Source organism: Petromyzon marinus, chromosome 83 (genome assembly GCF_048934315.1).
Source record: "Petromyzon marinus isolate PM22_M1 ecotype Great Lakes invasive population chromosome 83, UKy_Petmar_22M1.pri1.0, whole genome shotgun sequence".
Lineage (NCBI taxonomy): Eukaryota > Metazoa > Chordata > Hyperoartia > Petromyzontiformes > Petromyzontidae > Petromyzon > Petromyzon marinus.
Window position 1 is genome coordinate 5,768,407 of NC_133748.1, and position 72,089 is coordinate 5,840,495.

At 51.2% G+C, this 72,089-nt stretch overlaps 1 protein-coding gene across 2 annotated transcripts; it reads right to left on the minus strand.

Annotated features, from left to right (window-relative positions):
- Nucleotides 1–4,248: 4,248 nt before the first annotated feature.
- LOC142907793 (tripartite motif-containing protein 14-like) lies at nt 4,249–32,177 on the minus strand. 2 transcript variants are annotated; one of them, XM_076057596.1, is made up of 8 exons: nt 32,013–32,165; nt 25,588–25,891; nt 19,906–20,128; nt 15,676–15,771; nt 13,129–13,362; nt 12,037–12,059; nt 10,806–10,942; nt 4,249–8,664 (listed from the first exon to the last, which is right to left on the minus strand). In XM_076057596.1, the coding sequence occupies exons 2-8, from the start codon at nt 25,842–25,844 to the stop codon at nt 8,057–8,059; spliced, it is 1,578 nt and encodes a 525-aa protein (XP_075913711.1). In that variant the 5' UTR covers nt 25,845–25,891; nt 32,013–32,165; the 3' UTR covers nt 4,249–8,056. The 2 variants fall into 2 exon arrangements, with proteins under 2 accessions (XP_075913711.1, XP_075913712.1); XM_076057597.1 differs by lacking the exon at nt 13,129–13,362 and having other exon boundaries at nt 32,013–32,177.
- Between the last annotated feature and the right edge of the window lie 39,912 nt (nt 32,178–72,089).

A 72,089-nucleotide genomic window follows, 5' to 3' on the forward strand; every position in this document is an offset into this window, starting at 1 on the left:
GCAGCACACTTAGTAGCACACTCCAGGTCAAGCATCAGGGCCTCCAATTCCTCCTCTTGAATGATCAGCAATTACCAAATCATCGGCATACATAACATGGTTGACCAATAGGGAGCCATCCCTCGACCACATCTGAGCATCAATCAGCCTCCCATTGTATCTGTACCAGATTGAAATTTCTTTGGTACAGCCATATAAAGCTTCTCAAACCGGGCATCGATCAGCCTCCCATTATATCTGTACCAAATGGAAATTCCCCCAGTACAGCTATTGAAGGCTTCACGAACTACGTGGTCAAAATAGATGTTAAATAATGTGGGAGCCAGAGGACATCCCTGTCGCACCCCAAGGTGTACTGGGAACAGCTCTGACTCCCGGCCATGCAGTTTAACCTGGGCCTGCACACCATCATGAAGGCTCTTAATGATTGTGAGCAGAGAGTCAGGGACTCCGAAAGCACGAACAGCCCAGAGTCCAGGCCTCTTAATGGTGTCATAGGCCTTGACCAGGTCAATAAAGCAGAGATGTAGGTCTTGTGGGAATTCCCTACGCCTCTGCTGCAGCAGACGGACAGAAAATATGGCATCTGTGCAGGACCACCCTTTCCTGAAACCACATTGGGGCTCTGCAAGCATCTCCTCAGCGTGCCTGGGAAGATGTTGAATAATAATCCTTCCCAGAGGGGGGCAACTAGAGCATCCTTCCAATCCTGCGGAACTCTTCCTGTGGTCCAGACATTTGTGATGATGTCATGTAGGGCAGTTTGCACACAGATGCCACCCTCCCTCAGCGTTTCACTTGGGAGATCGTCTCTGCCCGGCGCTTTTCCTGTTCTCAGACTCCGGATCACTCCTCGTACTTCCTCCACAGATGACACTTCAGGTAACCACTCAGAAGGGGTGGCTAATTTGGCCAATATTTTAGGCACCGCAACCCTATCAGGGTCGTCTCCACCTCGTCCCATGATGTTGTCTGGGCTGAGGGAATTACTCTCTCCCAAGACCACACAGAAATGCTCTCCAAACCTACAGACCTGTTCAAAGGGGTCGGAGATTGGATCGCCGCTCTTTCCCGTAAGGAAAGTAATAGGTGAGGTGCTGCAAATTACTTTATTAATGGATTTAGTTAATCGTGATTCGGACTGAGGCAGATTCCATCTTGTCAGCAACCCGCAGCCACCACTCATCCTTACAGCACTGCATGGCTCTTCAAATCTCCGAGCTAAGGCTGCGGTAAGCCTCCTCATTCTCTGATATTGGATGTTGTAGACAACGGGAGTCAGCCTGTCGTTTTCTCTCAACCAGCTGGAACACTTCCTTCTTAAGCTGGGGTCTCTGGGGAGATGTTGACTGCATACCCAATGCAGCTATTGCAGCTGCATGAGCCACAGTCATGAACCTCACCCATTTCCCCTCCGCATCAGGATGGGGGATGCTGCCAACCCCAGCTGCAAGCGATGTTGAAATTGCCACTTGCAACTATCCTCAGCTAGCTGATACCAGGCCACTGTGTGACTGGCAGGCACATCTTACAGATGAGAAACCAATGGTCAGTGGGCAGATCAGCTCCACGGTAGCCCCTATATAGTCCAGCAGATGTTCTTGCTTGGACCCGGCGTGCATCTATAATGTTGTGTGGATGCGCCGATTCCAGAACAGGGTGTTGGTAATTACAAGCCCATCGGCTGCGGAGATGTCTAGCAGCCTCTTAGTGTTAATATTGAGCTGATCTGGCCCATGCCTTCCGATCACTCAAATCTAGGTGTCTGCATCATGACCCACTCGGGCATTAAAGTCACCCAACAGGAAGACTCCATCCTGAGGGGGAAATTTAGCTAGCACCTGGGACAGGAGATTTTAGAAGGCATCTGACTCATCGGCCTTGTCTGCATCTCTCTACTGATGCTCATTTTTGGTGGGGGCATAAGTAACCATTACCATTTCTCACCTCTTGTTGACAGGGAGGAGAGTCCACAGTAGCCTGTTGTTGTATATGCCGGGTCTTTAAAATTTGAAAATAATCCAAAAATAAAAAAGATCTCCAAAATCTTGAATAAACACAAGATCCAGGTCCGTTTCAACACATTACATAAAATCCGTGATCTGGTTCCGTCTGTAAAAGATGTGATTTCGGACATACAATACCCTGGTGTCTACAAACTAAGTTGCCTCTGTGGTAGTAGTTACATTGGAGAAACCAAACGCCATGTCTTGGACCGCATTCGTGAACACAAAGCAGACCTTAAACACGGTAGGACCAACACCTCGGCCGTAGCAGATCATTGTTCTAATTCAGTAGGCTCACATGCCATTGACTTTTCCAAGACAGAGGTTCTTTGTAAGCCATCTGGCTTCCATGAGAGATTCGTTCATGAGGCTATCCACATATACAAGCACAGAGACAATTTCAACCGAGAAGATGGATTCTATCTTAGCAATCATTGGAAAGATTTGATAAACCATTTCAGGTCTTAATTGATTGTTCACGCTTACAGTGGCTTTCAGACAGCATACATTATACAAAATTTCGTCTCCTCCCTCCTCTTTTCAGAATATAGATGGACTAGTTCTAAATAAACTGCCAAATCGTTGCACGTGGCGCTAACGTTTTTATAATTAAATAAATGCGCCGTTTAAAAATAAATTTATGCAAACCAACACAGCTGAAGACGACCGTTTGAGTTATGGTCGAAACGTCGTGAGAATTTTTTATTGTTTTATATATATTTTATTATTTTGTTGTTTCCCTTCAATGTGACTTTACCGAAAAAACTAAGAATATGAATTACTGCAGTCACGAAAGCTTTAAATAAAAAAATAAAAATGAAGTTGGGGAAATGTGTAATTATCTGAATTTATGCTAATTTATGTAATTATGTGCATAAATAATGCTAATTAAGAATGTATCATCGTATTAAGTTTACGATTATGCTAATGCACACCGTTATGATCATTATGCCCTGCCTCGTTGCCGAGGGTAGTATTATCAATCGGGATCATACAATTAATTGTATGCAGTTTTTCTGGTGTGCTGTAAGTATGCGAGATTATGCTTGGCTTCGTTGTCTAGGTTCGTATTATCAATCTGTATAATACAATTATACTCGCTTAACATTTACTGATTATGTCTTAGTGTTTTTATGTCAGGTCTCCAAATTCAAATCTCACTGCAGGATACAGTTCTTACAATTAAGATTATTATGCATGACCTTAGGAAGGCACCACGCAGACACTTCTGTGTTAAGCAATTTTAATTTCTAAACAAAACCTTAACCCTCTAATATGTGAACTCTTATGCTTGGAATTGTCAACACTACTCCTGGAGATGTTCTCTTCATTTGATCCATACATTTAACCCTCAATGATCAAGTTTGTTAACTGGGTAACAGTACAATCGATTATTCCTCGATTGTACTGTTAGCGAGCATACACGGTGAGAGGAAAAAGTCCTTTAAAAAATTTCATGCAACAATATTCATAGGAAGGCAATAAAGAAACATGTCCCAAAGGCAAAACATATACGGCAATGAATTCACGGGGAAGATTACATAATTAACGAAATATTTGGAACAATGGTGTGCCTCAGTATGCCTGCTCCAGCAAATACTTATCAATTGGCTAAGGCTTCAATAAATTCGCGGGCAGATTATGTGCTCAAAAGAAAGATTGCAACACAATATTCTCCCTGTGAGTGTGTAGATTCGTAACTTAGGTTTCTAAACGTTTAGTTTTCATCGATGAATTCATTGATAATATTTATGCAAATCAAAAGAAAAATAACTACTAAAATACTTCTAAGTGACCGTTTCCCCGTAACCCAATGGCAGCCGTGTTCTTCGTTATCAGTTGATACTTGACGCACTTATCATGAGTCTTCTTACTATTAGTCCGGGTATATGTTATGTGTGGTTGGTTTGTCTTCTTGATCAATTCTTTGCGTTGTAATGTGTGGGTGTGTGTGTATCATACGGGCAGCTTGGCTCTCCCTCTTCCTCAGGTCTACAGTAGTTCTGTCCACAGCTGGGTAGAAGAGTTGGCACGACACTCGCCATCGGTGCGCGATGATCCTGTCGTCAGGTAGCACCCGCAGCTCGTCCGCTGGCAGCTGACACCCTTGCTTGGTGGCGCTGGTGACGCTGCGGCGTGCTCTCTCCTGCTCCGTCTCTCTGGCAGTGTCGATTGCGCGTGCAGCTGGTTCTCTGCGATGCTGGCTTGGTCGATGCCTGGTGCTTTCCGCCCTTTTTCGACGTTGATTGCTTGACGTTTCCCGCCGTCACATAACTCTTCGGTGACTGATCGCCCTCGGTGGCTGGCTGTTATCTTCTGTGGTTGGTCATCTTCTGTAGTTGATCGCCGTCTTCTGCCACTGGTAGCTGTGATAGCGATGTATGGCTCGTATCTGTTTTTTATGCAAAAATTTCTTCCTCTGGCTCGCCTTCTCACAAAGGACCGGAACTTCCTTTGATTTCACTCTATGCTGCGGGGGGGGGGGGGGGGGGTAGGATTGTACGTGTGTCCATGTGTGTGTGTTCTCATTTATTAAGCCATCTGTTAAGTCTCACCCTGGCTTGATTCTTGTCCCCCTCCTCAGCTATCCCCCCATCAAAGGGAAACAGATGCTCCAGATTGCTCCCGAGTGCGTCCTTCTTCTCCACCCTCTGCAATAATTAATCTGGAAGGAGGGGGGGTTCCCCTGTCTGGTGGAGTTCCCCCCCCCCCTTTTCTCTTCCCTCCCGGTGTGACATTCTTTTCCCTCTCACAAAGGGGTGTGTTGAGGCTTTTGAAGTTAAACATTTTATTTGACCTCCTATAGCTTGATACCGTACCACTTTATAGTTATGATTCTGTACGTGACTCAAGGTATGTTTGTGGCAGTGTTTACAGTGCTTCCATCGTGGCATTTGATTTTTTATTTATAAGAGATGCCCTCTGCCTGCGTATGCAATTCTATCATGTGCTGCTGGAAGACAAAGGTGGTTGGGAGACTCTTCGTCTATGGAATACATTTATCTTGGTCACGTGATCGACTCCCCTCGCCCCATCTCTCCTGGATGACCCCCGGCTTAACTCTTCATAATTATTATTGGGTTTATGTTTTCCACGATTCGTGTTTTAAGATTGTATCACCACGTATGTTCCTAGGGTTTTATTAATTTCCGTTCCCCCGTCTGTATCCAGGGATCTGTGCTGTTATACTCGAGTTATATTTTGATGTCCTGAGGTTCATAAGTATAACTAAGTTTCAGTTAAGCTTCTTGACTGCTGGAATTCATATTCCTTGTTTTTTGTAAAGTCACGTAGACGGCAATATGTAATAGAATTTAATGTGAATTACATTAGTATTTTGATTTAAAGCTTTCGTGAATGCAGGGATTCATATTCTTGGTTCTTTCGGTAAAGTCACGTAGAAGGGAAACAATAAAATAATACAAATATAAAACAAAATCTCACGACGTTTCGATTGCAACACAAGCAACCATCATCAAGTGTGAAAACCACAAGAAAAATAATTGAAAAAAGTGGCGTTTTTTTAACGTTAGCACCACGGAGAGCAATTTGACAGTTTGTTCAGATGGACGAGTCCATCTATGTTCGGAAAAGAGGGGGGAGACGAAAATAATGGATGCGGTCTGAAAGCCACCATAAGCGTGAACAATCAATTAAGATCCGAAATGGTTTATCAAATCCTTCCAATGATTGCTAAGCCAGAATCCATCTTCTCGGTTGAAATTATCTCTTTGTTTGTATATGTGGATAGCCTCATGAACAAATCTCTCATGGTAGCCAGATGGCTTGCAAAGAACCTCTGTCTTGGAGAAGTCAATGTCATGTGAGCCTACTGAATTATAACAGTGATCTACCACGGCTGCGGTGTTGGTCCTACCGTGTTTTAGGTCTGCTTTGTGTTCACGAATGCAGTCTGAGACATGTCGTTTGGTTTCTCCAATGTAACTACTACCACAGAGGCAACTTAGTTTGTAGACGCCAGGGATTCCGGACATACAGTTTTATTATGTTATTGTTTCCCTTCTACGTGACTTTACCGAAAGAACCAAGAATAACATTAGTATTAATATGTATGAGAAGTAATAACCCACTATGTAGATTTTAGTCTGGTTTTTAATCGGAGTGAGTGTTTTGGCAGTCATTAATGTTTGCTTATTCTTGTTGCTGAGTTTTTGTCATCCCTCGTTTGGGTATGTATGTGTTTGTTCTACTTATTGGGGTGATAAGTTGTTTCCTCAAGGCCTGGCTCCTTCCTTCGCGGTCGGGTGTCACCTTTGTCTATCTCAATGGGGGTCGTGGTCTCTCCCTTTGTGGTTTTATTGCTACCCCATGCTGCTAGGAGACAAGGCGGCCGGGAGGCTTCATCTATGGAATCCTTTTCTCTTGGTCACGTGATCGACCCACCTCGCCCCATCTCCCCTGGATGACCCCTGGCTTAACTCTTTATAATCATTATTTGGTTTATGTTTTCCACGATTCGTGATTTAACATCGTCATTTCACGTGTGTTCATAGGGTTTATTAACGTTTGTTCCCCCGTCTGTATCCAGGGATCTGTGCTGTTAAACTCGAGTTATATTTTGATGTCCTAAGGTTAGAGGTATAGCTAAGTTTCAGTTAAGCTTCTTGACTGCTGGAATTGATATCCCTTGGTTTTTGTAAAGTCACGTAGATGGCAAAAGGTAATAGAATTTAAGGTGAATAACATTAGTATTAACATTAGTATTAAAATATGTATGAGAAGTAATAATCCACTATGTAGACTGTAGTCTGGTTTTTAATCGGAGTGATTGTGTTGGCAGTCTATGTCGACTCATTTTGTCGCTAAGTTCTGAACATTAACCGTTGTATTAAGAGAAACGAAAAGGCAAATTATTGTAGAATTTGCCTGTTCCTTCATGGCGCCTGGTTGTCTGTGCTCTTAAAACGGGGGCCTTTGAGGCTACGTATATTTCCCGCGTGTCTCATTAGTAATTCCCCCGCTTTGTTTTGGGTTTTATTATATTTTATGGCTTATATCCGGCTGCCTGGTTCCAGTGTGAGAGGCAGCTGCTGTGAGGGGAGGGGGGGTTTATCTCACCCCCTTTGGCCCCCAAGCGACACCACGAATGATTAAAAAATATATATTGGCAAAATCATTCTTAATATCAATTTTGGAAAAAGGCCTATATATACAACACTGTAACTTACAGCTTCTTAGACATCACCGCCACGCTCCCACACCCCCTTCATTCTTTTGTTCAAAAGAAGTGGCAATCCCTGTTGTTTGGCAGTTTCCTATGCTGAGTGGAGAGCTGTCTTCCCCTCAAAATTATTGAAGCCAGAACCGGTTCACCGGATCTCCTGTATTTCAGAGGTCCAGGCAGTACTGGTCCATTTCATGACAGAGGAGAGGGAGCCTCTCATCCACAACGAAACATTCCATTAAGTCCACAAACACACGTAATATAATTGTCCCTGGGAACCGAGATTCCAACCATATAAGCACAACTTCCCACGTAGATATATGAGGCTCTGTATGACGCCATGAGTTTATATTGTTTTCTATGTGAGTATATGGGTATCTATGCGAGTCTATGGGTATCTATATGAATATATCGGTATCTATGTATGTCTATTGATTTCTACATGAACCTGTGGTTATTTATGCGAGAATATGGGTCTATATTTGAGTCTATTAATTTATATGTGATTCTGTGGGTATCTATGTGAGTATATGGGTTCATCTAAATATCTGGTTATCTATATTAGTCTGTAGATTTGTACGTGAATCTGTGGGTATGTATACAAGTCTATAAGTATATATGTGAGTCTATGCGTATCTATTTGAATCTGTGGGTATCAATAGGTCGATATTTGAGTCTATTTGTGTTGAACTAAGTCTGTGGATAGTTATGCGAGTCTATAGAAATCTATCTCAAAGGTGACGTGAACAGTGCACATCTATGACAGTAATCAACCGGGGGAGCAACAGTGCCAGAACGGCTAACCTACACAGCAATGCTCACAGAGCGCTCTGATGCTGGGTCCACGTCACCTCTTCTGAGAATCCTAGCAGAGGCCTGCGCAGGAGCGTGGACACGTGGCTATTGTGATGCTGTCGTCTAGGACTTTGAACGCAGGGAAGAGTGGACCATCGTATTGCACAACGTAGTAGGTGTGCAAGTGGACCCGTGCCTGTGAAACATCATAGAATGACAGTCGGTCCATGTCACAGTCCAGCAGAATGCCCACCCTGTCGATGTGCCAGCCTCTACGGCCACCATCGCAGCTGAATTCAATGTCGGTTTGCTCTGCATCGTGAAAGGCACTCAGATTTCCATCGTCGTCGTCGTCATCATCGTCTCTGTATTTGATGCACCACGACTCGGCATTTTCACCCAGCTCCGCATCGCTGGTATTGCCGCTCCGCTCCATCGACCCATAGCAGACGCCCACACACCACTCGACGCACTCGCTGACGTCCACCTCCCAGTAGTGCAACCCGGAGGTGTAGCCCTCCTCGCACAGCGCTTGCCTCCAGTAGGAGAACGCCTCACAGCCCTCCGTCACGTCCCGACGCCTCCTGAGGGGCCGAGACAGGCTCAGGGCCTTGCCACAGTCGTCGGCGTCCAGTTGGTAGTGCAGCGTATCTTCATCAAGGGTTGGACTCCTGAAATCTTCTCGGTCATAGAACGCACACGGAAAGGACAGCGGTTAGTCATCGGCTCCCTTAGCTGGTGGACTGCTTCTGCTGTTGTTGATACAATGACAAACAACGGTGCTGGAGAATCCCAAACAGCTGCGCTGCCACCGTTCAGATCTTGGGTTTAAGTAGAGGTTTCACCTGCCCGTGGTTACACCGGGTACTCGGGGGGTGTACGAAGAGTGCGATCGCCAAAAAACATAACCGTTGGGTTGTCTCTTAACTATATACACAAGGACAGCGTGTACATCATCAAAGCGTGTTTGTTTGCATGTTTTACCACCAACAGGATGTGTGAGTCATGCAGACTTGATGATTCCTTGCAAAAGGTGTGTCTATTTGGTGTTTGAACATCTTAACACCTCCTGTAGTATTATTCTTTTTTTACAGAAAGGGTAATAAAGCATATAATTTTTTTCATCACACAAACTGATAACTTATCACTCTATCTCCATGCGAGAGTGTCCTTTTAGGTGCATTTCCACCTTGGGCTGCCATTCTGTCTCTTCGTCTGCAACATCACCCATCGGTCCTGCTAGTCGACGTAAACTGCCCAAAGCCCAAACCCCCTAAAAGTTTCCCTGCCAAGTCAAGATGATGCCACTAACCTTTGCATTTTTTCTCTGTAATGCGTACGGCACCCTTTCTGTCTCTCAGTGCAATTCGATGCATGCGACCTCTCCACGCTCATTTGCGCCCCATTCGAGTGTCCATTCAAGTTGTCTACCAGCGTCCCCCCCCCACCCCCCGCTTGTGATTCGGTGTGTTTCACAGCAGGTCGTTTGCGTGCTGACGGAACACCCCTCTCCCTCCTGTAGCTCGCCTGGACCGCTGCCGCCCGTTCTCTTGCGCCTCTTCACGTCGTCGCAGTCATTCGTTCCCAAACTCTGAATTCATAGGCGGCAGAAGCTTTCCTTTGTTTTTGGATGGCGTGGTCACACAGACGTAGTGACATTAATGTGAGATTCGTGTTTGACGCATTTGGTAACTCCCTTCATTTATATATTTCCATTTGCGGAATAGCTGCTTGCACCTGTCGTGTTCAGTCAGCACGCGATCTGGGCATCCCACTTCCCCCACATGGCAGTGAGCCTCCGGATAGCAGGAGGGTGGTTAGAGCCTCAACACCTCTTCTCCATTATCCATTCTCGTCCTCTTCCCTCCTCCTCACCCCTCTACTCCTTCCCTCCCCTGTAGTCCCTTTCGTGATCCCCTGAGTAGAACCACCTGGTAGCCCGCTACTACACGATTCCATTCTGTGTCACCGTGTTGTAAGCCATGTTCATCAAGCGCCTGGAGTGAAGGGCTATATAAATATACGTGTTTAATTAGATTCGATCATCAGATGTACCACTTATTAGCGTTTTCATCGTTATCAAAATAGATAACAGGAACGGTGGGTGAGTGATTCGGTGAGTGGGTGAGTGAGTAATTTAGTGGGTGAGTGAATGAGTGGGTGAGTGAGTGGGTGGGTAGGTGAACGAGTGGGTGGGTAAGTGAGTGTGTGGGTGGGTGAGTGAGTAAATGAGTGGGTGAGTGAGTGAGGTGTGGTGAGCGAGTGGGTGGGTGAGTGGGTGGGTGGGTGAGTGAGTGAGGTGGGTGAGTGAATGGGTAAATTGGCCTTTACCATCTGCCTAGTTATGGCCTTTTGCCCTCTGCAGGTTCTGTTTATTTCCTGGCTTTCCATACACAGGGGCGCATTGGTTGATCTACGGATTAAATGCAGAACTTTACAAATGTAAATTATTATTCATTATATTATTATTAAGTGTGTTCTCTATTTCACAACTTTGATGCCAAATAAAAAATATCCCCTGTATAGCCTGTAGCAGTCTGCAGGGGCAAGTGTTGTTATCGAGCAGCGCTGAGGGGGTGGTTGGCTATCACCAGACCTGGGCACATTTGTCTCCCCAGTGGCGATGTATACTACACACCACACCAGGTACTCATTTGAGGATGAGTTGAGCTGGGGTGGGGGCTGGGGGCCCAGGACCGGTTCATATAATCATCACTGGTGTTGGTGCGCCATGAGCGGGAATTGAACTTGGGTCGCCTGGTTCGCAACGCAGCCACTCGTTAACCACTGTGCCACCGCACGCACGCACACAAACTTACTTCTGAGCATCGCGTTTTCTGTCTTCCAATTGGAGATTCTGGGGGAGAGACTCTGCAGCAGGCCATGCAAGGATGAAAATAGGTCTCTAGTCACGATGTTGTCATTTGGCGGGTTCTTCATCATCACGGCCGTTATCCTGAACGTGGAATAAACAAATAAGGAATAAGATTATATCGTGGATCTATGGGAAAACCTTTGTTGGCCAGTATCAAGATGATTACAAAGAATAGGCTTGCAATACCCTTCCCGGTAAGAATAAGAATCATAATACAGGAGTTGTGTTAAGATGTTCAAACACTAAATAGACACACCCCTTATTGCAAGGCATCATCACGTCTGCGTGAACCACACATCACGCGTGTTGTAAAACATGAAAACAAACGTTCACTGATAATAATAATGTATGCATTGTCTTCAAAATTGATTGGCCTGCACCAGAGCAACAGCCTCCTGGAGGAATCCGATGAGGTATAAAGCTCTTTTTCACAGATGTCCAGTAGGCACGGGTAACAACGTTAAAACAGACAATACAAAAAAACATGATCGCAGTGAAAAGTACAAGAAAGGTAAAAAACAAATGACCCAAACACATACAAATAAAACAAAACCAACCCGATTTTACCAGGCAAAGCCCACTGAGGTAATAACTTTTTTTTAAAGCTACCTGGACACACATGATAACTCAACAAAGTGGCTTAGAAATTTGACGGTTACAGCAGCAAAAAAAAAAATCTAAATAGTCTAGATGCATGTTTCTAAATGTGGAGGGAAAACCCGGAGAAAAAATCCACACAACCACCAGGACAGAGAGAGACATGCAGACTCCTAATATGCAGCAGCAGGCGTCAGGGTCGGTACTATCATGATGATGATAAATAAAAGTATGGCAATAATACAGCTTCCTTCATGACAAGGCCATTAAGGAGACTGTAGCTCTGGTGTAGGCCAATCAGTTCCGAGGACAATGCGTAGATTATTATGATGGAAGTGTGTTTGCACATTTCACTACAAGTATGATGTGCGGGTGAACACAACTTGATGATGGCCTTGTGATCGTAGGTGTCTCGACATATTAATACAACTCCGGTGTTATCATTGCGGGGAAGGGTAAAGTGAGCATATTATTTATTCACCATCGTGGTACCAGTAAAACATGGATCTTGAATGTTCAATTAAACTGGGATTGGGGAGTTGAGTGGCGGTGGAGTGACGTGAAGGTGTCCGACCTACCTTCTCTCCAACTCACCGCTCACCTGCGACAGAGGGACAGGGGTGCACGCGTGAGACATCCATTGGTAAGCTGGTCACCATCTCAGGGTAACCTCATCTCATGTTGATATACGGAGTGTACCAAAATGAATACTACACCAAAAAAAAGTTGAATATCTGTATTGTCTTGATTTAAAGCTTTCGTGACTGCAGGGATTCATATTCTTGGTTCTTTCGGTAAAGTCACGTAGAAGGTTTTCACACCTGATGATGATTGCTTGTGTCACAGTCAAAATGTCGTGAGAATTTATTGTTTTATATTTTTATTATTTAATTGTTTCCCTACTACATGAATTTACCGAAAGAACCAAGAATATCTGTATTGTTATTCGAGATGCTGATATGAATTTAATATGAATTCTGCAAGTAATAGACATTTACGTTTTAGTTTATTTAATGTTATGGTATTGATTAGATATGCTCGAATTATTAATAAACTTGTATATGTTGCCCATCGTTCAGAAAAAAATAAACATTTTAAAACACAGCTGTAGGCATGCATGATGACTCAGCATTCACAATACCATGTTTTAGTTCTTCCAGGTCAGTTGGTTTGCGAGCCTAAGACTTTACTTAAAAAATTGAAATACAAATTTAATGGTTTTAAGTCAAAAATAGGGTTTCTCTTTCAACAAAAAAAGCCTACGTGTTAAACTAAAGAAATGGGTTTGTCAATCTAGATGATGTAAAGGTGCATCGTAGCTCTCAGTGGCTTCCTAATATCAGAAGAAAACATTTTCCCAGATGGCCGCAGAAGCAGCGTGTTTGAAAATGCCACGAAATGAAGAGTTGACCGCTTTTGTTCGACGGCTGAGCCAATAACCGCCGCTGCTGCTGCTGCGAGGATGACAGGAGTTCGCGTGATGGTGGTATACAGCTCCTTGACGAGATCACCAAAAGTATTGTGTGGTTCATTCGTGGCAGGCACTTTGTGTGTGTGTGTGTCATGAACACGACCTTTTAACACTGTATTCGTTCAGCCAATGCAGCAGCAGTAGCAGAAGGTGCTATTGACGATTTCCACACTACTGGTGCCCTCTGTTCTCCACGTACCTGGATAGCCCGCACGTGATTCGTTTCCTGCAAAGCCGCCTGCACCTCTTTGGTGACAGCCACCATCTCAGCGACCATCTTCTCTCGGGGCGCCATCTGGCCATGGATTAGGCCCAATAGTTTACTCTGCTCTGCATGCGCCAACTGCTTGAGTGTGGCCCTTTCTTCCTCGAGGGACTTGATTGCAGTGTTAAAAGCGTCGTCTATGGATTTGTCAAAAGCTGCCGACGTTCCCTGAAATGGGACGAGTATAAAATTTTCCGCGTGAAAAGATTACAGTTTTAGCTACAAGTACCACCGCTGCATGGATGAGCATGACCCACGTGAGTTGCGAGCTGTCATTCGTCCAAAGTTCGCCACGTGGATGAGAGTGTGGGTTGGCGGAGGCGAAGGGGCATTGGACATGCTGTGGCGTGCGAGAAAGAACAATTGACGGAGCTGCCGCTCAATTCGCCAAAAGTTAGCTGGTAGGAGCATCAGCAACACGCCACACCAGCATGACGGCAGCTTGCAAAAACCCAACCAATAGATGTCTATTGCAATTTATATTAATATATTAACCCCCCCTCTTCTCTTCTGATTAGTTCACAATTGACATCACATTTATTTCTCATATATTTAAGACCGAAACAGGAGGATTTCTCCACAATTCTGGCTGTCACCTGATATGGCTGGTTGTTTATAATTACTGGCGAAACATCAGTATATGAATTGCAAATGTTGTGGGGGGTTTTACTCTCCAACAAATATCAAATTCATATTCTTAGTTTTTTCGATAAAGTCACGTTGAAGAGAAACAACAAAATAACAAAATATATATAAAACAATAAAAAATTCTCACGACGTTTCGACCATAACTCAAACGGTCATCATCAGGTGTGTTGGTTTGCATAAATTTATTTTTAAACGGCACATTTATTTATTTATAAAAAACGTTGGCGTCACGCGCAGCGATTTGGCAGTTTGTCCAGGACTAGTCCATCTAGTCCATAAAAAACGTTGGCGTCACGCGCAGCGATTTGGCAGTTTGTCCAGGACTAGATGGACTAGTCCTGGACAAACTGCCAAATCGCTGTTTAAAAATAAATATTTTAAAAAAATAAATTCATGCAAACCAACACACCTGATGATGACCGTTTGAGTTATGGTCGAAACGTCGTGAGAATTTTTTATTGTTTTATATATATTTTGTTATTTTGTTGTTTCTCTTCAATGTGACTTTACCGAAAAAACTAAGAATATGAATTACTGCAGTCACGAAAGCTTTAAATCAAAAATATCAAATTGGCACGTTTTATTGGCATGACAAACCACCATACTAATTGGCTATGTCGGGTGGTGGCCGGTTTGATATCGGCATTAAGTGGAATCGGTATTAATGTGTTGAATCAAAGGGCAGCACGAAAATGAGCATGTGAGGTATTGATCTAAACAAAGGAATTCGTGGAGGAAGGACAGAATTACGTAAGAATAGGCTTTACTGTTTCTGATAAGAATACGAGGTGTTAAGATGTTCAAACATATTTTTTGATAGCTCAACCAAATAGCTTATTATCATCAGGTGGAAATTTAAAGCAGCAGTCAAATAATCTAAATGCCCGACATTGATTCTAAATGTGTACGGAAAAAAGAGGGGACCTGGAGACAAATCCACACAACCATGAGAAGAGCGAGAGAGAGAACCAAACTCAAAAGATACAGCAGCAGGCATCGTCAGGGTCGGGATCGAACCCACAACCTCCTGCATACGAGGCATGGGAGATAACATCTCCTAGCCACGAGGGCACCCAAAAACCGAAATGGACAGCGACTATCACTACAAGGCCTAATCAAGTCTGCATTAACCACACACCATGCTTGTGGTAAAATATGCAAAAAAACTGCTTTGATTATAAAGTAGGCATTCTCCTTGGAACTGATTGACCTGCAACCAGAATCAAGATTTTTCAAGATGACCATCAGATGTATCAAGGTGATCATCCTGATATTGGTGCACGACAATCAGTGATACTGGTAAAAAAAAAGGGGTCCTGGTGTTATACCAAAGTATAACGCCAAAAGGCGAACACAGCACGATGACAATGCAAATATCAAAGTATCAATAGCTCGGGTTGGCCAATATAACTGCCTTTTTTCTGTTTCAAAGCTAGTGGGTATGTTACTATCAAAGCACGTTTGTTTTTACGTTTTACCACAAGTGTGATGTTGTGGTTGGTGCAGACTTGATCATGCTTTGTCGTGATAATTCACGATGTAACACGATTTTTGTTCCTGGGTAGTGTTATTTTCTAATTGCTTATGCCTCAAAAGTATATAAAATGGCTATTATTCCCCACAAACTTTGCTTACTTACAACCCAGGAACAAAAAAACGAATTTTGTTACACAGTGAATTATATAATTGGTGTCTATTTGCTGTTTGAACATCGTAAACACCTACTCTATAATTATTATTATTATTGCCAGGAAGGGTAATAAAATCGATTATTTGTATCATCAATCATCTTCATTTCATGGGAATTTGTGTTATTGTGTTATTGGGTCTCACCTCTACATTGGCTTCCGTGTTCTTCAGTATATTCAATCTTGCTGCAACTTTCCCATTATGTGTCATAAGTTGTTGGAGTGACCGCGATAGGGATTCCTGTTTTAAGAAGAAGAAAACAAACCAAACAAAAAAGCCTATAGCAAAACGATTAAAATCATACACGATATTTACCCATTAAATGAAAAGGGTTGTTGTTGTTGTTCAGAAAAAATGTAAGGAACCAGAAAGAAAGGAAAACCAAACACAGAAAATTATGGCTTGAAGAAAGCGTCATCAGGGGATTGGTGCCAGAAAGATGTAGCCACTAACTTGAGCCATATTTGCACTTCAAGACAGAGGAGAAAGTGGAAACAACAAGTGAAGAAAAGTGCAGTGGGCACCTACTCCGGCCTATCTTGCCTCATGGATCGTGATAATGATATACTACACTACTATTCATGACACGAATATACGCTACACTATACACTACGCTATACACTACACCAGTGGTTCTAAACCTGGGGTGCACGCACCCCCTGGGGGTGCGAGATGCCCTTTCTGGGGGTGTGAGACATGCCAGATGTTTTTAAAGCTAAATCGTTGAACACAAATTAAGCACAGGTACGCAAGTCCCACTACTTTATTTCTTCAAACCTATGTATTTATTAACATTATTACAATAAAAAAAATGTTGTATCTGTCTTTGTGTCTATAGCCGTGTTCCCACTGCCTTCTGGAGAAGTCTGGGAAGACAAAAGCTAGGGGAGCACACCCTGAGATTAAAGCAACGTGCTGGTGGCGCGCGAAAGGCGGTCCTCCGATAGACTGGAGCTCCGGCAGCCTCCTGCAACTGTGGAAGAGGGCCAGTCATCCTGGGTTCTCCCTTTGCACTGGATTCCACCCTATTGCAGTGAAGAAGTGCTGTTGGGACTTACGCACCCTCAACTGCACTCTAAATATACTCTTTGCGCAGGTATCCACTTTTGCGTCTGTGAATCGAGCATCTGGAAAACTGGACAAAAGTCTGGCGGCGTTGAGTGGTGTGGCGACGGGAGTAGGTACGAACATATCCAAAGCTCCTAGTCAGACCCCTGCACGCCAGCGGCACAGGGCATGCGGCGGCTTTTGGTTAGGCCAGCCAACACAGCCTTGCCTGCCGGAGGAGCTCACCACTGGGACATTGTCCAAAATTTTCAAAGATTTGTGAGCTCCTTACACAATCCAACCTTGTTAAACCCAGGATAGATCATAGGCAGGCCAGCTTAAATGTTTCCAACTGGCAAAGATGTTTCATTAGGGGGGTCCACGTTTTGCAAGCATAGAGAAGGGAGGGCATGACAGTGGCAGAGAAGACCCAAAGCTTCGTGTGGAGCAACAGACCATGTAGCTTCCACAGTGATACGCAGCCGATGAAAAGTTAATGCCGCTTGACTGATCTGGAGTAAGACCTCTGCTGTCAAACCAGAGCCGGACATGAGCACACTGTTCAGGTATGGGAAACACTCCACTATCTCCACAACTGCCCCATCACCAATTGAGAGTTGTGGGGGTGGAGTATCTGATGGTACAAAATACCTAGGCAGGTGCTTAGTTTAGGTGGGACTGATGGTAAGGCCCCACCTCTTAGTTGCACGCTCCAGGTTCAGCAGCAGTGCCTCCAACTCCTCCTCTCAGTGAGCAGCAATCACCAGATCATCGGCATACGTAACATGGTTGACCAATAGGGAGCCATCCCTTGACCGCATCCAGGCATTGATCAGCCTCCCATTATATCTGTACCAAATGAAAATTCCTCCAGTACAGCTACTGAAAACTTCACGAACTACATAGTCGAAATAGATGTTAAGTAATGTGGGAGCCAGAGGACATCCCTGTCGCACCCCAAGGTGAAAAGGGAATGGCTCCGACTCCCGGCCACATAGTTTAACCCGGGGCTCGCTCACCATCATTAAGGTCCTTAATGATTGTGAGCAGAGACTAAGGGATTCCTGAAAGCACGAAGAACAGCCCAGAGCCATAACCTTTTAATGATATCATAGGCCTTGAAACCACATTGGGGCTCCGCAAGTCTCTCCTCAGCGTGACTTGCAAGGCGATGTTGAATAATCCTTGCCAGAACCTTTCCCACCACAGAGGAGTGAGATGCCCCTGTAGTTGTTACAGTCTGTGCGGTCCTCCTTCTTAAAGAGAGGGACCACCAGGGCATCCTTCCAATCCTGTGGAACCTGTCCAGTGATCCCGTTTGTTATTATGATGTCATGTAGGGCAGTCTATGCCCAAACGCAACCCTCCCTCAGCATTTTCCTTGGGAGATCATCTCTGCCTGGTGCGTTTCCCGGTCTCAGACTCTGGATTGCCTTCTGTTCTTCTTTAACAGATGGCACCTCAGCCAGCCACTCACAGGGGGTGACTACGTCTTCCAATATTCAAGACACTGCAGCCTCAGCAGGGTCATCCCCACTTTGCCCCATTATGTTTTCCAGGCTGAGGGATTTCCTCTCCCCAAAGACCTCACAGAAATGTTCAGCAAATCTGAAAACCTGTTCCTGGGGGCCGGAGATTTGATCACCGTTCTTTCCCCTAATGATGGTGATAGTTGTGGCACTGCAAATGACGTTTTTGATGGCGTTAGAGTGATTTGTGGTCGCGAGCAACTGAGGCAGACTCCATCTCCTCAGCAACCCGCGACCACCACCCGTCCTTGCAGCTCCTCACGGCTCTCCGAACCTCCGAGTGAAAGCTGCGGTAAGCCTCCTCATTCTCTGATGTGGGATGCTATAGATGGTGAGAGTGGGCCTGGTGCTTTTTATCAGCCAGCCTGAATACCTTCTCTGTGCACAAGAGTCTCTGGGAGGTTTGGATCATGTATCTAAAGCAGCCATTGCAGCTGCATGAGCCACAGTCCTAAATCTCACCCATTTCCTCTCAGCATCATGAGGAGTCCAGGACGAGGTCAACCTCAGCTGCAAGCAATGATGAAATTCTCGCTTGCAACTTTCATCAGCTAGCTCAGATCAGGTCATTGTGTGTTTGAATGGGGTCCTGGGTACCCACCCAAAAGCAGAGTGGAAGAATTGCAGGGGCATCTTACAGATGATAAGTCGATGGTCAGTGGGCAGATCAGCTTCACAGTGGGTCCTGGTACCAAGGATATGGGTCTGCATCCACTGTTCTGTCACTATATAGTCCAGCAGATGTTCTTGCTTTGACCTGGTGTGCATCCATGATGTTGGGTGGATGTGCCGATGCCGGAGAAGCGTCTTGGTAATTACAAGATCATGGGCTGCACAAAAGCCAGCAGCCTCCTACCGATGTTATTGAGCTGATCCGGCCCATGCCTTCCCATCACTTCAGACCAGGTGCCAGCATCATGACCAACTCGGGCATTAAAGTCACCCAACAGGATGACTATCCTGAGGGGCCACTTGTGACTGGAGGTCATAAACGGCATCTGACTCATCGGCCTTGCCTGCATCCCTCCACTGATGTTCATCTTCGGTGGGGGCATAAGTAACCACGACCACCACTCCTCGCCTCTGGTTTATAGGAAGGGGAGCCCAAAGTAGCCTGTGGCTTACAGCTTCCCACACCTCACCGCCACGCTCCCACACCTCCTTCATTATTTTATTCAGAAGAAGAGCCACTGCCTGTTGTTTGGCAGTCTCCTGCCCCGAGTAGAGGACTGTCTACCCCTCATGGTAGGCAGGACCCAGAGCCGGTCCACCGGACCTCCTGAATACCAGAGATACAGGTGGTACTGGTCGAGCTCCCGACAGAGGAATGACAGCCTCTCCTCCGCAGTGAGCATTCGAACATTCCACGTGGCCACCCGTAGTGGCTTTTTGCTCTTTCTGGAGTAACCCCGAGGGTAAGGATTCAATCTCCTGGCTCCGCCAAATGTCGTTTGGCCAGGAGACATCATAGATGACTATCCCCCCGGGGCCTCCGGCACAAGCTTAGCTGTATATTTTTTTCGTGGATTAGTGATAATTGAAGGTGGAGGGGTTACCAGCCCCTCGCACCTGTCTAGAGCACACTTTGGATGCTGTGGTGGCTACAAATGCGATGAGGGGAATGGCCAATGTAAATTCGCCCTCCCTACATGGCACTGCTCACCATAGCTTTACCGTCCGGCACCAACATCACCACCACTACCACCATCACCATCGCTACCACCACCATCACCACAACCACCATCATCACCACAACCACCACCATCACCACGCGGTCGCCGCGCTCAGAGCACCTCACCTTTGCCTGCCGACCAACCTCCTCTGCTGACATTAGCTTGTGGCCCCGGTGCGCACCGCTCGTGACGCAGTCAGTGCACACAAACGCACCGTGCTCCCGGCAGAACATGGCGAGTGCCTTGCCATGCTGAGCACAGAGGTCCAGATTCAGGAGCCTCACTCGTGCCAAGCTCGGGTTGAGCTCCTTCAGCGGCCGTTCCCCTTCCGTGCTGAGACTTGAGAACCTATGGGTACAAACCGTCTTCACTGAGCGACCATGAATAGTGGCCGGATCTCCTGTAGCTCACTTGTCCACATTGGGGCACCACGGTGGCAAGATGTTAACTACCTTGGCTGGTGCACAGGAGGTCGTGGGTTCGATCCCGACCCCGATATCTGCTATACATTTAGAGTGTGGGTGTTCATTCTCCCTGTGATCTTATGGATGTTTCCCTTGTTGTCAAGTTGTTTCCTCTGCATTTATAATAAACACTGGGGTACCGCGGTGCTGAGATGTTAAGTACCTCGCCTGGTATGCAGGAGGTCGTGTTCGATCCCATACCCTGACAATGGCTGCTTCTGTATATTTGGAGTCTGCCTCCCTCTCCCATGGTGATTTCATGGATTTTTCTCCCGGTCCTCCATTTTTCCCACTCCACGTTTAGAATCATGCGCTTAGAGTATTTGACTTGAGTTATGAATTTCCACGTGATAATAAGCCAATTGGTTGAGCATTCATTTGTTATAGACAGGTCACTTCTGAAAAAGAGCTATATAACTCAGTGGGCCTTATCTGGTAAAATGTAAAAGAGTTTAGTTTAGTATTGTACTGTCACGAAACATGAGTAGGGACTCGCAAGACAAAAGACAGTTTCACGTTTCAAGTATATTTTGTTTAACCAGATGACAATTCCAGAGACCGGGACCTTTATTGAGTTTAGTTTGTTGTCCTTCCCCCGTCACCTCCAATTAGCATGGTTGGCTATGTACGGTATGAAAGAGGTTCAACATACATACATGGTATGTTGTAAATGTTGTGGAATTACTGTCCAACACACCGGTGTTCTGAACTAGTAACGAATTGGCATGTTTTGTTTACGTGACAAACCTTACTAATTGGCTGTTTTGGGTGGTGGCAGGTTTACTGACACATTTATATTTACGTGATCTAACCCAAAAAAACCTCGGTTATGGTATACAGCATGTTGTGGGTTGTGTACTCGCTCTGTTTCTGCACAGCAGCGTCTTAAGATGCGGTTGCAGCATGCCTGCTCTGTAAATCCACAACATGTTATACAATCACGAACAATGTCACAAGACTACCTCTGTAGCTTGATGCCTTTTGTAATTATTTATCATTATGATCCATGGGCTGATAGCCCCCATAGTAGGTGGCCACTGCAAATTGTCATTAGTTTCCACTTTTCTCTGTCTTGTAGTGCCAATATGATTCAAGTAGTACCATATCTTTCTAGCACCAATCTCTTATAACGTCGTCAAGCCATTCTCTGTTTTGGTCCTTCACTCTTTCCAGTTCCTTTCATTTTTTCTCAAACAACAACACCACACTTAAAACATTCTGTTGTGTCCAAATAGTGCCAGTTTCCTTCCCATCAATGCCTGCATCATTAGGTTGTCTCTCTTCTTTGGTGCAACCGTTTTCTTACTTTTACCTTGATCACTCTTTATTATTACTCTTCGTATTTATAAGGCGCAGCAGACCCAAAAATAGGGCTTCAGAGTGCCATACAGAGAGAGAGAGAAAATAACTATTTCGAATTAACATATCATAGGAAATAATGTTGTTTAATTTTAACTCTTATTCTGAAATGCTGTCAGTTTTAATGTAAGGTGAGTAACACGAACAAACAGACTCATAGAGATACATCGAGATTCAGAGCCACAGAGATACATACTCATAGAGATACGTAGCGATACGTATAGATTCGTAGAGATCACGATATTTCGATACTCATAAACATACACAGAAACTCACAGGGATACATAGAAATGTTTAGAGATACATAGAGACTCATAGAGTAAATACATAAATATGTTGTTAAACCCGTCACCACCGGACACAGCCAATTAGTAAGGTTTCTCAATTAAAAATATCATGCCAATTTGTTACTAATACAGCACACCGGTGTGTTGGAGAGCAAAACCACAACATTGACAATCTGAGTACTCAACTTGTAAATGCTGTGTCCTGTACTAGTAACGAATTGGCATGTTCTGTCTACGTGACAAACCTTACTAAATTGGCTGTGTCAGGTGGTGGCGTGTTTAACGACACATTTATATATTTGTGATCTAACCCAAAAAACATGTATTATGGAGGATATTGGGCGCGAAAGCCTACGTGTTAAACAGACTCATAGAGATGAGATACATATAGACTCATAGACATATAGACTCATTAGGGACACATAGGAGATTTATAGAGATACAGAGACTAAGAGATACATAGAGACTAAATGTGATATATAGGTGGAGAAGATGGCAATCTTTCCATGGTCTGCACTGTTACGTGCTTGTCACAAACTAATGTTATCATCCCAGCGATTGAATGCCAAAATGGCCCTCCTGATCAGGATTACAACACCAAAGATACTTTTCATGGCCAAACTTACCGCAGAATAGGGCCGTCACTACGTGTTTGCCATCTAAACGTAGAGGCACCTATCAAGGCCCAAGTGCGACTTGCTGGGACGTTTCCTCATAATCCAGATGGTTCGACACGCTCCTGCTCCAATAATTTCCTGTACAGCCGACGACGAGAGCCAGCTACCACCATCCTAAGCAGGGACTACCAACGTCACGTGAAATTCCATTTCAAGGACCTCACCACAATGAACGCAGAAAACAACATACTGACAGCCATCATCATCGTCAAAATCAATTATGTATCTGTGATAAATGTATATAAACCTCCAAGAACCACATGGAGCCCAAACATGCTGCCTGCTGTGACCAATCCCGCGGTTTTTGCCGATGAATAGGTCATCGACTGGGCAGCAACTAGTTACCTGTTCATTCTGTTTGACGCTAAAGATGAAGGCACCATCCATTCCGCACGATGGAGGAAGAATTCAAACCTTTACCTGTGCTTTGTGTCGTGTTCAAGTTCGGGTGAACTGCCGTGTGCTTCCAGAATGGTTCTGGACAATTCCCGAACAGTTAGCACAGGCCAGGCTCGGTGCATATCAGGGTCAAAATTCTGATGATCACGTCCATCCCTGTGCCATGATGCAACTTAAGAAAGTGCAACTGGGAACCTTTTATTGAAGCCATCGTGTGCACTGTCTATCAGAATCCACCAAAGTCAGAAAACTATGAACGTTTCACCAAGATTGTCCTCAAGCAGCCCGCTCACAAATTCCATGGAGTTACTGGGCAGAATACACTCCATGCTGGAAAGGAAAAAGCGAGTTCCTGCTCCAGAAAAACAGAGTCAGGAAGCCCAGAGTGTGGAAAAGCTCTCCTGGACTTCCTAAATGAATCCAGGAGCCAAAGGTGGACAGAAGCGATGCAGTCATTAGATTTTACGCACTCAAGCCATAAAGCCTGGTGCCTCCTGAGATACCAAGGAGCGGCACCACCACCAAGAAACAAGACCGCCAATGTACCCATCAATGCCATCGCCACACAGATGCTATTGAATGGAAAGATCTCTACAGATCGGCAAACAAGATAGCGAGTGAAATGAAAACTCCACCAATTAATAGCGGAATGTGCACCGACAACAGCCTTGTTATCCCCCTTCAATGAAGAAGAGGTCATTGATGCCATAAAAGCCACCAGATCAGGAAAGGCCACAGGATTAAATGGGATTTATCCCGAGTTCCTTAAACACCTTGGCCAAAAAGGATGCCACTGGCTGGCCAGATTGTTTTCAGACATTATTTCCTTAGGCAAATTCCCCAAAAATGGCGACAAATGAAGGTCATTGCCATTCTGGAAATCAACCACAAACCCAAATAAGTTCTGCCCCATATCCCTGCTTTTTACAGTGTACAGAATTCTATAGAGGATGCTACTGACCTGTATGTGACCGATCTTCGAGGAAACTATACCAACTGAACAGGCTGGCTTCAGCCCTGGCCACAGCATTTGCTATCAAGTGTTGTAACTCACCACACACATTAAAGCTGGCTACAAGTGCAAAAACATCACAGGGGCCGCTTTCATCGACCAATCACTGGCCTATGACACAGTATGGTGGGAAGGCCTCATGCTAAAGCTGTCTAAGGTCATCAGATCCCAGCAAACCCTCAGACTTCTATCATCGCTACTGTCCAACCGGCCATACCGTGTCCACCTAGAGAACACTGTCAGCAGAGCCCACTTCCTCAGTAACGGGCTCCCACAAGGATCAGTGCTTGCTGTGGCACTTTTAACATATAGATATAAGTGACCTCCCTGTCACCGTCGGCCGGAAATTTGGCTACGCCGATGACCTAGCACTTGCCGTCCAAAGAACGACTCAAAATTGAGGTGCAAAATGACCTGTGCGAAGACCTCAAGAAACTTGAAACGTACTTCAAGTACTGGAGGCTCCGCCCAAACCCAAGGAAAACTGTTGTAACGTTATTCCACCTGAACAATGCAAGCGCCGACCAGAAACTGGCCGTCACTTTCTGTGGCGAAGAGGTCCAGCACGACAAGTACATCAAATACCTCCGTGTAACTCTTGCCAGCAGCCTCACCTTGCACAAAACCTGCAGAATACTGCTGTAAAAACAAAATTGCGAGTTAATCTCGTTCATAAACTGGCCGGAACAACATGGGGAGCAAATTGCAACAACCCTCCGGACGGCCCCCACAGCACTATTCTTCTCTGCGGCAGGATATTGTGCCTGAGCCTGGAACAAAAGCGTGCACACAAAGGTGGTGGACACAAAGGTAAATGCATCCATGAGGATCATCTCAGGGATGCTAAAGAGCACACCGTTGCAGTGGCTTTCGGTCCTCGCAAATATCGATCCTACGCAGCTCTGTCGCGATGCTGCATCTATGACGGAGTACTGCAAGGCCATCGTAAATCCAAACCTCCCAATAAACAAAGACATCTCCATGACCCCACCACACAGGCTCAAATCCAGAAAACTTTTCTGGCAATATGCAAGGAACATACATGATGATGACAAGACCACCAAAGCACGATGAGAGGAAACCTGGACAAACACCAAAATCTTGCAGAAACCCATCATCAGCGACCCTGAAATCCTCCAAACAGGATCTCATCTACCGAAGAAGATCTGGTCCTCCTTGAATCAGATCCGGACACTCCGTGGAAGATGTGGACACTTGTGACTGTGGTCCAAGATCTCAGATCGTGCAACATATCAGATCATTCAATGGCGATCTGAAACAAATACATGCGGCTACTCCTGGAGAAGTCGAATCAATATCAAATCTAGAAATCAATTTGTTATCTGTTGCTGTCCCCAAAAATGCCATACAAAAGAATAAGAAAGGGATACATAGACTCATAGAGCTATATTGCGACTCATAGAGATACATATAGACACATGGGAGACTCACAGAGTTACATAGAGACACATAGAGATAGACAGAGACTTTGTGAAAAGTGGGCTAATTTTTCCCAATCCGAGCCAGCTGGCTCAACAAATGTAATTCACTAAACCAATGGACTAACCGACCAACTAACCAACTAACTATATTTTCCCGGGAACAGAACCTGTCCACGATGCTGGCCAGCTTGAAGTTTTTCTCGAGCTGCTTCCGCATCTCCTCCTTGGAGCCAAAGGGCAAGACCCTGCGGCACTCGGGGCAGGCGCAGGCACCGTCGCGCCACACGCTCACGATGCACTCTCTGCAGAAGGTGTGTGGGCAGCCCAGCAGCACGGGGTCGACGTAGAGGTGCAGGCAGATGGAGCAAGTCAGCTCCTCCTCCAGGCCCCGGTCCCGGCCACCTGCTGCTGCCGCCGCTGCCATGCTGAGTGGAGCCGATCCGGTCTGCTGTCCCTCTGCTCCCGCAAATCCTAACGAGGTGGGACAGGTGGTCGAAATAGACATCAACAACAACAAAATCATAAAGTTTGGAGACAATTTTGAGTAGGTGTATCTCTGCGTTGTGTTCTGTCCTCCGGAAAAGTGGGGCGACTTGACAACAGCTGAGCACGAGGGTGTTTGCGGAATGGCTGAACTTTAGATCAAACTTGTTCTTCCGAAGGGCAATTGCGTATCTGCAATAGCGACATCCAAAACGTGTCGAGCATCGCGCTCAATAATCGTGCTCTGTGCAAGACGCACCTGGTCAGACTCGTCTACCCTGTATCTGCTTCTTTATTTATTTCATTTCCCGTTTAAAAATTATTTCAACTAAACTATATTTTTTCGTTATTTCAACAGGTAAGGCTCACCGAGCTATGTAGTTATTTTTTAGAAGCAACCAGGCCACAAATTATAGCTCAAAGAAGTAGCTTATCATCACATCCAAATTTACAGTGATCAAAATGCCTAGGGATTCATAGAGACGCACAGATATGCAATGAGAACCATACAGGTTTATATGCATGTTTATTAAACTTATTTCACACCGTAAATAACCAACCATGCTACATGGAGGTGCGGGGAAATCTGCACTGGTGCCTGCTTGAGGGCGAGATTAGCAAGTAAAACAAAGACTGATTAATTGATCGATGTCACCGTGGAACAGGGCCAGGTTATGAAAATGCTGGGGCCCTAAGCTACGTCGAGCTTAAGAGGCCCCATCATATCGGAATTAAAATACAGTAAACAGATACCCATAGAGACACCAGAGAGATGCATAGAAATACAGAGATACATATAGACTAATCTATGTTAATTTTACCAGGTAAGGTCCACTGAGCTGTGTAGATCTTTTTCAGAAGCGACCTGGTCACCACAAATTATAGCTCAACGAAGTGGCTCATTATCATCACCATTATGTGGAGATTTAAAGCTGCAGCCAAATACTCTAAACGTATCACGTTGATTCTGAAGGGGAGGGAACAACCGGAGAACCCGGAGAAAAATCCACGCAGTGACAACCACGGGGAGAGACAAAAATTACAAATAAACAGCAGCAGGCATCGTCAGGGTCGGGATGGAACCCACGACCTCCTGTACCCCGGGCGAGGTAGCTAACATCTACGTAGCTACCGTGAAGTGGAGATACGCAGAGCCCCAAGCATGGGCGATTTATGACAATGCTGGGGCCCTAAGATATTTCTATTTTTCAACGGGCTATGTAAAAAAAAGTAGAACGTGTGTACGATTGTAAGTTTTGTTCATGCTTAAGAGGGCCCCCGTCGTTAATGAATGCCAGGCTGACTTAGCTGTAGCTCACTTAGCCGAGGCCGAAATCTGACCCTGCCACAGAACGAAGAAGCCGTCAAAGCCACCACCCCCCTCAAGGCCACGTAATTGTTGGCCAGGTTATGATTCCTTGGGGTTTACTGGTTAACGCGACCAATCGGGTTGGCGCCGCTGTTATAGACAATATGAGGATCTGTATTTATCAACTGAAGGAGTAATCCGGATGGAGCTATGAAGCTCTTTGTTTCAGATGTCCAGTAAAGAGTTATGGATCAGAGAATTAAATCGACAACACTACAAAACTACAATACACACTGAATATATACTGTTAGTATACCACACTCAGTCAGTACACACACAGAGAGTAAACCACACAGTATACACCGAGTACACACACAGTACACAAACGCAGATTACACCATACAGTATACAGCAGGGGTCGGGAACCTATGGCTCGCGAGCCAGATGTGGCTCTTTTGATGATTGCATATGGCTCGCAGATAAAACAAAATATTCTCACTTGTTTTAATCCATCCATCGATTTTTCACTGCGCATGTCCTGTTCAGGGCTGCAGGAGCAATTGTCCATTATTTTAATTGGATGATACTGGCCTACGTTTGCCGTTGCTGGGTAAAACAGGTAAACGCCCCCTTTTGAATCAGTCTGAGACTGCGTCTGCTCGGTCATTAGCTCAAAGCTAACCCTTCGACGAAGAAGATGGCGAAAAGAAAAAAAGACGACGAGTATCGTACATTTCAGGACGAATGGACCGAAGAATTCGCCTTTGTGGAGAGAGCGGGTTCTGCGGTGTGTCTAATTTGCAATGACAAAATTACATCGTTGAAACGGTCGAATGTAAAGCGGCACTTCGACACGCGCCACGCTACCTTTGCATCAAAATACCCTGCGGGAGACAGCAGAAAGAAAGCGTGCCAAGAGCTGAGCAGGGTGCAAGCTAGCCAGCAGCAACTCCGCGTATGGACCCGGCAAGGTGACTATAATTCGGCTAGCTTTGCTGGTTCTTTAGCAATAGTGAGGAACGGAAAACCATTCACAGATGGCGAGTATGCTAAAACGTTCATGCTGAATGTAGCCAATGAACTTTTTGATGATCTTCCGAACAAAGACAAGATAATCAAACGGATACAAGACATGCCTCTGTCGGCAAGAACTGTTCATGATCGTACCATCGTGATGGCAAACAAAGTGGAGGAAACGCAAGTGAAGGACATAAATGCAGCGCCGTTCTTTTCTCTGGCTTTGGATGAGTCAACAGACGTGAGCCATTTGTCGCAGTTCAGCGTGATTGCAAGATATGCTGTTGGTGACACACTGCGCGAAGAAAGTCTTGCTGTTCTGCCATTAAAAGAGTCCACAAGAGGTGAGGATTTATTCAAGTCTTTCATGGAGTTTGCTCAAGAAAAAAGTCTACCTATGGATAAACTTCTCTCAGTGTGTACTGATGGTGCTCCGTGTATGGTGGGGAAAAACAAAGCATTTGTGGCGCTTCTCCGTGAACATGAAAATAGACCCATCCTAAGTTTCCATTGCATTATACACCAGGAGGCACTTTGTGCTCAGATGTGTGACAGGCAGTTTGGCGAAGTGATGTCGCTGGTCATTCGTGTGATCAACTTTATTGTTGCCCGAGCCTTAAATGATCGCCAGTTTAAAACACTGCTGGATGAAGTTGTAAATAACTATCCTGGTCTGCTTTTGCACAGCAATGTGCGTTGGTTGTCAAGAGGGAAGGTGCTTAGCCGTTTTGCGGCTTGCCTGAACGAAATCCGGACTTTCCTTGAAATGAAAGGCGTCGGGCATCCTGAGCTAGCCGACACCGAGTGGCTCCTCAAGTTTTACTATCTCGTAGATCTGACTGAACATCTGAACCAGCTCAACGTGAAAATGCAAGGCATTGGAAATACAGTGTTATCCCTTCAACAAGCTGTATTTGCTTTTGAAAACAAGCTGGAGCTTTTCATCACGGATCTTGAAACAGGTCGTTTACTACATTTTGAAAAACTGAGCCAATTTAAAGATGCATGCACAGCAAGTGAGCCCATTCAAAACCTTGATCTCCACCAGCTAGCTGGCTGCACATCCAGTCTCCTACAGTCCTTCAAAGCACGCTTTGGAGAATTTCGTGAGCACACTCGTCTTTTTAAGTTCATCACCCATCCAAACGAGTGTTCACTGAACACAGCCGACCTGAATTACATCCCTGGTGTCTCCGTCAGAGATTTTGAAGCAGAAGTGGCTGACCTGAAGGCCTCAGACATGTGGGTGAATAAGTTCAAGTCACTGAATGAAGATTTGGAAAGAATCACACGACAGAAAGCGGAGTTGGCGAGCAAGCACATGTGGACAGAAATGAAAAAACTCCAACCCGAAGACCAGCTGATTCTCAAAACTTGGAACGCGCTTCCTGTCACATACCACACACTGCAGCGTGTGAGTATTGCTGTATTGACCATGTTTGGATCTACGTATGCATGTGAGCAGTCATTCTCACATCTTAAAAACATCAAGTCCAACCTACGATCACGTTTAACGGATGAAAGCCTCAACGCCTGCATGAAGCTTAACCTCACCAAGTACCAACCCGACTACAAAGACATCAGCAAATCCATGCAGCACCAGAAGTCGCATTAATGGTGAGTGTTATAACAACATTATTAAAAAGAATAAATTCAGAGGCTTATTATACTGACATTTAGTTGAATTCACTTTTAAAATATATTATATGGCTCTCACTGAAATAAATTTCCAATTTTTTTGCTTTCATGGCTCTCTTAGTCAAAAAGGTTCCCGACCCCTGGTATACAGTGTACTTACAGTCAGTTCACACAATAATAAACCAGTCTACACAGTGTAAACACAGTCAATGCACACAGAGTACACCACACAGTATGCAGTGTGCACACATTAGTCCACACACACAATACACCACACAGTATACACAAAGTACACTCAGCCAGCACATACACAGAGTACACCACGCTGTATACACAGTGTACACATTGTCAGTACACACACAGTATATACAGTGTAAACACAGTATATATACACTCATACAGTCCACCATGTAACATAAATAGTGTACAGTCAGTACACACAGATTACACAACCCAGTATAGACAGTGTACACACAAACACAGCACACCACACAGTATAAACAGTGTACACACAAACACAGCACACCACCCAGTATAAACAGTGTACACACAAACACAGCACACCACACAGTATAAACAGTGTACACACAAACACAGCACACCACACAGTATAAACAGTGTACACATAGTATGCACACAATGCAGAGACAGACTACACCACACAGTATACACAGTGTACACACAGTACACACAGTGTACACACAGTCTACACAGACTACACCACACAGTATACCCAGTGTACACACTGTACACACAGACTACACCACACAGTACACACAGACTACACCACACAGTATACACTGTACACACAGACTACACCACACAGTATCTACAGTGTACACACAGTACACACAGACTACACCACACAGTATACACAGTGTACACACAGACTACACCATACAGTACACACAGACTACACCACACATTATACACAGTGTACACACAGACTACACCACACAGTACACACAGAGTACACCACACAGTGTACACACAGACTACACCACACAGTACACACAGTGTACACAGACTACACCACAGTATACAGTGTACACACAGACTACACCACACAGTACACACAGACTACACCACACAGTATACACAGTGTACACACAGTACACACAGACTACACCACACAGTACACACAGTGTACACAGACTACACCACAGTATACAGTGTACACACAGACTACACCACACAGTACACACAGACTACATCACACAGTATACACAGTGTACACACAGACTACACCACACAGTATACACAGTGTACACACAGTACACACACAGACTACACCACACAGTATACACAGTGTACACACAGTAAACACAGACTACACCACACAGTACACACAGACTACACCACACAGTATACAGTGTACACACAGTACATACAGACTACACCACACAGTATACATAGTGTACACAGTATACACAGTGTACACACAGACTACACAAGACTACACCACACAGTATACACAGTGTACACACAGACTACACCACACAGTACACACAGACTACACCACACAGTATACACAGTGTACACACAGTACACACAGACTACACCACACAGTATACACAGTGTACACAGTATACACAGTGTACACACAGACTACACCACACAGTACACACAGACTACACCACACAGTATACACAGTGTACACACAGTACACACAGACTACACCACACAGTATACACACAGTATACACAGACTACACAGAGTGTGTACGGTACACACAGAGTACAGTACACATACACACAGAGTACAGTACAGAGTACAGTACACGTACACAGAGTACAGTACACAGAGTACAGTACACATACAGAGTACAGTGCACATACACACAGAGTACAGTACATACACACAGAGTACAGTACATACACACAGAGTACAGTACACATATACACAGAGTACAGTACACCAACAGAGTACAGTACACCCACAGAGTACAGTACACCCACAGAGTACAGTACACCCACAGAGTACAGTAAACCCACAGAGTACAGTACACCCACAGAGTATTTAGGCTGTCAACTACAACACAACCGTGGGCCCGTGGGCCCGTGTCTGGGCATCTACACTATGATCATCATCGTCATGGAATCGTCGTCCCATGTCCGTGCACCGAAGAGGGAGAACGCCACCCACCTGAGTCCCCTGCTCGCTACGCGCGGTCTCTCAGAACGCTGCTCTGGGGAGTCAACTTCCTTAGAGGTGGCGGAATTATTTTACCTCAACACCTCCACTCCCACCTCTACACCCTACCCCACCTCCACTCCCACCTCTACACCCTACCCCACCTTCACTCCCACCTTTACACCCTACCCCACCTCCACTCCCACCTCTACACCCTACCCCACCTCCACTCCCACCTCTACACCCTACCCCACCTCCACTCCCACCTCTACACCCTACCCCACCTCCACTCCCACCTCTACACCCTACCCCACCTCCACTCCCACCTCTACACCCTACCCCACCTCCACTCCCACCTCTACACCCTACCCCACCTCCACTCCCACCTTTACACCCTACCCCACCTCCACTCCCACCTCTACACCCTACCCCACCTCCACTCCCACCTCTACACCCTACCCCACCTCCACTCCCACCTTTACACCCTACCCCACGTCCACTCCCACCTTTACACCCTACCCCACCTCCAGTCCCACCTCTACACCCTACCCCACCTCCACTCCCACCTCTACACCCTACCCCACCTCCACTCCCACCTCTACACCTTACCCCACCTCCACTCCCACCTCTACACCCTACCCCACCTCCACTCCAACCTCTACACCCTACCCCACCTCCACTCCCCACCTCTACACCCTACCCCACCTCCACTCCCACCTTTACACCCTACCCCACCTCCACTCCCACCTCTACACCCTACCCCACCTCCACTCCCACCTTTACACCCTACCCCACCTCCACTCCCACCTCTACACCCTACCCCACCTCCACTCCCACCTTTACACCCTACCCCACCTCCACTCCCACCTCTACACCCTACCCCACCTCCACTCCCACCTTTACACCCTACCCCACCTCCACTCCCACCTCTACACCCTACCCCACGTCCACTCCCCACCTCTACACCCTACCCCATCTCCACTCCCACCTCTACACCCTACCCCACCTCCACTCCCACCTCTACACCCTACCCCACCTCCACTCCCCACCTTTACACCCTACCCCACCTCCACTCCCACCTGTACACCCTACCCCACCTCCTCTACCACCTCTACACCCTACCCCACCTTCACTCCCACCTCTACACCCTACCCTACCTTCACTCCCACCCTTACACCCTACCCCACCTCCACTCCCACCTCTACACCCTACCCCACATCCACTCCCACCTCTACACCCTACCCCACCTCCACTCCCACCTTTACACCCTACCCCACCTCCACTCCCACTTCTACACCCTACCCCACCTTCACTCCCACCTCTACACCCTACCACACCTCCACTCCCACCTCTACACCCTACCCCACCTCCACTCCCACCTCTACACCCTACCCCACCTCCACTCCCACCTCTACACTCTACCCCACCTCTACTCCCACCTCTACACCCTACCCCACCTCCACTCCCACCTCTACACCCTACCCCACCTCCACTCCCACCTTTACACCTTACCCCACCTCCACTCCCACCTCTACACCCTACCCCACCTCCAGTCCCACCTCTACACCCTACCACACCTCCACTCCCACCTTTACACCCTACCCCACCTTCACTCCCACCTCTACACCCTACCCCACCTCCACTCCCACCTCTACACCCTACCCCACCTCCACTCCCACCTCTACACCCTACCCCACCTCCTCTCCCACCTCGACACCCTACCCCACCTCCACTCCCACCTTTACACCATACCCCACCTCCACTCCCACCTCTACACCCTACCCCACCTCCACTCCCACCTCTACACCCTACCCCACCTCCACTCCCACCTCTACACCCTACCCCACCTCCACTCCCACCTCTACACCCTACCCCACCTCCACTCCCACCTCTACACCCTACCCCACCTCCACTCCCACCTTTACACCCTACCCCACGTCCACTCCCACCTTTACACCCTACCCCACCTCCAGTCCCACCTCTACACCCTACCCCACCTCCAGTCCCACCTCTACACCCTACCCCACCTCCACTCCCACCTCTACACCCTACCACACCTCCACTCCCACCTCTACACCCTACCCCACCTCCACTCCCACCTCTACACCTTACCCCACCTCCACTCCCACCTCTACACCCTACCCCACCTCCAGTCCCACCTCTACACCCTACCCCACCTCCACTCCCACCTCTACACCCTACCCCACCTCCACTCCCACCTCTACACCCTACCCCACGTCCACTCCCCACCTCTACACCCTACCCCATCTCCACTCCCAACTCTACACCTTACCCCACCTCCACTCCCACCTCTACACCCTACCCCACCTCCACTCCCCACCTTTACACCCTACCCCACCTCCACTCCCACCTGTACACCCTACCCCACCTCCTCTACCACCTCTACACCCTACCCCACCTTCACTCCCACCTCTAAACCCTACCCTACCTTCACTCCCACCCTTACACCCTACCCCACCTCCACTCCCACCTCTACACCCTACCCCACCTCCACTCCCACCTCTACACCCTACCCCACCTCCACTCCCACCTTTACACCCTACCCCACCTCCACTCCCACCTCTACACCCTACCCCACCTTCACTCCCACCTCTACACCCTACCACACCTCCACTCCCACCTCTACACCCTACCCCACCTCCACTCCCACCTCTACACCCTACCCCACCTCCACTCCCACCTCTACACTCTACCCCACCTCTACTCCCACCTCTACACCCTACCCCACCTCCACTCCCACCTTTACACCCTACCCCACCTCCACTCCCACCTCTACACCCTACCCCACCTCCACTCCCACCTCTACACCCTACCCCACCTCCACTCCCACCTTTACACCCTACCCCATCTCCACTCCCACCTTTACACCCTACCCCACCTCCAGTCCCACCTTTACACCCTACCCCACCTCCACTCCCACCTCTACACCCTACCCCACCTCCACTCCCACCTCTACACCCTACCCCACCTCCACTCCCACCTTTACACCCTACCCCACCTCCACTCCCACCTCTACACCCTACCCCACCTCCAGTCCCACCTCTACACCCTACCACACCTCCACTCCAACCTTTACACCCTACCCCACCTTCACTCCCACCTCTACACCCTACCCCACCTCCACTCCCACCTCTACACCCTACCCCACCTCCACTCCCACCTCTACACCCTACCCCACCTCCTCTCCCACCTCTACACCCTACCCCACCTCCACTCCCACCTTTACACCATACCCCACCTCCACTCCCACCTCTACACCCTACCCCACCTCCACTCCCACCTCTACACCCTACCCCACCTCCACTCCCACCTCTACACCCTACCCCACCTCCACTCCCACCTTTACACCCTACCCCACCTCCACTCCCCACCTCTACACCCTACCCCACCTCCACTCCCACCTTTACACCCTACCCCACCTCCACTCCCACCTCTACACCCTACCCCACCTTCACTCCCACCTCTACACCCTACCACACCTCCACTCCCACCTCTACACCCTACCCCACCTCCACTCCCACCTCTACACCCTACCCCCACCTCCACTCCCACCTCTACACTCTACCCCACCTCTACTCCCACCTCTACACCCTACCCCACCTCCACTCCCACCTTTACACCCTACCCCACCTCCACTCCCACCTCTACACCCTACCCCACCTCCACTCCCACCTCTACACCCTACCCCACCTCCACTCCCACCTTTACACCCTACCCCATCTCCACTCCCACCTTTACACCCTACCCCACATCCAGTCCCACCTTTACACCCTACCCCACCTCCACTCCCACCTCTACACCCTACCCCACCTCCACTCCCACCTCTACACCCTACCCCACCTCCACTCCCACCTTTACACCCTACCCCACCTCCACTCCCACCTCTACACCCTACCCCACCTCCAGTCCCACCTCTACACCCTACCACACCTCCACTCCAACCTTTACACCCTACCCCACCTTCACTCCCACCTCTACACCCTACCCCACCTCCACTCCCACCTCTACACCCTACCCCACCTCCACTCCCACCTCTACACCCTACCCCACCTCCTCTCCCACCTCTACACCCTACCCCACCTCCACTCCCACCTTTACACCATACCCCACCTCCACTCCCACCTCTACACCCTACCCCACCTCCACTCCCACCTCTACACCCTACCCCACCTCCACTCCCACCTCTACACCCTACCCCACCTCCACTCCCACCTCTACACCCTACCCCACCTCCACTCCCACCTCTACACCCTACCCCACCTCCACTCCCATCTTTACACCCTACCCCACCTCCACTCCCACCTCTACACCCTACCACACCTCCACTCCCACCTCTACACCCTACCCCACCTCCACTCCCACCTCTACACCCGACCCCACCTCCACTCCCACCTCTACACCCTACCCCACCTCCACTCCCACCTTTGCACCCTACCCCACCTCCACCCCCACCTCTACACCCTACCCCACCTCCACTCCCACCTCTACACCCTACCCCACCTCCACTCCCACCTTTACACCCTACCCCACCTCCACTCCCACCTCTACACCCTACCCCATGGCCCACTCCCCACCTCTACACCCTACCCCATCTCCACTCCCACCTCTACACCCTACCCCACCTCCACTCCCACCTCTACACCCTACCCCACCTCCACTCCCACCTCTACACCCTACCCCACCTCCACTCCCACCTGTACACCCTACCCCACCTCCACTCCCACCTCTACACCCTACCCCACCTCCACTCCCACCTTTGCACCCTACCCCACCTCCACTCCCACCTCTACACCCTACCCAACCTCCACTCCCACCTCTACACCCTACCCCACCTTCACTCCACCTCTACACCCTACCCTACCTTCACTCCCACCCTTACACCCACCCACTCCACTCCCACCTCTACACCCTACCCCACCTCCACTCCCACCTCTACACCCTACCCCCCACCTCCACTCCCACCTTTACACCCTACCCCACCTCCACTCCCACCTCTACACCCTACCCCACCTTCACTCCCACCTCTACACCCTACCACACCTCCACTCCCACCTCTAAACCCTACCCCACCTCCACTCCCACCTCTACACCCTACCCCACCTCCACTCCCACCTCTACACTCTACCCCACCTCTACTCCCACCCCTACACCCTACCCCACCTCCACTCCCACCTTTACACCCTACCCCACCTCCACTCCCCACCTCTACACCCTACCCCACCTCCACTCCCACCTCTACACCCTACCCCACCTCCACTCCCACCTTTACACCCTACCCCATCTCCACTCCCACCTTTACACCCTACCCCACCTCCAGTCCCACCTTTACACCCTACCCCACCTCCACTCCCACCCTACACCCCACCCCACCTCCACTCCCCACCTCTACACCCTACCCCACCTCCACTCCCACCTTTACACCCTACCCCACCTCCACTCCCACCTCTACACCCTACCCCACCTCCATTCCCACCTCTACACCCTACCACACCTCCACTCCAACCTTTACACCCTACCCCACCTTCACTCCCACCTCTACACCCTACCCCACCTCCACTCCCACCTCTACACCCTACCCCACCTCCACTCCCACCTCTACACCCTACCCCACCTCCTCTCCCACCTCTACACCCTACCCCACCTCCACTCCCACCTTTACACCATACCCCACCTCCACTCCCACCTCTACACCCTACCCCACCTCCACTCCCACCTCTACACCCTACCCCACCTCCCTCCCACCTCTACACCCTACCCCACCCCACTCCCACCTTACACCCTACCCCACCTCCACTCCCCACCTCTACACCCTACCCCACCTCCACTCCCACCTCTACACCCTACCCCACCTCCACTCCCACCTCTACACCCTACCCCACCTCCACTCCCACCTCTACACCCTACCCCACCTCCACTCCCACCTCTACACCCTACCCCACCTCCACTCCCACCTTTACACCCTACCCCACCTCCACTCCCACCTCTACACCCTACCCCACCTCCAGTCCCACCTCTACACCCTACCACACCTCCATTCCAACCTTTACACCCTACCCCACCTTCACTCCCACCTCTACACCCTACCCCACCTCCACTCCCACCTCTACACCCTACCCCACCTCACTCCCACCTCTACACCCTACCCCACCTCCTCTCCCACCTCTACACCCACCCCCACCTCCACCCCACCTTACACCATACCCCACCTCCACTCCCACCTCTACACCCTACCCCACCTCCACTCCCACCTCTACACCCCTACCCCACCTCCACTCCCACCTCTACACCCTACCCCACCTCCACTCCCACCTTTACACCCTACCCCACCTCCACTCCCCACCTCTACACCCTACCCCACCTCCACTCCCACCTCTACACCCTACCCCACCTCCACTCCCACCTCTACACCCTACCCCACCTCCACTCCCACCTCTACACCCTACCCCACCTCCACTCCCACCTCTACACCCTACCCCACCTCCACTCCCACCTCTACACCCTACCCCACCTCCACTCCCACCTCTACACCCTACCCCACCTCCACTCCCACCTCTACACCCTACCCCACCTCCACTCCCACCTCTACACCCTTCCCCACCTCCACTCCCACCTTTACACCCTACCCCACCTTCGCTCCCACCTCTACACCCTACCCCAACTCCACTCCCACCTTTACACCCTACCCCACCTCCACTCCCACCTTTACACCCTACCCCACCTCCACTCCTACCTCTACACCCTACCCCACCTCCACTCCCCACCTCTACACCCTACTCCACTCCCACCTCTACACCCTACCCCACCTCCACTCCCATCTTTACACCCTACCCCACCTCCACTCCCACCTCTACACCCTACCACACCTCCACTCCCACCTCTACACCCTACCCCACCTCCACTCCCACCTCTACACCCGACCCCACCTCCACTCCCACCTCTACACCCTACCCCACCTCCACTCCCACCTTTGCACCCTACCCCACCTCCACTCCCACCTCTACACCCTACCCCACCTCCACTTCCACCTCTACACCCTACCCCACCTCCACTCCCACCTTTACACCCTACCCCACCTCCACTCCCACCTCTACACCCTACCCCATGTCACTCCCCACCTCTACACCCTACCCCATCTCCACTCCCACCTCTACACCCTACCCCACCTCCACTCCCACCTCTACACCCTACCCCACCTCCACTCCCACCTCTACACCCTACCCCACCTCCACTCCCACCTTTACACCCTACCCCACCTCCACTCCCACCTCTACACCGGACCCCACCTCCACTCCCACCTCTACACCCTACCCCACCTCCACTCCCACCTTTGCACCCTACCCCACCTCCACTCCCACCTCTACACCCTACCCAACCTCCACTCCCACCTCTACACCCTACCCCACCTTCACTCCCACCTCTACACCCTACCCTACCTTCACTCCCACCCTTACACCCTACCCCACCTCCACTCCCACCTCTACACCCTACCCCACCTCCACTCCCACCTCTACACCCTACCCCACCTCCACTCCCACCTTTACACCCTACCCCACCTCCACTCCCACCTCTACACCCTACCCCACCTCCACTCCCCACCTCTACACCCTACCCCACCTCCACTCCCACCTTTACACCCTACCCCACCTCCACTCCCACCTCTACACCCGACCCCACCTCCACTCCCACCTCTACACCCTACCCCACCTCCACTCCCACCTTTGCACCCTACCCCACCTCCACTCCCACCTCTACACCCTACCCAACCTCCACTCCCACCTCTACACCCTACCCCACCTTCACTCCCACCTCTACACCCTACCCTACCTTCACTCCCACCCTTACACCCTACCCCACCTCCACTCCCACCTCTACACCCTACCCCACCTCCACTCCCACCTCTAAACCCTACCCCACCTCCACTCCCACCTCTACACCCTACCCCACCTCCACTCCCACCTCTACACTCTACCCCACCTCTACTCCACCTCTACACCCTACCCCACCTCCACTCCCACCTTTACACCCTACCCCACCTCCACTCCCACCTCTACACCCTACCCCACCTCCACTCCCACCTCTACACCCTACCCCACCTCCACTCCCACCTTTACACCCTACCCCACCTCCACTCCCACCTCTACACCCTACCCCACCTCCAGTCCCACCTCTACACCCTACCACACCTCCACTCCAACCTTTACACCCTACCCCACCTTCACTCCCACCTCTACACCCTAACCCCACCTCCACTCCCACCTCTACACCCTACCCCCACCTCCACTCCCACCTCTACACCCTACCCCACCTCCTCTCCCACCTCTACACCCTACCCCACCTCCACTCCCACCTTTACACCATACCCCACCTCCACTCCCACCTCTACACCCTACCCCACCTCCACTCCCACCTCTACACCCTACCCCACCTCCACTCCCACCTCTACACCCTACCCCACCTCCACTCCCACCTTTACACCCTACCCCACCTCCACTCCCCACCTCTACACCTACCCCACCTCCACTCCCACCTCTACACCCTACCCCACCTCCACTCCCACCTCTACACCCTACCCCACCTCCACTCCCACCTCTACACCCTACCCCACCTCCACTCCCACCTCTACACCCTACCCCACCTCCACTCCCACCTCTACACCCTACCCCACCTCCACTCCCACCTCTACACCCTACCCCACCTCCACTCCCACCTCTACACCCTACCCCACCTCCACTCCCACCTCTACACCCTTCCCCACCTCCACTCCCACCTTTACACCCTACCCCACCTTCGCTCCCACCTCTACACCCTACCCCAACTCCACTCCCACCTTTACACCCTACCCCACCTCCACTCCCACCTTTACACCCTACCCCACCTCCACTCCTACCTCTACACCCTACCCCACCTCCACTCCCCACCTCTACACCCTAATCCACTCCCACCTCTACACCCTACCCCACCTCCACTCCCATCTTTACACCCTACCCCACCTCCACTCCCACCTCTACACCCTACCACACCTCCACTCCCACCTCTACACCCTACCCCACCTCCACTCCCACCTCTACACCCGACCCCACCTCCACTCCCACCTCTACACCCTACCCCACCTCCACTCCCACCTTTGCACCCTACCCCACCTCCACTCCCACCTTTACACCCTACCCCACCTTCGCTCCCACCTCTCTACACCCTACCCCAACTCCACTCCCACCTTTACACCCTACCCCACCTCCACTCCCACCTTTACACCCTACCCCACCTCCACTCCTACCTCTACACCCTACCCCACCTCCACTCCCCACCTCTACACCCTACTCCACTCCCACCTCTACACCCTACCCCACCTCCACTCCCATCTTTACACCCTACCCCACCTCCACTCCCACCTCTACACCCTACCACACCTCCACTCCCACCTCTACACCCTACCCCACCTCCACTCCCACCTCTACACCCGACCCCACCTCCACTCCCACCTCTACACCCTACCCCACCTCCACTCCCACCTTTGCACCCTACCCCACCTCCACTCCCACCTCTACACCCTACCCCACCTCCACTCCCACCTCTTACACCCTACCCCACCTCCACTCCCACCTTTACACCCTACCCCACCTCCACTCCCACCTCTACACCCTACCCCATGTCCACTCCCCACCTCTACACCCTACCCCATCTCCACTCCCACCTCTACACCCTACCCCACCTCCACTCCCACCTCTACACCCTACCCCACCTCCACTCCCACCTCTACACCCTACCCCACCTCCACTCCCACCTTTACACCCTACCCCACCTCCACTCCCACCTCTACACCCGACCCCACCTCCACTCCCACCTCTACACCCTACCCCACCTCCACTCCCACCTTTGCACCCTACCCCACCTCCACTCCCACCTCTACACCCTACCCCACCTCCACTCCCACCTCTACACCCTACCCCACCTCCACTCCCACCTTTACACCCTACCCCACCTCCACTCCCACCTCTACACCCTACCCCATGTCCACTCCCCACCTCTACACCCTACCCCATCTCCACTCCCACCTCTACACCCTACCCCACCTCCACTCCCACCTCTACACCCTACCCCACCTCCACTCCCACCTCTACACCCTACCCCACCTCCACTCCCACCTTTACACCCTACCCCACCTCCACTCCCACCTCTACACCCTACCCCCACCTCCACTCCCACCTCTACACCCTACCCCACCTCCACTCCCACCTCTACACCCTACCCCACCTCCACTCCCACCTTTACACCCTACCCCACCTCCACTCCCCACCTCTACACCCTACCCCACCTCCACTCCCACCTCTACACCCTACCCCACCTCCACTCCCACCTCTACACCCTACCCCACCTCCACTCCCACCTCTACACCCTACCCCACCTCCACTCCCACCTCTACACCCTACCCCACCTCCACTCCCACCTCTACACCCTACCCCACCTCCACTCCACCTCTACACCCTACCCCACCTCCACTCCCACCTCTACACCCTACCCCACCTCCACTCCCACCTCTACACCCTTCCCCACCTCCACTCCCACCTTTACACCCTACCCCACCTTCGCTCCCACCTCTACACCCTACCCCAACTCCACTCCCACCTTTACACCCTACCCCACCTCCACTCCCACCTTTACACCCTACCCCACCTCCACTCCTACCTCTACACCCTACCCCACCTCCACTCCCCACCTCTACACCCTACTCCACTCCCACCTCTACACCCTACCCCACCTCCACTCCCATCTTTACACCCTACCCCACCTCCACTCCCACCTCTACACCCTACCACACCTCCACTCCCACCTCTACACCCTACCCCACCTCCACTCCCACCTCTACACCCGACCCCACCTCCACTCCCACCTCTACACCCTACCCCCACCTCCACTCCCACCTTTGCACCCTACCCCACCTCCACTCCCACCTTTACACCCTACCCCACCTTCGCTCCCACCTCTACACCCTACCCCAACTCCACTCCCACCTTTACACCCTACCCCACCTCCACTCCCACCTTTACACCCTACCCCACCTCCACTCCTACCTCTACACCCTACCCCACCTCCACTCCCCACCTCTACACCCTACTCCACTCCCACCTCTACACCCTACCCCACCTCCACTCCCATCTTTACACCCTACCCCCCACCTCCACTCCCACCTCTACACCCTACCACACCTCCACTCCCACCTCTACACCCTACCCCACCTCCACTCCCACCTCTACACCCGACCCCACCTCCACTCCCACCTCTACACCCTACCCCACCTCCACTCCCACCTTTGCACCCTACCCCACCTCCACTCCCACCTCTACACCCTACCCCACCTCCACTCCCACCTTTACACCCTACCCCACCTCCACTCCCACCTCTACACCCTACCCCATGTCCACTCCCCACCTCTACACCCTACCCCATCTCCACTCCCACCTCTACACCCTACCCCACCTCCACTCCCACCTCTACACCCCTACCCCACCTCCACTCCCACCTCTACACCCTACCCCACCTCCACTCCCACCTTTACACCCTACCCCACCTCCACTCCCACCTCTACACCCGACCCCACCTCCACTCCCACCTCTACACCCTACCCCACCTCCACTCCCACCTTTGCACCCTACCCCACCTCCACTCCCACCTCTACACCCTACCCCACCTCCACTCCCACCTCTACACCCTACCCCACCTCCACTCCCACCTTTACACCCTACCCCACCTCCACTCCCACCTCTACACCCTACCCCATGTCCCACTCCCCACCTCTACACCTACCCCATCTCCACTCCCACCTCTACACCCTACCCCCACCTCCACTCCCACCTCTACACCCTACCCACCTCCACTCCCACCTCTACACCCTACCCCACCTCCACTCCCACCTTTACACCCTACCCCACCTCCACTCCCACCTCTACACCCTACCCCACCTCCACTCCCACCTCTACACCCTACCCCACCTCCACTCCCACCTCTACACCCTACCCCACCTCCACTCCCACCTTTACACCCTACCCCACCTCCACTCCCACCTCTACACCCTACCCCACCTTCACTCCACCTCTACACCCTACCACACCTCCACCTCCCACCTCTACACCTACCCCACCTCCACTCCCACCTCTACACCCTACCCCACCTCCACTCCCACCTCTACACTCTACCCCACCTCTACTCCCATCTCTACACCCTAACCCACCTCCACTCCCACCTTTACACCCTACCCCACCTCCACTCCCACCTCTACACCCTACCCCACCTCCACTCCCACCTCTACACCCTACCCCCACCTCCACTCCACCTTTACACCCTACCCATCTCCACTCCCACCTTTACACCCTACCCTCCAGTCCCACCTTTACACCCTACCCCACCTCCACTCCCACCTCTACACCCTACCCCACCTCCACTCCCACCTCTACACCCTACCCCACCTCCACTCCCACCTTTACACCCTACCCCACCTCCACTCCCACCTCTACACCCTACCCCACCTCCAGTCCCACCTCTACACCCTACCACACCTCCACTCCCACCTTTACACCCTACCCCACCTTCACTCCCACCTCTACACCCTACCCCACCTCCACTCCCACCTCTACACCCTACCCCACCTCCACTCCCACCTCTACACCCTCCCCACCTCCTCTCCCACCTCTACACCCTACCCCACCTCCACTCCCACCTTTACACCATACCCCACCTCCACTCCCACCTCTACACCCTACCCCACCTCCACTCCCACCTCTACACCCTACCCCACCTCCACTCCCACCTCTACACCCTACCCCACCTCCACTCCCACCTTTACACCCTACCCCACCTCCACTCCCCACCTCTACACCCTACCCCACCTCCACTCCCACCTCTACACCCTACCCCACCTCCACTCCCACCTCTACACCCTACCCCACCTCCACTCCCACCTTTACACCCTACCCCACCTCCACTCCCACCTCTACACCCTACCCCACCTCCAGTCCCACCTCTTACACCCTACCACACCTCCACTCCAACCTTTACACCCTACCCCACCTTCACTCCCACCTCTACACCCTACCCCACCTCCACTCCCACCTCTACACCCTACCCCACCTCCACTCCCACTTTACACCCTACCCCACCTCCACTCCCACCTCTACACCCTACCCCACCTCCACTCCCACCTCTACACCCTACCCCACCTCCACTCCCACCTCTACACCCTACCCCACCTCCACTCCCACCTCTACACCCTACCCCACCTCCACTCCCACCTCTACACCCTACCCCACCTCCACTCCCACCTCTACACCCTACCCCACCTCCACTCCCACCTCTACACCCTACCCCACCTCCACTCCCACCTCTACACCCTACCCCACCTCCACTCCCACCTCTACACCCTTCCCCACCTCCACTCCCACCTTTACACCCTACCCCACCTTCGCTCCCACCTCTACACCCTACCCCAACTCCACTCCCACCTTTACACCCTACCCCACCTCCACTCCCACCTTTACAACCTACCCCACCTCCACTCCTACCTCTACACCCTACCCCACCTCCACTCCCACCTCTACACCCTACTCCACTCCCACCTCTACACCCTACCCCACCTCCACTCCCATCTTTACACCCTACCCCACCTCCACTCCCACCTCTACACCCTACCACACCTCCACTCCCACCTCTACACCCTACCCCACCTCCACTCCCACCTCTACACCCGGACCCCACCTCCACTCCCACCTCTACACCCTACCCCACCTCCACTCCCACCTTTGACTCCCACCCTACCTCCACCTCCACTCCCACCCTACCCCACCTCCCACCCTCCCCACCTCCCACCTCCACCCTACCCCACCTTTACACCCTAACCCACCTCCACTCCCACCTCTACACCCTACCCCATGTCCACTCCCCACCTCTACACCCTACCCCATCTCCACTCCCACCTCTACACCCTACCCCACCTCCACTCCCACCTCTACACCCTCCCCACCTCCACTCCCACCTCTACACCCTACCCCACCTCCACTCCCACCTTTACACCCTACCCCACCTCCACTCCACCTCTACACCCGACCCCACCTCCACTCCCACCTCTACACCCTACCCCACCTCCACTCCCACCTTTGCACCCTACCCCACCTCCACTCCCACCTCTACACCCTACCCCACCTCCACTCCCACCTCTACTCCCTACCCCACCTCCACTCCCACCTTTACACCCTACCCCACCTCCACTCCCACCTCTACACCCTACCCCATGTCCACTCCCCACCTCTACACCCTACCCCATCTCCACTCCCACCTCTACACCCTACCCCACCTCCACTCCCACCTCTACACCCTACCCCACCTCCACTCCCACCTCTACACCCTACCCCACCTCCACTCCCACCTTTACACCCTACCCCACCTCCACTCCCACCTCTACACCCTACCCCACCTCCACTCCCACCTCTACACCCTACCCCACCTCCACTCCCACCTCTACACCCTACCCCACCTCCACTCCCACCTTTACACCCTACCCCACCTCCACTCCCACCTCTACACCCTACCCCACCTTCACTCCCACCTCTACACCCTACCACACCTCCACTCCCACCTCTACACCCTACCCTACCTCCACTCCCACCTCTACACTCTACCCCACCTCTACTCCCACCTCTACACCCTACCCCACCTCCACTCCCACCTTTACACCCTACCCCACCTCCACTCCCACCTCTACACCCTACCCCACCTCCACTCCCACCTCTACACCCTACCCCACCTCCACTCCCACCTTTACACCCTACCCCATCTCCACTCCCACCTTTACACCCTACCCCACCTCCAGTCCCACCTTTACACCCTACCCCACCTCCACTCCCACCTCTACACCCTACCCCACCTCCACTCCCACCTCTACACCCTACCCCACCTCCACTCCCACCTTTACACCCTACCCCACCTCCACTCCCACCTCTACACCCTACCCCACCTCCAGTCCCACCTCTACACCCTACCACACCTCCACTCCCACCTTTACACCCTACCCCACCTTCACTCCCACCTCTACACCCTACCCCACCTCCCACTCCCACCTCTACACCCTACCCCACCTCCACTCCCACCTCTACACCCTCCCCACCTCCTCTCCCACCTCTACACCCTACCCCACCTCCACTCCCACCTTTACACCATACCCCACCTCCACTCCCACCTCTACACCCTACCCCACCTCCACTCCCACCTCTACACCCTACCCCACCTCCACTCCCACCTCTACACCCTACCCCACCTCCACTCCCACCTTTACACCCTACCCCACCTCCACTCCCCACCTCTACACCCTACCCCACCTCCACTCCCACCTCTACACCCTACCCCACCTCCACTCCCACCTCTACACCCTACCCCACCTCCACTCCACCTCTACACCCTACCCCACCTCCACTCCCACCTCTACACCCTACCCCACCTCCACTCCCACCTCTACACCCTACCCCACCTCCACTCCCACCTCTACACCCTACCCCACCTCCACTCCCACCTCTACACCCTACCCCACCTCCACTCCCACCTCTACACCCTACCCCACCTCCACTCCCACCTCTACACCCTACCCCACCTCCACTCCCACCTCTACACCCTACCCCACCTCCACTCCCACCTTTACACCCTACCCCACCTTCGCTCCCACCTCTACACCCTACCCCAACTCCACTCCCACCTTTACACCCTACCCCACCTCCACTCCCACCTTTACACCCTACCCCACCTCCACTCCTACCTCTACACCCTACCCCACCTCCACTCCCCACCTCTACACCCTACTCCACTCCCACCTCTACACCCTACCCCACCTCCACTCCCATCTTTACACCCTACCCCACCTCCACTCCCACCTCTACACCCTACCACACCTCCACTCCCACCTCTACACCCTACCCCACCTCCACTCCCACCTCTACACCCGACCCCACCTCCACTCCCACCTCTACACCCTACCCCACCTCCACTCCCACCTTTGCACCCTACCCCACCTCCACTCCCACCTCTACACCCTACCCCACCTCCACTCCCACCTCTACACCCTACCCCACCTCCACTCCCACCTTTACACCCTACCCCACCTCCACTCCCACCTCTACACCCTACCCCATGTCCACTCCCCACCTCTACACCCTACCCCATCTCCACTCCCACCTCTACACCCTACCCCACCTCCACTCCCACCTCTACACCCTACCCCACCTCCACTCCCACCTCTACACCCTACCCCCACCTCCACTCCCACCTTTACACCCTACCCCACCTCCACTCCCACCTCTACACCCTACCCCACCTCCACTCCCCACCTCTACACCCTACCCCACCTTCACTCCCACCTCTACACCCTACCCCACCTCCACTCCCACCTCTACACCCTACCCCACCTCCACTCCCACCTCTACACCCGACCCCACCTCCACTCCCACCTCTACACCCTACCCCACCTCCACTCCCACCTCTACACCCTACCCCACATCCACTCCCACCTTTACACCCTACCCCACCTCCACTCCCACCTCTACACCCTACCCCACCTCCACTCCCACCTCTACACCCTACCCCACCTCCACTCCCACCTCTACACCCTACCCCACCTCCACTCCCCACCTCTACACCCTACCCCACCTCCACTCCCACCTGTACACCCTACCCCACCTCCACTCCCACCTTTACACCCTACCCCACCTCCACTCCACCTTTACACCCTACCCCACCTCCACTCCACCTCTACACCCTACCCCCCTCCACTCCCCACCTCTACACCCTACCCCACCTCCACTCCCACCTGTACACCCTACCCCACCTCCACTCCCACCTTTACACCCTACCCCACCTCCACTCCCACCTTTACACCCTACCCCACCTCCACTCCCCACCTTTACACCCTACCCCACCTCCACTCCCACCTCTACACCCTACCCCACCTCCACTCCCACCTTTACACCCTACCCCACCTCCACTCCCTCTTTACACCCTACCCCACCTCCACTCCCACCTCTACACCCTACCCCACCTCCACTCCCACCTCTACACCCTACCCCACCTCCACTCCCACCTCTACACCCTACCCCACCTCCACTCCCACCTCTACACCCTACCCCACCTCCACTCCCACCTTTACACCCTACCCCACCTCCACTCCTACCTCTACACCCTACCCCACCTCCACTCCCCACCTCTACACCCTACCCCACCTCCACTCCCACCTCTACACCCTACCCCACTTCCACTCCCATCTTTACACCCTACCCCACCTCCACTCCCACCTCTACACCCTACCACACCTCCACTCCCACCTCTACACCCTACCCCACCTCCATTGCCACCTCTACACCCGACCCCACCTCTACACCCTACCCCACCTCCACTCCCACCTTTACACCCTAGCCCACCTTCACTCCCACCTCTACACCCTACACCACCTCCACTCCCACCTTTACACCCTACCCCACGTCCACTCCCACCTCTACACCCTACCCCACCTCTACTCCCACCTTTACACCCTACCCCACCTCCACTCCCACCTTTACACCCTACCCCACCTTCGCTCCCACCTCTACACCCTACCCCACCTCCACTCCCACCTTTACACCCTACCCCACTTTCACTCCCACCTCTACACCCTACCCCACCTCTACTCCCACCTTTACACCCTACCCCACCTCCACTCCCACCTCTACACCCTACCCCACCTCCACTCCCACCTTACACCCTACCCCACCTCCACTCCCACCTCTACACCCTACCCCACCTTCACTCCCACCTCTACACCCTACCACACCTCCACTCCCACCTCTAAACCTACCCCACCTCCACTCCCACCTCTACACCCTACCCCACCTCCACTCCCACCTCTACACTCTACCCCACCTCTACTCCCACCTCTACACCCTACCCCACCTCCACTCCCACCTTTACACCCTACCCCACCTCCACTCCCACCTCTACACCCTACCCCACCTCCACTCCCACCTCTACACCCTACCCCACTCCACTCCCACCTTTACACCCTAACCAATCTCCACTCCCACCTTTACACCCTACCCCACCTCCAGTCCCACCTTACACCCTACCCCACTCCACTCCCACCTCTACACCCTACCCCACCTCACTCCCACCTCTACTCACTACCCCACCTCCACTCCACTGTCACCCTACCCCACCTCCACTCCCACCTCTTACACCCTACCCCACCTCCAGTCCCACCTCTACACCCTACCACACCTCCACTCCAACCTTACACCCTACCCCACCTCCACTCCCACCTCTACACCCTACCCCACCTCCACTCCCACCTCTACACCCTACCCCACCTCCACTCCCACTAACTTCATATAAGTCTACACCCTACCACCTCCACTCCCCTAAGTACCAAAATAAGAATAGAAATAAGAGTATAAAGTAAAAATAGTCTACACCCCACCTCACACCATACCAATCATCTACACCTACCATCACTCCACTCTACACCCTACCCCACCTCCACTCCCACCTCTACACCCTACCCACCTCCCCTCCCACCTCTACCTCCTACCCCACCTCCACTCCCACCTCTACACCCTACCCCACCTCCACTCCCACCTCTACACCCTACCCCACCTCCACTCCCACCTCTACACCCTTCCCCACCTCCACTCCCACCTTTACACCCTACCCCACCTTCGCTCCCACCTCTACACCCTACCCCAACTCCACTCCCACCTTTACACCCTACCCCACCTCCACTCCCACCTTTACACCCTACCCCACCTCCACTCCTACCTCTACACCCTACCCCACCTCCACTCCCCACCTCTACACCCTACTCCACTCCCACCTCTACACCCTACCCCACCTCCACTCCCATCTTACACCCTACCCCACCTCCACTCCCACCTCTACACCCTACCACACCTCCACTCCCACCTCTACACCCTACCCCACCTCCACTCCCACCTCTACACCCGACCCCACCTCCACTCCACCTCTACACCCTACCCCACCTCCACTCCCACCTTTGCACCCTACCCCACCTCCACTCCACCTCTACACCCTACCCCACCTCCACTCCCACCTCTACACCCTACCCCACCTCCACTACCCACCTTTACACCCTACCCCACCTCCACTCCACCTCTACACCCTACCCCATGTCCACTCCCCACCTCTACACCCTACCCCATCTCCACTCCCACCTCTACACCCTACCCCACCTCCACTCCCACCTCTACACCCTACCCCACCTCCACTCCCACCTTTACACCCTACCCCACCTCCACTCCCACCTCTACACCCGACCCCACCTCCACTCCCACCTCTACACCCTACCCCACCTCCACTCCCACCTTTGCACCCTACCCCACCTCCACTCCCACCTCTACACCCTACCCACCTCCACTCCCACCTCTACACCCTACCCCACCTCCACTCCCACCTTTACACCGTACCCCACCTCCACTCCCACGTCTACACCCTACCCCATGTCCACTCCACCTCTACACCAACCCCATCTCCACTCCCACCTCTACACCCTACCCCACCTCCACTCCCACCTCTACACCCTACCCACCTCCACTCCCACCTCTACACCCTACTCCACCTCCACTCCCACCTTTACACCCGTACCCCCCTCCACTCCCACCTCTACCCCTACCCCCCTCCACTCCCACCTCTACACCCTACCCCACCTCCACTCCCACCCTCTACACCCTACCCCACCTCCACTCCACTTTACACCCTACCCCACCTCCACTCCCACCTCTACACCCTACCCCACCTTCACTCCCACCTCTACACCCTACCACACCTCCACTCCCACCTCTACACCCTACCCCACCTCCACTCCCACCTCTACAACCTACCCCACCTCCACTCCCACCTCTACACTCTACCCCACCTCTACTCCCACCTCTACACCCTACCCCACCTCCACTCCCACCTTTACACCCTACCCCACCTCCACTCCCACCTCTACACCCTACCCCACCTCCACTCCCACCTCTACACCCTACCCCACCTCCACTCCCACCTTTACACCCTACCCCATCTCCACTCCCACCTTTACACCCTACCCCACCTCCAGTCCCACCTTTACACCCTACCCCACCTCCACTCCCACCTCTACACCCTACCCCACCTCCACTCCCACCTCTACACCCTACCCCACCTCCACTCCCACCTTTACACCCTACCCCACCTCCACTCCCACCTCTACACCCTACCCACCTCCAGTCCCACCTCTACACCCTACCACACCTCCACTCCCACCTTTACACCCTACCCCACCTTCACTCCCACCTCTACACCCTACCCCACCTCCACTCCCACCTCTACACCCTACCCCACCTCCACTCCCACCTCTACACCCTACCCCACCTCCTCTCCCACCTCTACACCCTACCCCACCTCCACTCCCACCTTTAAACCATACCCCACCTCACTCATCCCACCACACCCTACCCACCTCCACTCCCACCTCTACACCCTACCCCACCTCCACTCCCACCTCTACACCCTACCCCACCTCCACTCCCACCTTTACACCCTACCCCACCTCCACTCCCCACCTCCTACACCCTACCCCACCTCCACTCCCACCTCTACACCCTACCCCACCTCCACTCCCACCTCTACACCCTACCCCACCTCCACTCCACCTCTACACCCTACCCCACCTCCACTCCCACCTCTACACCCTACCCCACCTCCACTCCCACCTCTACACCCTACCCCACCTCCACTCCCACCTCTACACCCTACCCCACCTCCACTCCCACCTCTACACCCTTCCCCACCTCCACTCCCACCTTTACACCCTACCCCACCTTCGCTCCCACCTCTACACCCTACCCCAACTCCACTCCCACCTTTACACCCTACCACACCTCCACTCCCACCTTTACACCCTACCCCACCTCCACTCCTACCTCTACACCCTACCCCACCTCCACTCCCCACCTCTACACCCTACTCCACTCCCACCTCTACACCCTACCCCACCTCCACTCCCATCTTTACACCCTACCCCACCTCCACTCCCACCTCTACACCCTACCACACCTCCACTCCCACCTCTACACCCTACCCCACCTCCACTCCCACCTCTACACCCGACCCCACCTCCACTCCCACCTCTACACCCTACCCCACCTCCACTCCCACCTTTGCACCCTACCCCACCTCCACTCCCACCTCTACACCCTACCCCACCTCCACTCCCACCTCTACACCCTACCCCACCTCCACTCCCACCTTTACACCCTACCCCACCTCCACTCCCACCTCTACACCCTACCCCATGTCCACTCCCCACCTCTACACCCTACCCCATCTCCACTCCCACCTCTACACCCTACCCCACCTCCACTCCCACCTCTACACCCTACCCCACCTCCACTCCCATCTTTACACCCTACCCCACCTCCACTCCCACCTCTACACCCTACCACACCTCCACTCCCACCTCTACACCCTACCCCACCTCCACTCCCACCTCTACACCCGACCCCACCTCCACTCCCACCTCTACACCCTACCCCACCTCCATCACTTTGCACCCTACCCCACCTCCACTCCCACCTCTACACCCTACCCCACCTCCACTCCCACCTCTACACCCTACCCCACCTCCACTCCCACCTTTACACCCTACCCCACCTCCACTCCCACCTCTACACCCTACCCCATGTCCACTCCCCACCTCTACACCCTACCCCATCTCCACTCCCACCTCTACACCCTACCCCACCTCCACTCCCACCTCTACACCCTACCCCACCTCCACTCCCACCTCTACACCCTACCCCACCTCCACTCCCACCTTTACACCCTACCCCACCTCCACTCCCACCTCTACACCCTACCCCACCTCCACTCCCACCTCTACACCCTACCCCACCTCCACTCCCACCTCTACACCCTACCCCACCTCCACTCCCACCTTTACACCCTACCCCACCTCCACTCCCACCTCTACACCCTACCCCACCTCCACTCCCACCTCTACACCCTACCCCACCTCCACTCCCACCTCTACACCCCTACCCCACCTCCACTCCCACCTCTACACCCTACCCCACCTCCACTCCCACCTTTACACCCTACCCCACCTCTACTCCCACCTCTACACCCTACCCCACCTCCACTCCCACCTTTACACCCTACCCCACCTCCACTCCCACCTCTACACCCTACCCCACCTCCACTCCCACCTCTACACCTACCCCACCTCCACTCCCACCTTTACACCCTACCCCATCTCCACTCCCACCTTTACACCCTACCCCACCTCCAGTCCCACCTTTACACCCTACCCCACCTCCACTCCACCTCTACACCCTACCCCACCTCCACTCCCACCTCTACACCCTACCCCACCTCCACTCCCACCTTTACACCCTACCCCACCTCCACTCCCACCTCTACACCCTACCCCACCTCCAGTCCCACCTCTACACCCTACCACACCTCCACTCCCACCTTTACACCCTACCCCACCTTCACTCCCACCTCTACACCCTACCCCACCTCCACTCCCACCTCTACACCCTACCCCACCTCCACTCCCACCTCTACACCCTACCCCACCTCCTCTCCCACCTCTACACCCTACCCCACCTCCACTCCCACCTTTACACCCTACCCCACCTCCACTCCCACCTCTACACCCTACCCCACCTCCACTCCCACCTCTACACCCTACCCCACCTCCACTCCCACCTCTACACCCCTACCCCACCTCCACTCCCACCTCTACACCCTACCCCACCTCCACTCCCACCTCTACACCCTACCCCACCTCCACTCCCACCTCTACACCCTACCCCACCTCCACTCCCACCTCTACACCCTACCCCACCTCCACTCCCACCTCTACACCCTTCCCCACCTCCACTCCCACCTTTACACCCTACCCCACCTTCGCTCCCACCTCTACACCCTACCCCAACTCCACTCCCACCTTTACACCCTACCACACCTCCACTCCCACCTTTACACCCTACCCCACCTCCACTCCTACCTCTACACCCTACCCCACCTCCACTCCCCACCTCTACACCCTACTCCACTCCCACCTCTACACCCTACCCCACCTCCACTCCCATCTTTACACCCTACCCCACCTCCACTCCCACCTCTACACCCTACCACACCTCCACTCCCACCTCTACACCCTACCCCACCTCCACTCCCACCTCTACACCCGACCCCACCTCCACTCCCACCTCTACACCCTACCCCACCTCCACTCCCACCTTTGCACCCTACCCCACCTCCACTCCCACCTCTACACCCTACCCCACCTCCACTCCCACCTCTACACCCTACCCCACCTCCACTCCCACCTTTACACCCTACCCCACCTCCACTCCCACCTCTACACCCTACCCCATGTCCACTCCCCACCTCTACACCCTACCCCATCTCCACTCCCACCTCTACACCCTACCCCACCTCCACTCCCACCTCTACACCCTACCCCACCTCCACTCCCATCTTTACACCCTACCCCACCTCCACTCCAACCTCTACACCCTACCACACCTCCACTCCCACCTCTACACCCTACCCCACCTCCACTCCCACCTCTACACCCGACCCCACCTCCACTCCCACCTCTACACCCTACCCCACCTCCACTCCCACCTTTGCACCCTACCCCACCTCCACTCCCACCTCTACACCCTACCCCACCTCCACTCCCACCTCTACACCCTACCCCACCTCCACTCCCACCTTTACACCCTACCCCACCTCCACTCCCACCTCTACACCCTACCCCATGTCCACTCCCCACCTCTACACCCTACCCCATCTCCACTCCCACCTCTACACCCTACCCCACCTCCACTCCCACCTCTACACCCTACCCCACCTCCACTCCCACCTCTACACCCGACCCCACCTCCACTCCCACCTCTACACCCTACCCCACCTCCACTCCCACCTCTACACCCTACCCCACCTCCACTCCCACCTTTACACCCTACCCCACCTCCACTCCCACCTCTACACCCTACCCCACCTCCACTCCCACCTCTACACCCTACCCCACCTCCACTCCCACCTCTACACCCTACCCCACCTCCACTTCCCACCTCTACACCCTACCCCACCTCCACTCCCACCTGTACACCCTACCCCACCTCCACTCCCACCTTTACACCCTACCCCACCTCCACTCCCACCTTTACGGCCTACCCCACCTCCACTCCCACCTTTACACCCTACCCCACCTCCACTCCCCACCTTTACACCCTACCCCACCTCCACTCCCACCTCTACACCCTACCCCACCTCCACTCCCACCTCTACACCCTACCCCACCTCCACTCCCACCTCTACACCCTACCCCACCTCCACTCCCACCTCTACACCCTACCCCACCTCCCACTCCCACCTTTACACCCTACCCCACCTCCACTCCCACCTCTACACCCTACCCCACCTCCACTCCCCACCTCTACACCCTACCCCACCTCCACTCCCACCTCTACACCCTACCCCACTTCCACTCCCATCTTTACACCCTACCCCACCTCCACTCCCACCTCTACACCCTACCACACCTCCACTCCCACCTCTACACCCTACCCCACCTCCACTCCCACCTCTACACCCGACCCCACCTCTACACCCTACCCCACCTCCACTCCCACCTTTACACCCTACCCCACCTTCACTCCCACCTCTACACCCTACACCACCTCCACTCCCACCTTTACACCCTACCCCACGTCCACTCCCACCTCTACACCCTACCCCACCTCTACTCCCACCTTTACACCCTACCCCACCTCCACTCCCACCTTTACACCCTACCCCACCTTCGCTCCCACCTCTACACCCTACCCCACCTCCACTCCCACCTTTACACCCTACCCCACTTTCACTCCCACCTCAAACACCCTACCCCACCTCTACTCCCACCTTTACACCCTACCCCACGTCCACTCCCACCTCTACACCCTACCCCACCTCTACTCCCACCTTTACACCCTACCCCACCTCCACTCCCACCTTTACACCCTACCCCACCTTCACTCCCACCTCTACACCCTACCTCACCTCCACTCCCACCTTTCCACCCTACCCCACCTCCACTCCCACCTCTACACCCTACCCCACCTCCACTCCCACCTTTACACCCTACCCCACCTCCACTCCCACCTCTACACCCTACCCCACCTCCACTCCCACCTCTACACCCTACCCCACCTCCACTCCCACCTCTACACCCTACCCCACCTCCACTCCCACCTCTACACCTTACCCCACCTCCACTCCCACCTCTACACCCTACCCCACCTCCTCTCCCACCTCTACACCCTACCCCACCTCCACTCCCACCTCTACACCCTACCCCACCTCCACTCCCACCTTTACACCCTACCCCACCTCCACTCCCACCTTTACACGCTACCCCACCATCTAAGCAACCTGTAGCAGACGTCTAATCACTTGCTCGTTAGTGTGTTAAGTTTCGTTGAGCCGGCTGGGTGAGAATTTGGTAAAAACCCAGCCCACTTTTCAAGCAGTCTCTAAGTATCTCTAGGAGTCTCTCTGTGTATCTCTATGAGTCTCTCTATGTATCTCTATGAGTCTCTCTTTGTATCTCTATGATTCTATCTGTGTATCTCTATGAGTCTCTCTATGTACAGTGAGGGAAAAAAGTATTTGATCCCCTGCTGATTTTGTACGTTTGCCCACTGACAAAGAAATGATCAGTATATAATTTTAATGGTAGGTTTATTTGAACAGTGAGAGACAGAATAACAACAACAAAATCCAGAAAACGCATGTCAAAAATGTATAAATTGATTTGCATTTTAATGAGGGAAATAATTATTTGACCCCCTCTCAATCAGAAAGATTTCTGGCTCCCAGGTATATTTTATACAGGTAATGAGCTGAGATTAGGAGCACACTCTTAAAGGGAGTGCTCCTAATCTCAGCTTGTTACCTGTGCAAAATACACCTGTCCACAGAAACAATCAATCAGATTACAAACTCTCCACCATGGCCAATACCAAAGAGCTCTCCAAGGATGTCAGGGACAAGATTGTAGACCTACACATAACTGGAATGGGCAACAAGACCATTGACAAGTAGCTTGGTGAGGTGTCAACAGTTGGTGTGATTATTCGCAAATGGAAGAAACACAAAAGAACTGTCAATCTCCCTCGGCCTGGGGCTCCATGCAAGATCTCACCTCGTGGAGTTGCAATGATCATGAGAATGGTGAGGAATCAGGCCAGAACTACACGGGAGGATCTTGTCAATGATCTCAAAGCAGCTGGGACCATAGTCACCAAGAAAACAATTGGTAACACACTATGCCGTGAAGGACTGAAATCCTTTCTAGATTTGAAGCTTTCGTGACTGCAAGGATCCATACTCTTTGGTTCTATTCGGTAAAGTCATGTAGGTAAAAAATAAAACAACAAAAATCACGACGTTTCGGCCACAACACAAAAGGACACTTGTGTTGTGGCCGAAAAGTCGTGATTTTTGTTGTTTTATTTTTTACCCACGTGACTTTACCGAATAGAACCAAAGAGTATGGATCCTTGCAGTCACAAAAGCTTCAAATCTAGAATTGATAGCCTCTACGGGGAGGGTTTTCACCTATCTGTTAGAGCTTTTAACAGACGAGACAAGAAGTCACAGCTCATCGAGACGCTAACCTTCCTCAAAAGATGCCGCGACCACAAGGTAATACCCATCGCCTTCACACTCACTTCTGCTGCTGTGTCCTCACCGAATTCTAAACAGATTCACACAGCTTAAAGGACGCGACCTGGACTTGGCTGTCTTCACTCCAACGCTGTCCTCTGGACAGTACAGTCCCTTCACCTGATGAAGGCCACTTGTGTTGTGGCCGAAACGTCGTGATTTTTGTTGTTTTATTTTTTACCTACGTGACTTTACCGAATAGGACTGAAATCCTGCAGCGCCCGCAAGGTCCCCCTGCTCAAGAAAGCACATATACATGCCCGTCTGAAGTTTGCCAATGAACATCTGAATGATTCAGAGGACAACTGGGTGAAAGTGTTGTGGTCAGATGAGACCAAAATGGAGCTCTTTGGCATCAACTCAACTCGCCGTGTTTGGAGGAGGAGGAATGCTGCCTATGACCCCAAGAACACCATCCCCACCGTCAAACATGGAGGTGGAAACATTATGCTTTGGGGGTGTTTTTCTGCTAAGGGGACAGGACAACTTCACCGCATCAAAGGGACGATGGACGGGGCCATGTACCGTCAAATCTTGGGTGAGAACCTCCTTCCCTCAGCCAGGGCATTGAAAATGGGTCGTGGATGGGTATTCCAGCATGACAATGACCCAAAACACACGGTCAAGGCAACAAAGGAGTGGCTCAAGAAGAAGCACAGTAAGGTCCTGGAGTGGCCTAGCCAGTCTCCAGACCTTAATCCCATAGAAAATCTGTGGAGGGAGCTGAAGGTTCGAGTTGCCAAACGTCAGCCTCGAAACCTTAATGACTTGGAGATCTGCAAAGAGGAGTGGGACAAAATCCCTCCTGAGATGTGTGCAAACCTGGTGGCCAACTACAAGAAACGTCTGACCTCTGTGATTGCCAACAAGGGTTTTGCCACCAAGTAGTAAGTCATGTTTTGCAGAGGGGTCAAATACTTATTTCCCTGATTAAAATGCAAATCAATTTATAACATTTTTACATGCGTTTTTCTGGATTTTTGTTGTTGTTATTGTCTCTCACTGTTCAAATAAACCTACCATTAAAATTATAGACTGATCATTTATTTGTCAGTCAGCAAACGTACAAAATCAGCAGGGGATCAAATACTTGTTCCCTCACTGTATCTCTGTGAGTCTCTTTACATCGCTATGTATCTCTATGAGTCTCTCTATGTATCTCTATGAGTCTCCATACATCGCTATGTATCTCTATGAGTCTCTCTATGTATCTCTATGAATCTCTCTATGTATCTCTATGAGTCTCTCTATGTATCTGTATGAGTCTCTATATATCTCTGTACATCGCTATGTATCTCTATGAGTCTCTCTTTATCTCTATGCGTCTCTCTATGTATATGAGTCTCTCTGTATCTCTATGAGTCTCTCTATGTATCTGTATGAGTCTCTATGTATCTCTGTACATCGCTATGTATCTCTATGCGTCTCTCTATGTATCTCTGAGTCTCTCTGTGTATCTCTGAGTCTCTCTATGTATATGTATGAGTCTCTATGTATCTCTCTACATCGCTATGTATCTCTATGCGTCTCTCTATGTATCTCTGCGTCTCTCTGTGTATCTCTATGAGTCTCTCTGTGTATCTCGGAGTCTCTTTGTGTATCTCTATGAGTCTATGTATCTCTGAATCTCTATACATCGCTATGTATCTCTATGCATCTCTCTATGTATCTCTATGAGTCTCTCTGTGTATCTCTGAGTCTCTCTATGTATCTCTGAATCTCTATACATCGCTATGTATCTCTATACATCGCTATGTATCTCTGAGTCTGTGTATCTCTATGAGTCTCTCTATGTATCTCTATGAGTATCTCTGTGTATCTCTATGAGTCTCTCTATGTATCTCTATGTTAGTTAATTTACTTATTAAGTTTGTTGATAGAACTGGGTCAGGACTGGGAAAAAACTAGCCCACTTTTCACAAATCCTCTATGCATAGCTGGGTGTCTCTATGAGTCCCTCTCTGTGTGTTACTTCATTTATTAGATGTGTTGAGCCAACTGGGCATAATTGGCAAATAAACCTAACCCATTTTAACCCAGGCAACCGTGAAATATTTACCTTACGGACCCGGTCGGACCAGTTTCGGAATGTAAAATCCACGGACGTCAGAACTCGGCACACAAACACGAACTCGCGTGCATTTCATGGAAGGTGCTCTAAATAGACTGCAATGTACTGGGTGTGTCCGAAAATGAATAGTGTATACCGAGAAACGGAACGTTAAATAGTTTGTTATTCAATTAAACACGCAGTAGCAGTACTAATCGGGATTATAAGTTCTTTTCATTTTTTATTTTTATTTTTCTACCTACGTGACTTTACCGAAAAAAACAAAGTGTATGGATCCTTGCAGTCACGAAAACATCAAATCTAGAATTGTATAAGTGTCGTAGTGTACAGTGCAGTGTATAGTGGATGCAGTCGCAGTGCATAGTGTAGTGCAGGGGTCGGGAACCTATGGCTCGCGAGCCAGATGTGGCTCTTTTGATGATTGCATATGGCTCGCAGATAAAACAAAATATTCTCACTTGTTTTAATCCATCCATCGATTTTTCACTGCGCATGTCCTGTTCAGGGCTGCAGGAGCAATTGTCCATTATTTTAATTGGATGATACTGGCCTACGTTTGCCGTTGCTGGGTAAAACAGGTAAACGCCCCCTTTTGAATCAGTCTGAGACTGCGTCTGCTCGGTCATTAGCTCAAAGCTAACCCTTCGACGAAGAAGATGGCGAAAAGAAAAAAAGACGACGAGTATCGTACATTTCAGGACGAATGGACCGAAGAATTCGCCTTTGTGGAGAGAGCGGGTTCTGCGGTGTGTCTAATTTGCAATGACAAAATTACATCGTTGAAACGGTCGAATGTAAAGCGGCACTTCGACATGCGCCACGCTACCTTTGCATCAAAATACCCTGCGGGAGACAGCAGAAAGAAAGCGTGCCAAGAGCTTCTGAGCAGGGTGCAAGCTAGCCAGCAGCAACTCCGCGTATGGACCCGGCAAGGTGACTATAATTCGGCTAGCTTTGCTGGTTCTTTAGCAATAGTGAGGAACGGAAAACCATTCACAGATGGCGAGTATGCTAAAACGTTCATGCTGGATGTAGCCAATGAACTTTTTGATGATCTTCCGAACAAAGACAAGATAATCAAATGGATACAAGACATGCCTCTGTCGGCAAGAACTGTTCATGATCGTACCATCGTGATGGCAAACAAAGTGGAGGAAACGCAAGTGAAGGACATAAATGCAGCGCCGTTCTTTTCTCTGGCTTTGGATGAGTCAACAGACGTGAGCCATTTGTCGCAGTTCAGCGTGATTGCAAGATATGCTGTTGGTGACACACTGCGCGAAGAAAGTCTTGCTGTTCTGCCATTAAAAGGGTCCACAAGAGGTGAGGATTTATTCAAGTCTTTCATGGAGTTTGCTCAAGAAAAAAGTCTACCTATGGATAAACTTCTCTCAGTGTGTACTGATGGTGCTCCGTGTATGGTGGGGAAAAACAAAGGATTTGTGGCGCTTCTCCGTGAACATGAAAATAGACCCATCCTAAGTTTCCATTGCATTATACACCAGGAGGCACTTTGTGCTCAGATGTGTGACAGGCAGTTTGGCGAAGTGATGTCGCTGGTCATTCGTGTGATCAACTTTATTGTTGCCCGAGCCTTAAATGATCGCCAGTTTAAAACACTGCTGGATGAAGTTGTAAATAACTATCCTGGTCTGCTTTTGCACAGCAATGTGCGTTGGTTGTCAAGAGGGAAGGTGCTTAGCCGTTTTGCGGCTTGCCTGAACGAAATCCGGACTTTCCTTGAAATGAAAGGCGTCGGGCATCCTGAGCTAGCCGACACCGAGTGGCTCCTCAAGTTTTACTATCTCGTAGATCTGACTGAACATCTGAACCAGCTCAACGTGAAAATGCAAGGCATTGGAAATACAGTGTTATCCCTTCAACAAGCTGTATTTGCTTTTGAAAACAAGCTGGAGCTTTTCATCACGGATCTTGAAACAGGTCGTTTACTACATTTTGAAAAACTGAGCCAATTTAAAGATGCATGCACAGCAAGTGAGCCCATTCAAAACCTTGATCTCCACCAGCTAGCTGGCTGCACATCCAGTCTCCTACAGTCCTTCAAAGCACGCTTTGGAGAATTTCGTGAGCACACTCGTCTTTTTAAGTTCATCACCCATCCAAACGAGTGTTCACTGAACACAGCCGACCTGAATTACATCCCTGGTGTCTCCGTCAGAGATTTTGAAGCAGAAGTGGCTGACCTGAAGGCCTCAGACATGTGGGTGAATAAGTTCAAGTCACTGAATGAAGATTTGGAAAGAATCACACGACAGAAAGCGGAGTTGGCGAGCAAGCACATGTGGACAGAAATGAAAAAACTCCAACCCGAAGACCAGCTGATTCTCAAAACTTGGAACGCGCTTCCTGTCACATACCACACACTGCAGCGTGTGAGTATTGCTGTATTGACCATGTTTGGATCTACGTATGCATGTGAGCAGTCATTCTCACATCTTAAAAACATCAAGTCCAACCTACGATCACGTTTAACAGATGAAAGCCTCAACGCTTGCATGAAGCTTAACCTCACCAAGTACCAACCCGACTACAAAGACATCAGCAAATCCATGCAGCACCAGAAGTCGCATTAATGGTGAGTGTTATAACAACATTATTTAAAATAATAAATTCAGAGGCTTATTATACTGACATTTAGTTGAATTCACTTTTAAAATATATTATATGGCTCTCACTGAAATAAATTTCCAAATTTTTTGCTTTCATGGCTCTCTTAGTCAAAAAGGTTCCCGACCCCTGGTGTAGTGTATAGTGTGTAGTAGTATATCGTGTAATATATAGTAGTGTAGTGTGTAGTTCTGTACTGTATAGCATAGTACGGCATGTTGTGTTCGTATGTTGAACTTCTTTCACACCATACGTAGCCCACCGTATTACTCGGAGGTGCGGGGGCGTCAAGAAACTATGGGTATCTGTGTGAGTCTTTGGGTATCTGTGTGAATCTATGTATGTGGAGCGTCGGACCTTCATGATGGTTTGCGGGTCCGAGTAAAACTACGTGGCCGGGAGTCTGAGCCATTCTCTGTACACCTTGGGGTGCGACAGGGATGTCCTCGGGCTCCCACATTATTGAACATCTATTTCGACCACGTAGTTCGTGAAGCCTTCAGTAGCTGTACCGGAGGAATTTCCATCTGGTACAGATACAATGGTAGGCTGATCGATGCCCGAATGCGGTCAAGGGATGGCTCCCTATTGGTCAACCACATTATGTATGCCGACGACCTGGTAATTGCAGCTCACTCAGAGGAGGAGTTGGAGGCGCTGCTGCTGAAACTGCAGTGTGCCACTAAGAGGTGGGATTTACCATCAGCCCCACCAAAACGAAGCACCTGGCTGGGTATTTTGTACCATTGGGCACTCCACCTCCACAACTCCCAATTGGTGATGGGGCAGTTGTAGAGAGATTGGAGAGTTTCCCATACCTGGGCAGTGTGCTTATGACCGGCTCCGGTTTAACAGCAGAGGTCTCACTCCGAATCAGTCGAGCGGCATTATCTTTTCATCGGTTGCGTGACGCTGTGTGGAAACTGCCTGGTCTGTCGCTCCGCACGAAGCTTTGGGTCTTCTCGGCCACAGTCATTCCCGCCCTTCTCTATGCTTACGAAATGTGGACCCCCCCATAATGAACATCTTCGCCGATTAGAAACATTTAGGCTGGCCTGCCTATCATCAATCCTGGGTTTAACCAGGCTGGATTGTGTGAGCTCACAAATCCTCGAAAGATCTGGACAAATTCCCATCGGTGAGCACCTCAGGCAGGCAAGGCTGCATTGGCTGGGCCATGTAGCCCGCATGCCCAATCAACTTTTCGGCCGGATTGAGGGGGCTAAACGGGCGCGGCACGGGCTAGAGAAGAGATGGAGTGACATGGTACAGGAGGATGTGGAGTTGAGTGGACTTGCCGATGACTGGTACCAGCGGTGTCCAGATCGGCCTCTGTGGAGGAGGCTCGTGAAGGATGCTACTGGGCAGTTGGAGGCAGTCACCCTCCAACAGCAACAGAGGGCAGAGGAGCGATGCTCACAACAAAGAGCAGAGCGCCGGGTGGCTAAAGCACAGCAAGTTGGCACAGTAGGGGGCACAGGTGGTGCATCAGCCAGTCATCTCGGGCATCTCAGTCAGTCGACCCGTGGCACCTGGGTCTGTCCCGTGACCTCCTGCCAGCGGGCGTTCGATGCTTCATGTGGCCTCAAGGTGCACATGGCCTGGTGGCACAAGCGTCGTGGTGACGTCACCGCCACTTAGTGGCGATTGGCGGTTGTCATAGCGTCGGAAATGCGTATGCACACACCTGTATCCACTTACCTGCAGTTACAGCCAGAGATCTGTAGAGGGTGCCAGCCTGTACAAGGGGATAGAGAGAGAGAGCCGCACCCTTGTGAGGCTGGGTTCCCCTCCCCTACCCCAGGTGGGGGGCTGGGGGGGGGGCTTCCAGGATCCTCTGGAAGGTTCCAGAAAAGGGACGGTACCGGGGGCGGAGAGTCCCCTGGAGGTGTATAAAAGGGGCAACTCAAGCACAGCTTGGGGCAGTGCTATGGAAGACGAAGGCAGAAGACTGAAGACTGAAAAGCAGCTAGGTTCGGACCCTGGTACCTCGAGCCCGACGTCCTTGTAAGGGCCGGGCCGAGCTTGGACCAGTGGTCAGGACCCGTACCTTGGCTGGGTCGGGTCAGAATAGCCTCCCTAGCTAGGACCCTGGGACCTCGAACTTGACATCCTTGTGAGGGCCGGACCGAACTTGGACCAGTGGTCGGAACCCGTACCTTGGCTGCGTCGGGTCAGTTGGCCTCCCCTAGGTCACAGATAGCCGGAGGGCTGAGAGCCAGGTTACCCAGTGTGAGGACACGCTAGCCTGGAGGCTGTACCTCCCTAGATAGGGGAAGTTAAGGGAGTTCTGTAATAAGTTACAATAAGCCGTGTTGCCTCTAAAAAGACGTCTCAAGTCTCCATAAGAACTCACTACATATGTGTAGTGACTGACTCAGAGATAAAAAGAGTAGGGGGCACTGTTTATTAAAACGGCCTTAACAGTTAACACTTGGTAACTATGGTTCCCAGTCAGGACAGCTGGTAGACTGCCTGACTGGTGACGCCGAGATGACGTTGAAGACTCCAGCAGCACGACGGGGATCCCACTCCAAACGACAGCCCCGTGGTCCCCTCCCGGCGTCCCTCTTATACTGTCAGCATGGCCTGGCTCCGCCCCCGGTCACGCCCCCTCCCGGAACCTACTAGCGGGTTCTTGATGTGCCCCTCCCGTAACCTTTCGCCTAGATAACTCTCCGGTTTATCAGATCCCCTTCCCTGCCAGTGCTATGCTGCTACGTGACCGATTCTATGTCACTACACAAGCATGACGGCCATCACAAAGGCACAAAGTTTCACAGACACAGGCTGCAATAGTTTCACAGCAGGGGGCGATGTTGCTGTGCAATTTGTGGGTACATTTTTACATTCTAGATTTGAAGCTTTCGTGACTGCAAGGATTCATACTCTTTGTTTTTTTCGGTAAAGTCACGTAGATAAAACAAAATCAAAATAAAAGATAACAAATAAATCAAATCACGACGTTTCAGAGGCAACACAAGCTTCCGTCTTCAAGTGGAACAGTTATAGCAAGATAGCTGCATCAAGTGGTGAGCTCTGAGACCCTCGAGCTTATATTCAGGTTAAGGTGGTGGTGGGGGGGGGGAGCCAAGCAGGGAACGACGATGAGGGTAAGTTAATCCGTCTTTTGTTATGTTGAGGGTTTGGGGGAAGCGGTGGTTCACTGCACGGGGGCAATGAAAAATGGTAAAAAAAGGATGTGCGCTTATAAGGTAGCTGAAGTTTTGAATTGGTTTATGACATCTTTCCAGTGGTTGCTTATTTTAAAACCATCCTCTCGGTTGAAGTTGTGTCTATGTTTGTATATCTGGATGGCTTCATGGACAAATCTTTGGTAATAACCGGGAGGTTTGCATAGTACTTTGGTATCGGAGAAAACAATGTCATGAGAACCCGCTGTGTTGAGACAATGATCAGCCACGGCAGAAGAATTCGTTCTGCCATGTTTCAAATCTGATTTGTGCTCGCGAATTCGGTCAGAAATATGTTGTTTCGTCTTCCCAATATAGCAGTCACCACAGATACAACTCAATTTGTAAACACCGGGGTACCCTAAGTCAGGAATGATATCCTTTACGGATGGGATCAGATTACGGATTTTGTGTACTGTATCGAACCGAACCTGGATCTTGTGTTTGTTTAGAATTTAGGAAATCCTTTTAGTGACGCCTGCTATGTATGGCAGTGTGATGGTTTTGATCGGAGTGTCAATTGGTTGCTTCTGTATGGTAGGAGAAACAGCTTGGCGGATGATACGGTCAGAGTAACCGTTAATCTTGAGGGCTAGATGTACATCTTTCAATTCACTGGTCAGGTGGTGTTGGTCAGAAATGCAAGTGTACATTTTTACACTTAGAAAATGTGGATAATGTAGCCGGTAGAGACCGACTGAAATTCGGTTTTGGTTTCAGCGCTGAAAGGTGGCAAATGGCCTTTTTTGGCATACTTTCGGTTTTGGCCGAAAGTAAAATTTTAACTTTCGGTTTACTTTCCGTTTCGACCGACACTGATATTGACTTTCGGTCGTCAACCAAGGATCTATTTTCGAATATAACGCTAGTTCTACGTCTATCTCTCTGCCTATCGGCCGGTCAGTCGGCGCTAGGCAATCCTATGTGATAGGCTGCAAACACATACACGTCAGCATTGTATGTAATGGTACAGATTCGGGATTAATAAAGTACAACCATAACCACAATCATATAAACAGAAATATATTTTATAGCAATATATTGGGGGGGACATTTTGAGCATATTTAATTATGGGGGGTATGTGTCCCCACCAATATATATTATTATTACTACGGCTTTGTGTCAGGGGATCTTTGATGTCCACTCTGAATCAAACGGAGCGTATAATTGCACACACCCACAGTAATGACCAGGACGGCCTGCCGGATTCAAACCGCCAACCTCCCCAACAAGTGGTGAACGCGCTGCTGCTGGGCCCAGTCACGTTCACGATGATCCCCTGTGACATCCCTTGATTGATGTTTACGTGGCCATTACTTTATGCCACATGCGCCAAGCCAGTGTTCCTAACCCTTGCTTCAATCAGTAGGGAAAGCAAACTCAGACAAATATTATACACAATTACCTTTTTAGTCTGAGGAACTCGATCTACAGTCGACCCTTCTGCATCGCGACTTTCCCCATGGCGGTTTCGATAAATTGCGGGTTCGGCATAAGAAATAAAATGGGAATTATTTGGGAGTTTTGCAAAAGCCGCAGACGACATGCGAAGGCCAGCAGACACACAAAAAGTTTAGTAACTCATACATTAATAAAATATATGTACGGTACTGTATAATATTAATGTAGGTGCTCGCTTCGTTCGCCAAGGAGACCAAGGGGACATCGCAGGGGGCCTGTGCCCCTAACCCCCGCTATGTGGAAGGGTCGACCGTACATTGAAATTATTAATGCACTTTACTCCAAAGCAAATATTTTAATAAAGTTAGGTATTGAACAATCAAACTATATTAAAGCAGCAGCACAGTGTTTGATACAATATCGAGTAAAATGCAATTCATGGTAAATTAAACAGGTGATATTTTCCAATTTAAGTTTATTTTAATATATATGAGGTAGTGGGAACAGGATTCTCTGACAAGCTGAAAAGGATGCAAAAAAACGTGGAAAGGTGTCACATTGACAATTACACTGAGAGACAGACAGGAACACGTAGAGTAGAGAACACACACAGGGTAGATTCATCACGTTTATCTCCATCCACCAGCGGATAAGACCATGATTATTATTAAATTGAAAGACGTAAACACGTGGATTCGATTATATTTGCAGGGTAGAGACACCATCCTCACGTTGATCTCCATCCAGGAGTGGATATACCACGATGATGATGACATAGAGAGATGCATGCATGGGATCACAGCGAGGAACACGTGGATTAGACGACTCACAGAGGCAGGGCCGAAATAAAGTAACGAGTGGGCTCAGGCTGATAGGGGGGTTACAGCCTAAGTATGCATTACATACAGGACAAAAAAACGAAGTATTTGCCAATGTTAAAATTAACACATTTATTCGACTCAAGGTAATACAAACAAAACAAGTTTAGCTCATAGCTGTAGCAAAGTCGTGCGTGAGTGATGCCATCGTAATGCAGAGATCCTGGGCCCACAGCAACGCGAGAGGGCCTCACGAGCCTCTGGACTAACCCGGCCCTGCACGCAGCTTAGAGACAACATCACCACCATCACCGCACTGACTGCTGAACATAAACAATCAAATTATATTGTCGAACTTTACAATGCACTAATCCACGACCAGCGCGGTGGAGTATGGCCAAGGCGCGGGTGGTGGCACCCGCCACGAAGACGACGCCGCCCACAGAGAGCTCCGTGGGGCACTCACGGCTCGGTGCGGCACTCACGGCCACGGCTACACGGGGCGGCCGAGACGTCGGCTCCGTGAGGTTAACCACGACGTGCTGCTGCCTCGCCCTCAGCAGGGCTCCTCACTCGCCACCCGTGGACTTCACCCTCAGCAGGGCCCCTCACTCGCCAGCCGTGGACTTCACCCTCGCGAAAGACCCCCCCTCCAACCATGCAGCCTCTAACACACGAAATGTTATTTTTATAGCTTTATTTTGGTGATTTCTAAAACATATGGTTAAGCCATGTTTCTTGCGGAAGTGCGGAGTTGGCCTGATAACTTGAATCTAAATTGTCTTACGGTTGTTATTGTTTGTGTTGCATCACACTGGGGTTTTTGCGCACAGCGTTGTAATACGGTGTTTTTTTTCTTGAAGATTTGCTGGTTTATCCAGGATGTTTCTGTTGCGCGTCGTCGCTTTAAGATGTTCTCTGTTCATATTTTGTTTGTTGCGGTTGCACCCGACTCAAGAGCCGCATGGCTCACAGGGCTATACCTAATAAATGAAACTTGAAAACTTGAAACTAACAAACTCGAGGTGAGCGATGTTCGTAGCGAGCGGCTGTGGAGGCCACGGCACGCCCGGTCGCCTTTGTCTCCCTCGTGGCGATGTTTGTCCGAGTCGACCTAGGGGAGGACCAGGCCCGGCTCAGATAATCGTCACTGGGTCGCCGGGTTCGTATCGCAGCGCGCTAACTGCTGCACCACCGCTCCCCATTAATCACCAGCAGCAGCCATGCTAAGTCCACTGCTGGAGGGAAGCTTCGCCAATCGTTGCCTCACGTGGATTCAGGCTCCGTCTGAGGGGGCCGAGTTCAGTTAAAACTTTGAGCTCTAAATCGCTCCCCAAGCAACAGAAATGTTTAATACGACGACAGAAAATTCACACGAAATGTCGTTTTCAAAGAAGTCTTCCCAGATGTGAGATGATAATTATACATAAACAACTTTCTCTATCTGTATATGATGAATATGATGAACGCTTGAGAGAGAGCGAGGCCCTCACCACCGATGACGACGACGATTTCCCATTCTCCCCACATTCACTATCACAATCAACAAGTCGCAGGGACAGCCGTTCCATTACGTCGGTAAGTGCACAACTTGTTATTAAACCAATCGAGGGGTTTAAAAACAAATGGAGGGGTTATCCATCGCGTTACCGTGACTCGAGTCGCTTGATGGACGTCAATGCGAGGAGAGGAGTCGTTCTGACGGTCGAGGCGTGAGGGCAGGAAAACTGCAACGAACGACGGCGCCCATTGAACCGACTGGGCGTGATACCAGTTTCAGTTTCTTTATTTTGGTTTAGCCCTGTAAGCCATTCGGCTCTTGAATTGGGTGCAACCACAACAAACAAACAAAAACTAAAACACGAACAAGAAAAAACATCTTAAAGTGACTATGTGCCTGTACAAACAGAAAATCCATGAAAAAAAAACGGCAAAATATTCCTGAAAAAAGCACCGTACACCAACGCTGTGTGCAAAAAATCTCAGTGGGATGCAAGTCAAACAACAACAACCACAAGAAAACTGATGTAGCGGAGTAGAAAATTCACATGGGTAAATTGGCCATATACAGTACATACAAACAGTGTGGGTCATGTAAGGTCGGGCAGGTGATGAAGTCACGGGTGGCGTAAACAAGCCAAAGTAATTAAGGGAGTCAAGAGACGAGGGCTGTGATTGGTCGAGAGGCTGTTAGCGTTAAGTGGCGGCGTCACGGAGTCTGGGCCGTTGGACAGGTGCAGAGTTGGTGGGAAAATGCCAGCGAGGCACGTGGCAATTTATTAAGGCTGATTGGAAAGGGGATAAAAACGCTAGGTGATGTGGACGGCGGGGGAGTTGGCGAGAAGTGGAGACAGCAGGGGGTAGAGAGAGATGCGAAGAGTGGAAGCCGGTAAGTGTTAGTGGGAAATAGATTGAGAGCCGAACCCAGAGGACAATAAATAGCGATAGCGAGAGTTAGCGTTAGCAGAGTGGAGATTACGGTATAGGTAGGTACAGGGAGAGTTATCGATAGACAAGTCACTGTGTGTGAATAGATAGACAAGTCACTGTGTGTGAAGAGATAGACAAGTCACTGCGTGTGAAGAGATAGACGAGTCACTGTGTGTGAGGAGATAGAGATAGAACCACTGTGTGTGCGGTGAGAGAAGAAGAGACTGTGTGGGGAGACAAGGAGTATGAGCGGACGGTGCTGAGGGGAATTCGAGTGTTCGAGTTGGCGGAGCGCTGAGAAGATAAATTATATATATAGTGTGTGTGCGGAACGATGGAAATAAAAGTGACGGTGGAAGAAAGGCGATTGTCGTCCGAGTGAATCCAATGCACTACATTTGGTGTCAGAAAAAGTACGGAACACGCCACGATGTCAAAAAAAGCGGCAGAGAAAACAAATGTGCCAGTGTACTCGGGCGGCGACAGCAACAACGACGATGTACAGCCTGGCCAGATGGTCGGCAGTACTCCTGACCGGGACAGCGGTTCGGGTGGTGCTGAGGGCCCGGGATCGCCAGAGGATTGGCGAGTCCTCATGAACCAGTGGGAGGCCAGGATGGAGAAGTTGTCGGAGGAGTTCTGGAACTTTTTGACGGAGAACCGCATTCAACAACCAGTACCGGGTCTACCGCCGGAGGTTGCCACTCAGCCGGAGCGGGTGGAGGACTCTGACGACGAAGACGACCGGTCGGCGGG

What these genes read in the sequence shown, in the direction of transcription:
- LOC142907793 (XM_076057596.1), bottom strand. Translation starts at nt 25,844, where the DNA reads ATGGCAGCGGCGGCAGCAGCAGGTGGCCGGGACCGGGGCCTGGAGGAG. An exon ending in AGCGGTGAGTTGGAGAGAAG is followed by an intron (nt 10,943 to 12,036) that starts GTAGGTCGGACA and finishes TTCCACGTTCAG; the next exon opens with GATAACGGCCGTGATGATGA. An exon ending in AGAAAACGCGATGCTCAGAA is followed by an intron (nt 8,665 to 10,805) that starts GTAAGTTTGTGT and finishes ATGACCGAGAAG; the next exon opens with ATTTCAGGAGTCCAACCCTT.